We start from the raw sequence: 70,601 nt of genomic DNA, 5'->3' as shown, positions 1-70,601 counted from the left end.
CATACGCCAAGCCCAATACAGCTTCTTCTACAAAGTTCAAACAAACTCCATGAGTTTGACCTTTCCTAGGCCAAGAAAAAAAAAAAATAGGAAAAAAGTCTTTGGTCTGTTGAGAGAAGCAGTATTGACAGATACAACAGATGTGGCAAAGCATAATAGAGTTGGCAGAGCATCTTTTGATACAGTCAAAAGTCATTGAGTATATAATTAGACTCATAATTTGGATTTCTGAATGAAAGAAATCTCTGTGCACTTCAGCAAATCCTTGACTCTCTTGGTTTGTTGTAGGTTTTTTTTCACTTAGACTTTTCCAGGGGAAAAAAAGTGTTAGAAATGAAAGTGAAATTCATTTCATTCCAATTTCACAAACTTAGAATCATAGAAACATAGAATCAATCAGGTTGGAAGAGACCTGCAAGATCATCCAGTTCAACCTAGCACCCAGCCCTAGCCAGTCATGCTTGTGCATGCTACCATGGGACCACCTGCCTGACTGCTTAGCTTGCATCGACTGAAAGAGCATCGTTCTGGACCCCCACGCCTGGGACTGAGCTCTTGTCACCTAACACACGCAGGAGATGAGGGCTTCCTGTTGTGACAGATGATGCTGATTCAGACCCAACCGCAGCCTAGCAGCTCCTGGTTTATCAACAGCAGCCATCAGTTCAGAGAAACCGGCCAGGCAAGGCGGGGCTCAACTCTGGAAACCCCCTACCACACCGAGCATGCCCAACACAACCGGACAGTGGGCCTGGCTAAGCAGAGCACTAAGTGGTTCTCATATTCAGTGAGGCAGCCAGGCAAAAGAAGAGAAGCTCCAACCTGCGGATGGAGCACTTCCCACCCACTCTCTTCAAATGGACTTTTGGGATGCTGAATGACCCCGGGCAGACCTTGCTTCTCTTTGTGTAGTGATATTTCTTTCTTCTCTTTCTCTTTCCTCCCCTGTCTCTCTTACTCTTTCCCTCTCCTCGTCCCTCCCTGTCCTCGTGTGTGTATGTCGTGTGGATGCAATTAAACTAGCCTGTGTCTTTGACACCGTTTGTGCCTTAATTCTGTGCCAAAGAATCTGAGCCGCCCTACCTAGGACTCCTCCAGACTGGGACACTCAGCGAGGGAGCTGGGAGGCTGGATATTAGTTCCTCCGTGTGCAAGGGCACTCACGGAAGGAGGAGTGGGCAGGAGAGCTCAGAAGATGGTGGCAGGAGGTGGGCAATGTGGGCAGTCCCCAGCAGGCCGGTGGGTAGCAGGGAGGTCAGGTAGTTTCAAAAGGACATGTGATGGTCTGGGGAATGAAAAACCAGCTTGCTGGTGTGGGGTAAAGGGAGAAAGGCAGACGTGGCGTAAGGCAAGTTGTGCAGGAAGGTGATGCTGCCCTTCCCTGGCTGTCACAACCGGGTGCAATCTAGCCTCGGGCCATTCGCAGCATCTCTTCCCTTTCTGGTAATAGGATTGTGGAGCTTAGCTACCTTTGTGCGATAATGACAGCTCACCCCAGACTCTTTCAGGCATGGCTGCTTGGCTGCCTAAAAGCCTGGAAAGCTGCTAATGAAAACTAATTCCTGTCCAGAGCTGTGGCACTCGGCACACCCTGGGAGGGCAGACAGGCTGCACGCAGAGCCACCCCCTCTGTGCAGGCTGCCCATGGAGCTGCCAACTTCCACATCATGAGTGGGGTCCTTTGGGGACAGTAGCCACTTACTCTGCTCCTCTGCCCCATGTTCTGCTCTTGAAAGGCTCTCCAGCACAGCCCTCCAGGGTTGCAGAACCGGGGTACTGATCACAGCTGCAGAGCCCTAGCAAGGAGGGCACCTCTAGCAGCAGGGGGCTTTTTGTCTCTCAGAAAAGCCTTAGCAAAATCAGGGGCCAGAGCATTTCTGGCTAGAAATAAAGAAGATGTGAGTGTACAAAAGCCTTTGGCATTCCTACACCTGGGGCCTGGCATCCATCCTGACCTCCTTGCAGATGCCCACAGAAAAACTCATGTTTTATTTAGTCCTCTTGGCCTTCTGAAGCAGCATTTCCTCCTCCCCCGGCTCTCTTCCCACCCAGCTGTTTCCCTCTGCCCTCCTTCCACACAGGCTGATGCTTCCCTGGGCGCCTGCCCTCGGTACCTGCTCTCCCTGCCACAGGAACGCAGTGCCACAGGCAGCAGATCTCTGCCCTGTGAATGCTGCTGAGTCCACAGAATGTTTTGGTAGGTTTTTTTTTGTTTCCAAAAAAGAAGATGAACTCTGCAATTGTTATCCTAATGGATGTGACACGTTCTCCACGTACTGACACACAGCATATGGCGCAGGATTACATCCCTCTGAATGATTCATGCAGTTCATCACTACCGCGATTATCTGTGTCTTTGCAGAGCTGTGGCTTCTTCATGCAGCTATTGGCGACCTCCCCTTCCCCACGGTCCCTTCTCAGCTCCAGCTGCTATGGCATTTTCACCCTTAGGTGGACATCAGGCAGCTTTGCCCATTCTCCTGGTTGTCTCCAGCTCATCTACTCGTGCAATGAACCCAGCTCAGAATCACAGAATTAATCAAGGTTGTAGCCAGGTGGGGGTTGGTCTCTTCTCCCAGGCAACCAGCAATAGAACAAGGGGGCACAGTCTCAAGTTGTGCTGGGGGAAATATAGGCTGGATGTTAGGAGGAAGTTCCTGCCAGAGAGAGTGATTGGCATCGGAATGGGCTGCCCAGGGAGGTGATGGAGTCACTGGCCCTGGAGGTGTTGAAGAAAAGCCTGGCTGAGGCACTTAGTGCCATGGTCTAGTTGATTGGTTAGGGCTGGGTGCTAGGTTGGACTGGATGAGCTTGGAGGTCTCTTCCAACCTGGTTGATTCTACGATTCGGTAAGTTGGAAAAGACCTTTGAGATCATTGAGTCCAACCTATCACCTAACACCTTCTAATTATCTAAACCACGTCACTGAGTGCCTCAATCAGTCTCCTTTTAAACACCTCCAGGGACGGTGACTCCACCACCTCCCCGGGCAGCCCATTCCAATGCCAATTAGTCTTTTTGTGAAGATCTTCTTCCTAACATCCAGCCTAAACCTGCCCTGGCACAATTTGAGACTGTGTCCTCTTGTTCTGTCACTGGTTGCCTGGGAGAGCATGAGAGGCTCCTTGCCTTTTAACAACACCTTTTGACTTGGCCAGGTTTTCCCTGACAGCATCATTGTGATGAGGCCACTAGGCTTGGGGGCGCACATTTCACAGGAGAGACATCTGGGGCAGGTTACTCATGAGAAGAATTTCTTCTACAATCACAGTATCACAGTATCACAGTATCATCAGGGTTGGAAGAGACCTCACAGATCATCAAGGCCAACCCTTTACCACAGAGCTCAAGGCTAGACCATGGCACCAAGTGCCACGTCCAATCCTGCCTTGAACAGCCCCAGGGACGGCGACTCCACCACCTCCCCGGGCAGCCCATTCCAGTGTCCAATGACTCTCTCAGTGAAGAACTTTCTCCTCACCTCAAGCCTAAATCTCCCCTGGCGCAGCCTGAGGCTGTGTCCTCTCGTTCTGGCACTGGCCACCTGAGAGAAGAGAGCAACCTCCCCCTAGCCACAACCACCCCTCAGGTAGTTGTAGACAGCAATAAGGTCACCCCTGAGCCTCCTCTTCTCCAGGCTAAACACCCCCAGCTCCCTCAGCCTCTCCTCGTAGGGCTTGTGCTCAAGGCTGCTCACCAGCCTCTTCGCCCTTCTCTGGACACGCTCAAGCATCACAATGGAAAATTCCTTCAAGGAAAAGGCGTTCATTGAGATGCAAATTCACCATCCTCTCGCCAGAAAATAAACCCATTTTCCCCGCACGAAGCTCCAGTAACCTATTTGTCAGGCTCCGCTCAGCAGCGATATCTCCAGCTCCCCGGGAAAATCAGCACGCATTAGGACGGGAGCAGAGAGCAGCATCCTGGCCTTGCTTGTCCTTGGGACATGCAGAGAAGAATTAGTACCACCCAACTTTTCTAATTTACACAGGTTTTTTTTCTGCTGGGGAGCTGGTCAGCAGCACATGGATCAAGAGAGCCTCTTGGGGTGTTGCAGGCCATGCTGCCTGCTATCTCTGCTTGCCGGCGGGACCGTGGTAAGCAAGCCCACAGACCAGTGTGGTGGTGGGCTAGCCACGAGGGTCTCCAGATGATTCAATGTCAGTGTTGTGTTGGCATATAACCTACAGACCTCAGGGGTGACCTCATTGCTGTCTACATCTATCTTAAGGGAGGTTGTAGCCAGGTGGGGGTTGGTCTCTTCTCCCAGACAACCAGCAGCAGAACAAGGGGACACAGTCTCAAGTTGTGCTGGGGGAAGTATAGGCTGGATGTTAGGAGGAAGTTCTTGCCAGAGAGAGTGATTGGCATTGGAATGGGCTGCCCAGGGAGGTGGTGGAGTCACCATCCCTGGAGGTGTTGAAAAAAAGCCTGGATGAGGCACTTAGTGCCATGTTCTAGTTGACTGGCTAGGGCTGGGTGCTAGGTTGGACTGGATGCTCTTGGAGGTCTCTTCCAACCTGGTTGATTCTACAATTCTATGATTCTATGCAGAACCCAATTTTATTCATTTAACAGCCAGCAGAGCACACACCTACACATTAGCATAATTAGTCAAGGACAACCCACCACATCTGCATACATACATGCCTTGTTATTCTCATTAGCAAAGTCCCCATTACCTATTCCTTCTGAGATAAGCTGGCCAGTTGCTTGTGAGAACCAAGGTCTGTTATTACAAGGATCTGCCTGTTGTCATTTCTCTTCACTCTGTTCCCACAGCTCTCCTGCACCTGCACCCCACAACTCCTCTGCATTCTGCGTTCCCACATCGGGGTATTTCCCAAGCAGTCTGCTTTAATGGGTAGACCACACGGCAGCAGCATGCACAGCCTCACGTTAGGGGAGGCAAGGTAACGACACTATATACTGCTCACTAACAACCAAGAGCTAATTATCCGATGCATTCCATGGGAATGGAGCTGATACCAAATCATTTAAGATACTACAGACAAAAAAGCTCTGTTAAGAAAACGTTGTTCAGGCGGTGAGTTAAGCACTCGAGAGCTGGGAAAGGGCAGATTTGTGGCTGCTGCACAACTCCAATTTTTGCTCCATGTGCAGTGGAATGAGAGAAAAGCCCCAGGAGAAAGGAGTAAGTGATCGTTTAACTAAACACTGCATCGTAATGTAAATGGGGGCAGCAGGAAGGTCAAACTGACTGCCATAAAAGTAGCCTCGCCCAATTTCTGCAACTTGAGCTTGCAGCCTTCTAACACAGGCTCCGCTGAAACCTCCCAACTTCTGGGTTTAAGTTTTCCAACGACTAAAAAAAAAACCCAAGGGAAAGGAGGGATGATGTGCTGAGCCTTCCCGTGTGTCCTGGGGTCCTGTATACCCCTAAATTCCTCTCCCTCTGTGGTTTGAATGGGAGAGGAAAGGCACGAAAAGACCTGTTTCTCCCCCACCTCGCCCTGCAGGCGTTAAGGGGGTGAGCAAGGGGCTCTTCTGGCACTAGGGGTGCCCGTGCAGTGCCCGCGCTGGAATCGGGCTGGGATTGGCTGTGGTCTTCGCGCCCAGGCAGTGCTAACTCTGCTCTTTGTCTAGGGAGGGTATAAATATTGGGGGACTTCCTGCCTTGGGGTTCCCACCTTACAGTTCTCCCTGCCTGAGCGTTGGTGCCTGCCTGAGACTTCTCCCCCCCGCCTGGATAGATGCTGCAGAAGGAGCCCCTGGCACTCTGCTCCGAAGGACGGCTTCACCCATTAGCACCCTTTATGCAGGCTCAATAGCCCTTAACGATGCTCTGGTGGCTTCTGAAAGAGAACCGGAGAGGACAAGCAGCTGGACCGCCCTTCTTTCAACCAGCCTGGCTCGCCCGTGAGTAACTGGCTCAGCTTTATTATTAAGGGGAAACGCCATAATTTAATAGCTAAAGGCTTTTCCAACTTCTGACTTCCAAAATAGTCAAATTACCTATGGTATCCTTGTAGATCTTCTCAATCGAAACTGAATCTGCTAATTAAAACTGAATTAATTTCTGTGTATAGTTTTGGGGGTAGGTTTTCAGGAAAATAACTCTATTTTTATACCAAATCCCTGACTCGGACACATTAATTCCCTGCCTCCACAACACCCTGTCTTTGCCTTGCCGAGCTGATTGACTCACAGGGTGAGGAGCAAGGCCAGCAGCTCCACTCCTTGATTGACTTGAGAGCTTCAGATGAGGTTTTGGATTAATAAACCTCAGCTGACAGATCTACCTCATCAGACAGAAGTTCTTGTTATCCAAATTGCTCCTCTGCAGCTCTGGGCCTGAATCATTTGTCTCTTTCTAAACCACATTGAAAGACTATCAGTTGCCTCCAGAGCCTTTTCTGGGCAGTTTGTTCTCCTGAGGCTGTGCTGCTGTCTGAAGCCTCCCTGCCTGTGATGTGCATGGTGCTGGAGTCACAGTATCACAGTATCATCAGGATTGGAAGAGACCTCACAGATCATCAAGTCCAACCCTTTACCACAGGAGCTCAAGGCTAGACCATGGCACCAAGTGCCACGTCCAATCCTGCCTTGAACAGCTCCAGGAACGGCGACTCCACCACCTCCCCGGGCAGCCCATTCCAGTGTCCAATGACTCTCTCAGGGAAGAACTTTCTCCTCACCTCGAGCCTAAATCTCCCCTGGCGCAGCCTGAGGCTGTGTCCTCTTGTTCTGGTGCTGTGCAACCCTTCTTTCCCCCCACCTGAGACCTCTCCTCCTCAGTGAACATAGGGATCAGCAACGCACCAGCTTCTCCTGCAAAGCCTAGAAGGTGCCTATATGCCATCTGCAGAGAGCAATAGATTTACCTCAACTGTACCCTTATTAGCCAACAGTCTGAAATGCTCCCAGAAATCAAACAGGCACATTCTAGGCATTTGAAATTAAATACAACCCCACTTTGCAGCTGCCTGGGCTTCTACAGCTACAGGAAGCTGTTGTCTTGCTTGTGCAGTCTCCAGCTGTGCTTTCCCCATACAATCCTTTGGTTTCCAACCATAAATTGCACAGCAAGACTGTGGCCTCATCACAGCCCTGATAGGTTTGGATATAAGAGAACATTTCAGGGTATCACCAGCTTCTGGCAAAAGCTGCAAGCCAAAGCAGCCACCAGAAGCCTGTCCAGAGCTGCTGTTTTATATTTATCTCTAGTAAATACTGTTCAGCATCCTTAACTTCACTTTAAAATGAACTGGGAAGTAGCTCCCCCAGCAGAGGAGCAAGAACAGTAATTAGCAGTAAAAGCAAAATCCACCAACAGCCAGAGTGGGAAAACAGACAGCAATGAATGTGAAGTGCAGCAAATTGATCTAGGAAGCAAGAGTGATGAGCAGAACAAATCCCTGGTCTGAGGGAGCAAGAAAACAGCAAAAGAGACTCTTAAAGCTCTAAAGGATGACAAGTGATGGGGAACTGGGGATTGTAAACCCAGAGCTGTACTAATGTGTATAGGTGGAAGCATACAGTAACTACTCCGAGGTTTCCTAAGAGGCACAGCCAGTCACCACTCAGGCATGCCCCAGCAGGAGCAGCCATGTGCCCCCAGTGCTCCATGAGCTCCTGGATCACATCCCACCATGTCCCAGAGGTGACGCTTCCTGCACAGCCAGCAGCTGCCAGCTCCTCTGCACCAGCTCCGTGTAATTGCTCCTGCAGCTATAAATAATCTTTATCTCCCTCTCTGCTCTCCCCATGACATTCCCCGCGATGCAGAGGCATGGCTTCCCCGTGGCTCAGCCCCTGCTATCGTGCCTCTGCCTGTCCCTGGGGTGCTGGCATGTCTCAGGCCAGTGGCTGAGCAGTGAGGATGGGCTGGGGACAATGGGGAAATGGTTTTGCTCTGTCTCTGCAGCTGTGCAGAGATGTGTACCAGCCACACACTGTATCCACAGTGATGGATCTGGAGAAGGGGGAAGGAATTTCAGGGAGGGAGACTTCTTAAAGTGATTTTTGTTTGCAAAGGGGGGAAAGAAAAAGAAGAAAGAGGAAAAAAAAAATGAGACAAGTGAACGTTTTCTTTTCCTTCCTACTGATGGGAGCAAGGAGGGCTTGTGGTGATTTGTCTCTGTGTTTTGCTTGTCTGGAAGGAAAGTGCTAAGAGGCTGCTGTGCTTTCACCAACTCCTCTCCTTGCCACAAGAAGTCATCACCTAACTCAGACGATTGGTGTCCCTCTGTGGGCAGTACCTGCCTTCCCCTGGCACCACCAGCAGCAGGAGATGCTGTGCTAGGGGATGTCCAAGGGATGAGCAGAGAGGTGCCCAGCACTCATTCTCCCAAGGCATGCCAAGTCTTGGCACCTTGGGGGCATTTCTCAGCTGTGGCTGAGCCCAGACCTGCAGAAGTATGGAGTGTCACCTGGATGAGCTTGGCCACCTCCTTTCAGGCTTCAACAAGGACACATGCCAGGGAGCCCACGGGGACAAGCAGCTGATAGCATGCATGAAGAAACCTCTCAGTGGAAACATTGCTCTCCAGAGAACCACTTCTTCAGCAGCAGTTGTGAGACTCAGAGCCATTTTTTCCCCTTCCATTTAAGGAGACACCAATAAAAACAAGCACAAAACGACGCCGTGGTTCCATTTTTCAGCTTAGAGGAATGTGGGAATTGCACTATTTTCTAGGAAACTCACAATCCAAAAGCTCAGGCTTTGAAAAAATGAATATTTCCTCCTGAAAACAACTTTCATCATTATCAGATGGGGGGGAAAATGCTCCACAAGGCTTTCTACAGACAGTCTCTCTGCTCTCGGGGAGCATCAATTCCTGCTGGGTGCCAAATCTGCTCGGTGTTGCCCTATTGAGAGCATCACCCCATGTGCTCTCTCCCTGGACACCCATCCCTGTCTGCTGCCCACCCACCAGAGCATCCCAAACTGTCTGTTAAGTAGGAGCTAATTGAATCCATTCGCAATTACCTTTTCCCTGGTTCTGCTTCCACCCTGGAAGGCTGTGCTGTTTAGGCTGAGAGCAGCATCTGAGATGATCAGTGCTAATTCCCTGTGGCTCTGTTTATTAGGCCAGAGGACTTCCCCAGAGTAATCAAACCCGGCCAGAAATCGCATTAAACCCACAAAACAAACACTGGTGTTTGCAGCACAAAGCCCTTCCTGCCTCATTAAGATCAATTAGGTTGTCTTGAGCAAACTTTACCTTTTCTTTCTGCTAAGCCTGAGCCATTAAGCCCATCCTCTACCTAAACAAACTCCACAACAAATCTGAAGGTGAAAAACACCCCACCATCACTTCCCGTGCTCCCAGGCAGGCTCTTTCCAAAGCGGCTTGCAAAGACAAAGCCACCAAGGTAAGGCGGGTATCTAGGACATCCTTCTCACACATTCCTTTTCCTGCCTTGGTGAGGGATGTTCACATCTCTGTGTTGCTCTCAGGACCATGATGACTCACCTGTCCCTAGCACAGGCTGCAAGAGCCTCTCTGTGGGGGGTGTGTGGTGGGCTGGCAGGCAGCTGCTACCCACCCTGCTCAGCCTGGGTTAATGCCTCAGTATTTATTAGAGGCCACAACTATGTTTTGCAGGGCCAAAAGTCGCAGCTGGTGTAGAGCAGCATGGCTCATCTGCAGCGTTGATTTAAACAGAGCATCTGCTGCAAGGGGAAGGGAGGAATACATTAAAGTGCTGTAAATTCCGGTGGTGGAGCAGCCCTGTCAGCCCATCTCCGAAGGATCTAGGGCTAACCATCTCTAGCAGTGAGCAGAGTCCCAGGGGAAGACAGCTCTGAGAGCGAGAGGGAAGAAGGAAGTGTTGGCTGGTCCCACAGCACCAGCTGTGAGTGGCCTGGAAGGGCTACTAGCTATGGCTGCATGCTAACCCTTGTACACTGCACCCAGCAATAAGGTGCAGGGCATGCTCTGAAGTACCAGGGGATCTGGGGTCCCATCCCCAGAAGACTGTACCCATTCCTGTCTCTGGGCTGTAAGGACTGAGTGGCTGGAGAGCAGCCAGGCAGAGAGGGACCTGGGGGTACTGATAGATAGTAAGTTGAAGATGAGCCAGCAGTGTGCCCAGGTGGCCAAGAGAGCCAATGGCATCCTGGCCTGCATCAGGAACAGTGTGGCCAGTAGGACAAGTGAGGTTATTCTTGCCCTGTACTCAACACTGGTCAGGCCACACCTTGAGTACTGTGTCCAGTTCTGGGCTCCCCAATTCAAGAGAGATGTTGAGGTGCTGGAACATGTCCAGAGAAGGGCAACAAAACTGGTGAGGGGGATGGAACACAAATCCTATGAGGAGAGGCTGAGGGAGCTGGGCTTGTTTAGCCTGGAGAAGAGGAGGCTCAGGGGTGATCTTATTACTGTCTACAGCTACCTGAAGGGGCATTGTAGCCAGGTGGGGGGTAGCCTCTTCTCCCAGGTAACCAGCAATAGAACAAGGGGACACAGTCTCAAGTTGTGCTAGGGGAGGTATAGGCTGGATGTTAGGAAGAAGTTCTTCCCAGAGAGAGTGATTTCCCATTGGAATGGGCTGCCCAGGGAGGTGGTGGAGGCACCGTCCCTGGAGGTGTTGAAGAAAAGGCTGGATGAGGCACTTAGTGCCATGGTGTAGTTGACTGGATAGAGCTGGGTGCTAGGTTGGACTGGATGATCTTGGAGGTCTCTTCCAACCTGGTTGATTCTATGATTCTATGATTCTATGACTATGCGAAACTCCCAGCCTGGTACCAGTGGGCAGCGGCCGGAGGTAAGCATCAAAGCAGGGACTTCAGCTGCAAACCTGCAGGATCTGCAGCCTCTGTCCCCAGCCTCCCTGCTGTGTAACGAGCCCACTTCCTCACAGGCATGGCTGAGCATCACACAGAGCAGAGCAGACGTGGCTGTGCCGAGAGCCGGCAAGAAAAGGAAAGACATAATTAAACTCCTGACTCTGGCTACAAACATTGCATAATGAAATTAGCCCCCTGGTCCCAGGCTGCCAGCTTCCTGCAGGGCGGGCAGGCGCAGGCAGCAGCAAGCAGTGCCAGCTCACATTCAGGGGCAGGCACCGGCCCTGCTCCAGGCTTAGCATTTTCTGAGCCCTCCACAAAATCACTCCCCTAGACTGCTCAAGGCAGCACAAATTTGTAGGGTTCCCACAGCAAGGGAACTTTCTGCACCCAAACGGGTGCTTGCAGAAGGGTCCTACTCCCCTCAAATCAGCACATAGCAGGATTTCTGTAGGGATTTCCAAACTACCCCAGGTTCAACCAGAACAGGACATTTTCATCAGGAGCAGCCTGGCACGGCAATGCTCACACGCCAAGCAGCTCCTGGATCCTGCTGCTTTGTATCCCCAGCCACGGAAAGAACACATTTTTGACTGCTTGTGAGCCCAGGAAGTCAAGCAGAGAGGATGCTGCAGGGGAAAGATGATGTTAATTCGGTGGGGAGGGTGTCTGTGTGTTGCTTGGGGGTGGAAAAGGAGGAGGGAGGGGAGATGCCCCTGCCGGATGCGGGAACCACAGGAGAGTCTGACAGGATTTCTGCTAGAAGGCAAAGAAGATCAACCAGCCCCCGAAGACTGTTTGTTTTCTCTGAAATCTTAACATGCAAGAAATAGCAAATCAACAACAATTTTAGCAAAACTACAAAGTCTTTTTTTTTTCCCACAGTTTTGTTTTGTGGGATTTTTTTCTGAGCCCAGAAGAGGTGGCTGTGCTGGTCTGGCCTGCTCATGGTGCCAGGTGCTGCAAGAGATGCCTGCAGAGGGAGGACTAAGACTCATGCAGATGCAGGAAAAGTCTAGGCTTAAAGATTTAAGGTTAAAAATGGAGTTAGAGCCTGCTTGTGCCCTGGTACACCTAGAAGCTGGTGTAGGATATCCAGTGTTCTCACCCCAGCTCTTCACTCTGTCCTTTCACTGGCCAAGCTGTGCAGGTGAGAAGCACAGTCTGCCCTGAAGGCTGGCTTCACAGGTACCTCCAGTGGGATCAAACCAACACAGCAAAGCTGCCACTTGGAAAGAGTCAGGAGCAGATGGTGCTAAGCACATATGCACTTGCACTTCCCCTTTCCACCAGCAAAGCTGCTAAACTCCTTGATCCTGCATGGAGGATGTTTGCTGAATCCTACTTCGAAAGTTTGGTGCCACCCAGATGGCCTGCACTTCCGAGGAGATGGGGAGGAAGAGAAAGCTTTGCAATGTGAGGATACAGTGGAAAAGAGCTCCTGCCGGTGGCACGTAAAGTAGTGATAGAGCAGGAGAGCTATTGTGAAGTGCTCAGGCTGTTCTGCCTCCGAACTGAGCCCAGGAGAAATCCTTTGGAGACCCATGCTGGAGGACAGGAAGTGAGTTGGATTTGCAAACAGACAAAGCCATCGGCTGAAAAAATGGAGTGTTTGCAACTAATTATTTTCAGTAACTGACCAGCTTTATGGATGGCTGAATAATATTTGTCAGATAAATTATTCATGATTTCTTTCCACTGATCAGCAAATCAATTAGCCACAAACCTCTCTTCAATTATTCATCCGTCTCCAGCAGGATAAATGGGGAGATTTATGACACAGACAGCCAACTAACATGTATTTCCAAACAGGAACCTTGAAATCCTTAAACTTTGTTCTGAATTGGTTCAAATTACCCAGCTCTTTGATTCATGGTCAAACTCTGCAAGCTCATGCCATGTGTGCCGCCAGCTCTGTAATGTCTCCTGCCACACAGAATACCAGAGAGGCAAGGCAGCTTGGGAGGGGAGTGTGGAGAGGCATGGTGTCAGAAGGTTCAGGAGGGCTCATGGGTGATCTGGGAACACACGTGGCCAAGTCAAATTCAAGACCTGGTGCAGAAGTAACTGGGTAAGCAGCCTGCATTGTGCAGCTCCAGCTATAAACTCCACAGCTATGGGCTAGCTGGAAAGTTGCATTTCTACGAATTAACCTCTGCTGCTATAATTCACTGCAAAAGCACTTCTCACACTGAAATTAAGGAGTGTTGACAGTATTAAGTTGCACAGTAAATGCAAGTAAGAGTTCTTAGACTAACAAATAGCCAAATTAGTGTAATAGCTGGCTTTACCTCAGTGGAGTAGTAACCTTGGAGGTTGTGTAAGTAAAGCATAATTCAACTTAAGTGTGATAAGTGACCAGGACAGCACAGACGGAGCTTGCTTTGCAAGACCTCGTATCCCTGCTATACTGGTGTTTCAACTCACAAGTGAGGCTACTTGGTATTGTTGCAGGTGCCTTACAGTAATATAGTACTGCTTACTACTTACTTATCGTAAGTAAGTACTTATTGTACTTACTTACGATATGGTTGGAAATCAGGGTTGTGGCTGACCTGCATAGATAAAGCGGGTCCAGATGTAGGAAGGTAGCTGCTGTATGTGCCAAGCAAAGCTCCTGTTCATGCACTGATGTAGAAACAGGCACAAGAATAGCAAGGCACTCCAGGGGAAAAGCATCACTTGCAGCTTTGATTGATCTGGTTAGTGGATTAAGCACATGTTCATATAAACACACTTGCTGCCTTAATCTGCTTTTCTTCAGCTGTCTGAAAGGGACCCTTTCCCACGTAGTCCCATCCATAACTGTGGAGGGTTTGTTAATTTGGCTACAGGCAAGAAGATGCAAAGGTCCCTGTCTCTGCTGGGGCTCACAGCTTCTCCTTGGGGATATATGTCCAGGCTGGTGTGGTGACACAGCCTTTACCTCGAGAAACTGTTTGGTAAATTCCCCGTAGTTGGCATCCCAGTGTGAAGGAATTGTAGCCACCAGTAGCTGAGCTGGTCAGCCCTGATGGGGGAAATGGCTGCTTGAGAGGCAATGCGAAACTCTGGGCCTACCAGTTCTGTATCTCACAGAGATTACTCATTCATGCCACAAAGGGACAGTTCTTTCCTTGGCAAAGAGTGAAGGTGCAATGGCACCCACTTTGCAAAATGCTGTGAGCCTGTGGATAGGAAGGGTATGAACAGGGCTGCAGGCTGGCATCCCTCTGTCCTTCACCTTTCAGTGCTGCACATCCTTGATGATGAAGACAGTTTACCAAGGAGCCACTTCTGGATCACTGGTTCTGCACCCCAGGAAACAGTCATCCTGAGGCTGGATTTCTAGGACAGGACTCATCACACTTCAGCTGCTGCTGCTGTCAAAAGCCAAAGTCTGTAGAGCAAAGAGATTTCTAGTGGCACCAGTTCCCATCCCTGTCACTAGCACACAAAACCCACCTATGACTGTGCCGTTGGGACCACAGTTGACAGAACAGTGCTACCAGTGAAGCATCATACCCGTGTCTGGGCAGAGGTAGGAACACAGAGCAGAGGCAGTGAGGGGACTAGAAAGTTGACAGTGAGACTGGGCACAGGCCTGGCCTGGTCTCCCCGTTGGAATGTGATGGAATCTAGGCAACCCACACCTCATTTTCCAGTAAAGAAGCTGAGCCACTCCCGAGAAGTAGTCAGGAGAAAGGCTTAAGGACAGCTCTCTGTATGCTAGGAGTGGTCGCAGCTCCCCCAGGATGGTGGCAGAGTCCTGGGATCTGGCAGTGAGATCGGCTCCAGAGGCTGGGGATGAGGGCTCCAGAGCTTTAGCTCTGACCGCCGGGCACGGGGAATGAATCTGAGGATGCAGGCAGAAGTGCCGAGCTCTAATGTCGCTCTTAGGTCCTAGGTACAGGGACAGCTGTCCCGAGATCTGGAACCAGTCCCAGCTTCCAGGGACACTGACAGCATCCCGGAGGACAGGGCTGCCTTAGGATGCCAAGAACGGGGATGGGGGTCCCCTGCCGCAGGATGGCGATGGAGGAAATCCCAGCTCCCAGGAACGGAGGTCCCGGGAGACGGGGCTGCCTCTGGGTCCGGCGGGCAGGGTTGCGGGATCGAGGTGCCTCAACCCCCTTCCAGCGCCGCTGGGCGGAGGGGCCGGTGGGCCCGGCCCTCTCTCCTCGCCGCATCGTCGCACCGCCCCCCGCTGCCCGCCCCCAGCGCGCCTCCCGCGGACGGCGGAGCGCGGCGCGGGGCCGCGGGGCCGGCGGCGGGGCGGCGAGCGGCGGGGCGGCCCGCAGCCCCCGACGGCAGCGACGGCGATGCGGCGAGGCGGGGCGGCGGGAGGCGAGGCGGGGCGGCAGGCAGCGCGGCGGGGGCGGCGGGCGCCGCGGGGCTGAGCGGCGGGCGGCCGGGGCTCCGCGGCCCCGGGGTGGCGGGGGGTGGGGGTTGAGGGGCACCCACCCGCCCGCCCGCCCGGCGCCGCACCCGGCACACGGATTTACGGCGCGGACTGCAGCTTCGGAAGCGGCCCCCGCAGGTAAGGCACCGGCAGCAACACCGGCGGTCCGCGCCGCCTCCGCCGCGCGGCTCCGCTCCGAGCGTCCCCCCCGCGCCTTAGCGCCCCGCCGGGCTCTGGACGCGGCACAAGTTTCCCCCGCTGCGATCCCAGCAGGCGCCTGCTCCCTCTATCCCTCCGCTCCGTTCTCGGATGCTTCAGGGATGAGGTTGCCCCGGACTGAGCCCCTACCCGCACCGGGCCGCTCTCCCGCCCCTGCGCTCCCGCGGCACCCTCGCATCCCCCCATGGCGGGGGCGCGGCAGGGGCCGGGGTCTCGCTCGGGCGACGCCGCGCACCGCCCAACCGCGACCAGGAGGGTGCCGGGGGACTGCGGCCAGTGCACCCCCTCAAGAAGGACGGTCCGCGGCCAAGTGGCGGGGAAGAGCACAGCCGGTTGCTCGGGTGGTGCGGGAGAAGCCGCTGTTGCTTTCGGACCAAACTTGGCTGCGGGAAACCAACCCTCAGCCTGGGAGCCCGCGCGTGGGAGCGATGGGACGGGGCTGTCCCTGCCGGGCGTAGCCACAGCGCCCTGCTGTCCGGCGTGCCGGGCGCCTGCCCGCTGCGGGTGGTCCCCGAGCTGCGGGATGCTCCCGGCTAGGCCTCGGCTGGAGGATGTGCGGCCGGAGCTGATCTCTGCCCTCCCCAGGGAGTCTGAGCCTCCTGCAGCCGCCCTGGAGCCCAGCCGGGTGCCCGAAGCTCACCAGGCAGGCAGGGGTGAGCCCGGGCTCCGCGCTGGAAACCCTTCCCCTTTGCAGTCAGCCTCAGCAAGCAAGCGTGGGAGCGGTGGCAGAGCCCGTGGGAAAGGTGGCATAGTCTGTGAGAGCGGTAGCACAGCCCGGCAGGTACCGCACACCCCGCGGCATGAAAAGAGGTCTAACCCTCTTCTTGAGGTGCAGAACATGTTCTGAGTGGGACCTTCTTCTCTGCTACCCCACTAGCAGAGGCACTGTGCACCTGCAAACCTGATGAGCACGAGAGGACGTGGGTACTGCTGAGATTCCTGCCTTGCTGGCAGGGCTGGATTTTACTCAGGGAGGGCTTTCCTGCACCTGGAGGACCTCTGCTTGCAGCTTTCCCCTCTTTTGCCCTGCGTGGTGGCATAGTGTCACTGTCTGTCAGGCAGACAGGCTATGCAGCTGAGCTGTGGCTTCCCGTGGGTGTGGGGTATTGATCCATAGCTCCACCAGAGCCTGCAAGGAAGTTATGCCTGGCTCGATACATCACCTAGGGAGCCTAATCCTGATGTTTCTGAAACGAAGTGAGGGTCAGATCTGGAACCCTGACTCTAGACATGCTACAGCAATACTTCTCTTCATGCAGCGGAGCAGCAGGCATGAAGGTTTAAGTGTCCCATGGTGGTTTATGCCAGTAATCTGGATGCCACTTCAGCTGTAAACTGCCTTCCTCTGGGCCCACCCTTAACGCTCAGTCCTAGTATGGTCCCGTTCCGAATCTTTCAGGCTTGTTGAGCCTCCATGAGTCCTGATTCAGTCCTGGGCTTGACAGCTCTGACACTGTGCTGGGGTGGAATCAGGCTGCAGGATGTCCACCCCACGGCAGCACATCACAGCCCCGAGTGCCTGGGTGTGAGTGCAAGAGCCTGATTACTGCATGCAAAATCCTCCTCCAGAAATCCCCTTCTCCTGCGCGTCGCTGACAGAAGATGAAATAAGCACAGATTCGGCAATTTCAGGGCTCTCTGCAGGTTTTTCTGCAACCAACAGTAGACCAGGCTGATAGTAAACCGTGCTTTGCTCTGTTCCCAGCGTAAAGCCTTCTCCATCCAAATGAAAACAGATGTTTGACTGCCCGTTTAAGCCAGTTTTACAGAAAACTGCCTCTGGTTACCACAGTGATGGTACCAGCATCTGCAGCCCTGTCCCATTTACTTCCGTGGCTTCAAAGGCTGGCTGAGAGTTAACTGTTCTTAAACTCCCTTGGACTTAGCAGAGTCAGGGCTGCTGCCAGAGAGGTATCCCCTTGCCCCCTTTAAAAATGGTAAGGGAAGCAAGTACAAAAGGCCTTGCAAATGCTGGAGGAGCGTTTCAGAGCGGTGATCTGAGGAAACGAGCCTGGCTTGGCGCAGCGTCATGGTTGGAGCTCTGGTCTGGAGCCGTGTTCCCAATACCATACCCATGTGTCGCTGTCCAGCTCCAGGCACCCGGCTGCATGCTGCAAGCACTCCAAGGAGCTCTTCAAAGGAAACTCAGCCAAGGATCAGGACCACAGCTCCTCTGCCGCCTTGCTGTGGAAAAGGAGTGGCAGCAGCAGGATGTCCCACAGGACCGCCGCGTACAGGCACATGGCGACCTGAGAGACATCCCTGCTTGTTCAGCTACCGAGCAGATAGATGCCGAGAGTATTTTCCTGTGCCTGTTTGCCTGCTTTAACCAACTGATAGCTGCTGTTTTGTTACGGGCTGCCTGAAAGCACAGCCTGAGAACTTGCTGCTTTGCTCGTGGCTTTTCAGACCAGACTGCTACCTGGAGTGGTGGCAGGAGGGGGTGCAGGTCCTGCCGCAGGCTGGACTGTCCCCTGCTGTGCACAGGGATACGGAGCAAGCATGTGCTGGCTCCGAGAGCCACAGCAGGGCTCTGCTGAATCACAGCTACCTTGCGCTCCTGTTGCCTTCTCAGGTTGCTCTGACAAGGTGCTCTGTGTGTAAATGGGAATTTCTTCAAAACTCCGGGGAGGAGCAGCTGGCAACAGTGTAGCTCTGTGGCAAAAAACGTGTGTTTGTATGTGTGAACTTCAGCCTAAAAGGGAGAGGGAAAACAACCAGAGTTACGGAACTAATGCAAATGGAATTGGCTTTCATCTCTCCCTGCAGCATCCTTTGTGGAAGGCATTTGCATTTCCCCAAAGCCAGTTCCTCTCTACCTGTCCCTCAAGCAAACCCAGAGCTGCACAGCAGAGGAAAGACTTTTCACACGGTGAGGGGTGACTCTCCAGAACTGGAGAGTGGTGAACTCAAAACATTTGAGAAGGAATGTTCTTATTTTAAGGCAGCAACTCAACACAGCAGAGGACAGACAGTGCTGTGTCTTAGTATGGAGTATAGGGACTGGTACCATTCCCGACCCCCTACCAGACCACCACATGTGGGTGATTCATATGGAAAGGGGACAGAGGGGCTCACACATGCCTCTGACCTCTCCTTAACACAGCTCTGGGATGCCACCACAACTTACTCCTGTGAGCAGGTGCTCAGAGCAGCCCAGAACCATTTTGTTCGGCAGTGCTGAGAGAGCATCCTGTGGCACCCATCTATGAGCCACCTGCCTTGAGGTCCCCAGGTGTCCTCCCTTCATTCCCTGTGGTACAGGGGGCTGCTGGGGCTAGGGTGGACTGCTGCCATTTCAGAGGCAGCCTTCAGCTCAGCAGAGACACAAACAAAACAGGATTTCACCCTAGCAATAGCCATTAGCTATGCTAAAAGGATTAACAGCTCTGCAGGACTCGTCAAGTGTTTAAAACATAACTCAAGCATCAAAGGCAGCTCTTACAGGCTCACATTTTCACATCAAGTAACTCTGAAAATTCCTATCCAACTTAATTAAAACATCCACTAGGCTCATTAAAAGCACACACACTCACAAATTTAACAGCAAAACACAAAGGCCCTTTTTCCTTGAGCACTGAGCTATTTTGAAGAGAGGAGTTTACAGAAAAGCATGCAAACTTCTTTGTTTAAATGACCACCTTTGTGGACATCTCCTGTGCTCAGACCACGGCATCTGATTAATCTGAAGCTTTCCAGAGAGGAAATAAATATGGGTTTGGTTTTGGGTTTGGTTTGTATTTTTTTTCCTGACTAGAGACCACAGAAGAAAGATGAAAAAGTGAGAAGAGCTTTGTAGAGAAACTTAGATAAGAGGGTGGGGGAGTGTCAACTGCAGACCTATAATAGGAAACAAGCCACTGAAGTGCTGGTGAAAGTACCTTTCATCTCGAAGGCTCTCAAGTACTGTGCAAAGCATGAACATGTGCAGGAGCTGGAAAATAATTGACAACAACCAGGGTTATTGAGATGAGGTCACCACCTTTGCTGGTAGAGAGCCACCACAGGCAGGTCACCATCTCACTTGCCGTCAGACTCTGTCTGACTCTCTGCCTGCTCTGCTTGAAGGATTTGTCACCTCTGTTGTGAGCTGCCTCAGCTGAGCAATTCCTGGAAGACTCCATGCCAAAATTTTGTCTGCTGCACCTCTTTGTCACTTACTTGGGGACATATGGTCCTGAGCTGGCCCAGCATGGCTAAGGCATGACAGTGCTCCTTCCTTTGCATGCTTCATCCCAGGCATCAGCATTGTTGTCATCCTCCTCCTCCTCCTCCTCATCATCATCATCATCCCCCTTCAGCCATGCTTTAATTCTCCTTCCCTGTAATGTGCTCAGTCTTAGTGACTTTGGGTCCTCTTCAGCCATCAGTATATAGCCTCCCTGACCACTCTTACCCTCCTCTGCCTGCCTTGGAGGCAAAATCATTTCAAGTGCTCACAGGAGACTTGAAATAGTTAGAGAGGTTCCCTCTGTATGAGCTATATCTTGGGTAGTATCTCTGAGGCTCTGGATGCATTAAGCACAATATTTAAACTTAGTAAGTGCTTTTTGACATCCACAGAGGCCTTGAACATTTTGGGATGAATTAATATCCTCCTCTCCTCACCTCAGGTTAAAAAAAATACAACAACAACAAAAACCCAAACCAAAACAAAAAACCAAACAAACCCCAAAACCAACCAAACAAAAAGCCCCATCAAGATTAAATACTTCCTCTCTCTCCCTTTGTTTCTGGGAGAGTTTGATTTCTTCCTCTTCACGCTATCCTGTGTGATCAGAGGGTGCCTGGAAAAAAGAAGGTGCTGAAAAACGCCAGCAGGAGCAGAACTACTCCTACTGCCTCTTCCCAAGAAGATCTGCAGCACACCTTGCCTCTTTCCTTCTCACTTAGCCATTTTCTACAACTCAAGCAAGCAGCCTTCCACTTCTGGGTACCTGTCTACATTTAGTCCTCTTCTGGGGCTAAACTGTAGAAGTTGTTCTGCCACCCAATGACCCCTCTAAAGCAGAGAAAGAGATTCAGGAAAAGGAGAGGAGACCCACGGGTTGAAATGAGAACAGATTTAACAAACCAGCAAAACTAACGCCTCTATAAAGTCTACAAACTTATACTCAAGCCAGCAAACTTGCAACAGTTACCACGAACAGGAAAGCAGCCCTCAAGAGCAGAATGGAAAGCAACTTCCAGGCATAGGAGAAGAAGCAGCCTCTGCCCTTAGCAAACTTGCCCCTTTATACTGAGCTTGGGGTTATGCTATAAACCTGATAGCCACCTTGGGCTGACTTGAAACTACTAGATAGTCTGCAGCCCATGGTGGGTCTGTGATTCTGTCCCAGCAAAACCAGACAGTACCCTGTAGGGTGACCCACCATGCTCCAGGGGCTGGGGACAGCGGGCTGCAGTGGTGCAGGGCTGGTGGCATGGGAAGGTGTGTGAGCACAGGCTTTGTATCTGTGCACTCGATGCACAGCTGGGATGTGAGATGCTAGAATTAGGTAGACAGGGTTTTTACATCGTTTATAGCTCCTTCCTCACTTGGTGTCTAGACATAGCTATAAATGAGGGAGAGGGCTATTACCTAGGAATAAAACTACTGAAACCAGACCTGAAGAGCTTGTTGCTGTATTTCCAAGGAACTGGGAGATTCCTTATGATTAATGTAACAATATTGAAGGCTATAAACTCACCGCAGTTGGGTACTGAGTCAGGGGACACACTTACAATGTACCTGCCACTTGCAGCTGAGACTAAGCATTAACTGTGGTCTCTGGCCAGCCCTTGGCCGTTCCTGGGGCTGCCACTTGCTTACAGATCATGGCTTCAGCTCAACCAACTTCACCAACTGCAGTGGTGTAATAAAACAGCCCAGGAGTCACTGAGGTATAATTTCTCATTGCATCTTGGACCAGCAGTGGTGCAGAGAAGACAAGAGGCTGTGAGCAGAGCCTAGGCTGGGTACCTCGCTAGGAAACCAGCTCCATGCCCACTAATTGCAGACAGGAAATGCAGGAGTAAATGCATGGACAGCCTGTGCCAGTGCTGACCGCTCTTAAGGGATGCCATGTGGGTGTTCAGGCTTCAAGTGCCTGTGCAGGCAGGAAACACCTGAGACCTGAACTCAAAACCCCCAGTCCACAATCTAAGCTTGACATGCAAGATCAAGCCCTGCAGATACTGATGGGAGAAGTTAGGCTGCAGGGATCTAATTTGGTTTGGATGCAGATTCTTTTTTCTGATCTCTGCTTCTACCACGTCCAGCACAGTGGGGTCTCAATCTCTGCCTAAGGCTTTGCAATAACGTTGTAGCATCAGCAAAAGTAGTAAAGGAGAGGATGGACTGCCTGGGAAAATACCATGAAGCAAACCACAGGCACGCTCTTGACAGCGTGCACAGCAGGAGCACAAAGACTGACTTTTTCAGCTAAAAGGTATCGCCCGACTGTAGGTCTGAATGGTGGAGGGGCAAGGCATGTCTTTTCTGAGCCTTTGCTTGAAGAGCTGCCATTAGAGGATGAAAAAGGGAATGCAAAGAGTCACAGGGCAGCTGGAACCTCTTGGGACCTGCTATCCTATGACTGGCCTGACTTCTGAGGGCAGAAGGATAGGAAGGAGCAGCAGCATGTGTGGTTGGTGCAGGAGGCAGCAGGTGAGCAGTTTGGATCAGCACCCTCGTGTCTGTAAGAGATACTAGGTTTTCTTCCCCAGGTTAGGTTTCCTCCTCATATTGTGCACCACGCTCAGGCTTTGTGCCCCCAGGAGCCTTCTTGTTCCACACATCCAGGTTTACGAGGGGCTTGGGCCTCCTAAGTACCTAAGATTTGTTAAAAGCTGCTCTCATTTGACTCCATAAAGAATGCCACTGGGAATACAGCAAAGCTTCCTGGATATGAGCAAATATTGGCCTTGCATGGAGTTGCTGATAATGGGAGATAAGTTATCAACAGCTGCTTAACCTAATATTACTTCCATACAAGATTACACTGAGCTTTTGCAAGAAGCTAGTAACTAGATGCAGAATCCATCACTGCATACAAAGACACCTGGCAAACTGCAGCCTTAATTTTTCCCCATGAGCTTTGTTACAGCTGAAGGAGTCTGTAGCAGGGAAATGTGCTGGTGGGTCAGGCTGGGCCCTGGCAGCAGCTGAAGATGATACGGTTGAGCATGTGGCTTTGTGACCAGAGGGACAGGCATATTTCCCTGTGGGTCTGGTCCCCTTCACATGAAAGGGGCTGGAATGGCGTTGTTGAGTGGTTATATTAGCAGAGCTTTCACTGCTGCTAATCAGGCTTGAATCCCTGTGCTCCAGCCCATTCATGCACAGTAACTAAAGAGCAAAGACTGAAAGGAGGCAGGTAACAGGCACGTTAGAGCCCAGCAGCCATCTATGATGGAGAATATACCCATAATTGTGGGCTAAAATATCGTATAGGATCAGCAGCACTCCCTTTTGTAAGGACCCTGAGATCCACAACTGATGCATGTTTTGTGTTTTGACATCACCTCCCAAATTTCTGTATGTCTTTTACAGCCTGCTGTCGGACCTGTGACTACACAGGTTTTTAGAAACAGCTTGCCAAGGGTGGGGAGCACTCAGGGAGATTGGCAAGGCTCTGCTAGTGAGCAGCACTTGGTTTTGCAGCTAGCCACATGCACCAGAATCCTCCACAGAGGGCTCCTTCCTTAGTGTTACCCAAAGCGTAGGTCTGAGGTGGAGGAGGTGTCTCCAGCCACCTCCCCACCACTGTGATGTAGGATTGTGCCAGCTATCTTAATTGTATTCCTCACTTGATCCTGGCTGTGGATGCTGTAGCCTTTCAGTGTTCAGATTCACAGACCAGAGCCATTTCCTGTGGGCAGGGCTGAGGTGGGATGTGGAGGGAGTGGACCACTGCCTGGCCTACTTTGCCTGTGGGAGCCACAAGGCTTCTCAGTGCTTTCGCTGAGCATTAAGCAGACACGAGGTCACTGGTGTTAATGCCTGGCTGGGATATGCCTTGGATATCTCCAAAGACACTGATCAGCTTGACTGAGCCCTTGGCAGAAGCTCTTGGCAGTAGCTGGGCTGGCTTACAGTGCTTCTGGCTTCCAGCCCCTGCTTTATCCAGCAGACCACACTGCTGCTCAACAAAGCTGGCTGCAGATGCTAGGACAGCAGCTGCAGTCCTATTGATCCCTGTGGGGATGATAAGCCCAAATGAAGACCCTTGGGAAATCAGCACTTAAAATAAGGATCTGGCTGCAAAGCAGAGTTTCGGACTGTGACAGCTCTGCAGATAAACCTGTGTGGGAGCCCAGCTGTGCAGAGCATCCACAGAGAGCCTGCTTTGAACACAGGTTTGATGCTTGGGATATATTAGGACATCTTCATCCCTTCCCATGAGGCCATCACACCTTTCCCTTCACCTGAAAGAAGCATCTGGAAGCAGATCCAGATCCTTACACCCATGGAGGGGACAAGTCCTTTGCTCTCCTAGGGCCAGGTGGTTTTTCATGTTATGAGGCTGTAGGGAGCAAATGGTTGAGTGCCTTGGAAAAATGCTGTCTCTAAATCTCCTATGGTCCTAGGGCTAGCAGGGTGAGAGAACACTGTGACCCCCAAAATTGAAGAAGTGTCTCCATTTGACACCACTACAAGAGCTGTTGCACAAGGAGATGGGGACCAGTGCGTTTGCAGGGCTTGCTGCACTCCTGGCACTTGAATTTTGTCTGTTGAAATAGCTGGGCATGGGGTCTGTGGCCTTGCTCAGCTGGGCATGGGGTCTGTAGCCTTGCTCAGCTGCTGCACTACCGAGCAGGTGATGAGCTCTGCTCTGGGGAGGTGCTTTTGGGCTAGCTGCAGTAAACACTTCTGAGCGCTACCTGCTTCGGCAAGCCTATCTCTGGGGTCTGGTGAGCAACTCCTGTTAAGAAGCAAACTGCTGTTATTAATCCTTGTATGTGGCTGCGTTTTCCCAGCTCAAGCATTTCAGCTGAACTTTTCCCCCCCGTGCTGTTTGCAAACGGTGCAGCGTGTGAGCCTGCCCTCGCCCTTCCCACGCAGCAGACCCAACAGATCGCAAACAAATCACAGGTCCCTGGTTGTCCTCAGCAATTAGCAGCTAGCTCAGCCTGCCGGCTGCCTCTACCCTGGGATGGCTTTTCTGCTCCCTGCGGGTTCATTTCTGCAACAGCCCACAAAGCAGGGTGATGCAGGTTAGCTTTTCTATAGCCACCCCCTGCCCTTGCACGTCATTCACATTGTGAGCAGTCTGGCGGAAACTTTATTATTAAAGGTCCGGAGTTGTTGCGATGCTGAAGTTAGGGCAGCCTGGGTTGACCCCTCTGACTCGTATGCCTGCATCCACAAAGCACAAGGAATTCCTCTGTATCTGCTGGCAGCACATAAGCAATTTCCTCGTGCTAGGGCTGGGCAGGTTCTGCATCCAGGCAACTGCTCTCTGCTGTGGACTCTAACCTTGTGATTCTCTTCCAGAGTTGGATTTTAAGCTCCTGCAGTTTGCCTCTGTGATCAAGGTCTTGGCTGAAAACAGCTTCCCTGGTTTTCTGCATTTCCAGGAGAGCATGCCACTGATGAGCACCCACTCCTTGCCCCACACATGCTGTGTGCCTGCCCTTCAAGCTTCCCTGTCTTCCTGATGCCACGTGCCAGTGGTGCTAATGAGGCTTTCCTGGCTGCTTGAGGTCCTTTTCCTGGGCAGCTTTCACATAATGAATTTACTGTGGAGCCACTGGCTCATATTTTTGAGCTTTCTTCTAATTCCTTTGCAAAATAGCTGGCTTCTGGTTTGCTCTTGTTTGAATTCCTCTGATGTATCCTAATTCTCAGCGAGCATGACCCTTGGTTTCAGTGTGCAGCACGGCAGTGAGCTACCTCAGGCTCCCCAGGAGGAAGAGTCTCTTCCACTCCTCCCCATCCCTTCTGCAGTTACAGTAACATAATCGCTGGTTTGTTCACTTCTTATTTCCCTGACAGAAATCAATCCCATGTTTGCTTTGGTTTGTCCTTTGATGTCTTAGCTTTTCTGATCTTCCCACTATTCCTGCAGCTTCTCCACCCATCCCACCTAACAGTCAGTTCAGGGTTTTTTTTCTCCTGGCATAGCATTGTGTGCCCTCAGACTTCAGGCTTGTGCCTGCCTGACTTGGAGTGGCACATGGTGGCACTTAATCATCTTTTAATTAATGCTGTCCTCCCATGTAACTAGGCTCTGGTAGTGAAGCCTTGCAGTCACAGAATCACAGGATTGTCAGGGTTGGAAGCGACCTCATCCAGTTCCATGAGCATGCCATGGGCAGGGACACCTCACACTAGACCAGGTTGGTCAGAGTCCCATTCAGCCTGGTCTTAAAAACGTACAGGGATGGGATTTCCATCACCTCCCTGAGCAACCTGTTCCAGCGTCTCACCACCCTCATAGTGAAGAACTTCTTCCTAACCATTCAAGAGAGAGGTTGAGATACTGGAATGTGTCTAGAAAAGGGCATCAAAGTTGGGGAGGGGCCTGGAACACAGCCCTGTGAGGAGAGGCTGAGGGAGCTGGGGTTATTTAGCCTGGAGAAGAGGAGGCTCAGGGATGACCTCATTGCTGACTACAACTACCTGAAGGGAGGCTGTAGCCAGGGGAGGTTGGTGTCTTCTGCCAGGCACCCAGCACCAGAACAAGGAGACACAGTCTCAAGTTGTGCTGGGGGAGGTCTAGGCTGGATGTTAGAAGGAAGCTCTTGACAGAGAGAGTGATTGGCATTGGAATGGGCTGCTCAGGGACGTGGTGGAGTTGCCATCCCTGGAGGTGTTGAAGAAAAGCCTGGCTGAGGCACTTAGTGCCATGGTCTGGTTGATTGGCCAGGGCTGGGTGCTAGGTTGGCCTGGATGATCTTGGAGGTCTCTTCCAACCTGGTTGATTCTATGAACATCCAATCTGTATCCACCCATGTCTAGTTTTGCTCCATTCCCCCCAGTGCTATCACTACCTGATGCCCTAAAAAATCCCTCACCAGCTTTCCTGTAGACCCCCTTCAGACACTGGAAGGCTGTAATAAGTTCTCCTCGGAGCCTTCTCTTCTCCAGACTGAACAGATCTTGCCCCAGATCCATGGGAAAGAGGAGTATTGCTTTGAATTCCTTCCTTACACCCAAGTCTAGCACAGGGATTACAGTAAATTTATAGCTGCAAAGTTGTGCTGTGCTTCATTTCCTTGGCAAAGGCATAATAAAACCACCCAGGAAAAAGTGGAGGAAAATGCAGCAGACATCAAAGGAGAAGATGCTGAAGGAGAGGGGAGAACTTCACCCTTGATGGGAATTTAGGGGGAATTCATAAACCTGAAGTCAAACAATCATAAAGCCCAGGTAGTTTAGGTCACATTATTGGGACTCATTGCTCTTCATTAACTTTCCAGCCACCAGGGTTCAGGTGTCAGCTCAACATCAAAGAGCCACAGATCAAAACTATCTTTGCAAAATTGCCTGAAAATTGGGTTTTCAGGTGGCTGAATGTGATTTTATGAGACACTTGCCTTCCTCAACGTTGTTAAGTCATTCAAAAAAAAATAAGAAGGCAAACTGAAAATGGATATTTGGGCCTGAAATCTGGGACTGGGCTCCAGCCAGAAGGAGCTGAAGAAATGCTGTGGCACTTATTTGTAAGTGAGCAGTCTGTATTTCCCTCTGTGTGCTGTGGAAGCTTCCTTCCCCTTGCTTCCCCAAGGAGGTAGGGCAGAATGCAGGTAGCTTGCCCAGACAGCAACACAGAGAGCAAATTTGATTATGTCCATTTTTGTTTTCCCTCTGCTCTGGTGAGATCTCACCTGGAGTTCTGTGTCCAGGTCTGGAGCTCTCAATATAGGAAGGACACGGACCTGATGGAGGAAGTCCAGAGGAGGGTGTCAAGGTCCAGAGAACGGAGGTTAACAATATCTCTGTCCAGAGGGGCAAGAGCTGTTCTTATGGATTTCCGTGCTGGGAAATTAAGGTGCAAACGAGACCATAGATCACCACGGAACTATTATTAAAGGATAAGGTTGGGCAAAACGGGGGGGAGGGGGGAGGGGGATAAAGAGAACGATGGAGAAGAAAAGAAGAAGCAGGGAAGGAAAAGAGCTGTGATCATATTACCCTCAGTCGCAGCTGGGAGGGAGAGAGAGAGAAACAGGTGCGTGGCCCAGGGATGCTCTTCTGTGGAGTTCGCCAGGGGTTCTTCTGGTGGTGGTGCAGCTCTGGTGGTCTGCCCTTGGTGGTCTGGTAGAAGTGCCCCTGGTGGTCCGGTGGGAGTGCCACTGGTGGTCCGGTGGAGGTGCCACCCTTTGGCAGGCATTCCTCCTGCCTTTTATACAGTTCTTATCTGGGTGCCCGGCTGCAGCTCCCCAGGAAATCTTCCTGTGTATCCTCCTGCATTCGCAGGGGTCCTGCTCCACCGGGGGGAGGGCCTCCGCCCCCTCCCTGGCTGTACCTCTCCATACCCTGAATACACAGAAGCTTTTTCTCTTCGGGGGAGCTGAGATAAGATGTAGGCATCCTGAGCGTTCCAGCCAGGCTGAGGTCCAGGAGTTTCCAAGGCGTTGTCCGTTGATTTGCATCCCTGAGCTTTCGGCCAAGCACCGAGTCTGAGTCCCGGAGGTTAACAAAGGCAATCTTTATCTTTGTTGATTAGGGAGAGACGATGCAATCTTTATCTTTGTTCATTAGGGAGAGACGATGCAATCTTTATCTTTGTTGATGAACGAGAGAGAGGATTTAGACTCTCACAGAGGGCCACAAAAATGATAAGGGGGTTGGAGCACCTCTGCTACAAGGACAGGCTGATGGAGCTGGGGTTGTTCAGCGTGGAGGAGGCTTTGGGGAGACCTAACAGCAGCCTTCCAGTACCTGAAGGGATCCTACAAGAAGGCTGGAGAGAAATTGTTTGCAAAGGCCTGTGGTGATGGGACAAGGGACAATGGCTTGAAACTAGAGAACAGCAGATTTAGATTGGGTGTTAGAAACAGGTTCTTTACTATGAGGGTGGTGGAACACCGGAACAGTTTGCCCAGGGAGGTGGTTGTGGCCCCATCCCTGGAAATATTCAAGGTGAAGCTCAACAGGGCTCTGGACAGCCTGATCTAGTTGAGAATGTCCCTGCAGCTGCAGGGGGATTGGACTTGATGACCTTCAGATGTCCCTTTCAACCCAGACCATTCTTTGATCCTGTGATTTTTCAGCTGTCTCTGCTGAGAATGCTCTCCCCTGGCTTGGCAGTACAGTGACATGCAGGGAGAGAGTAAGAACTGTGCTGTTCATGGATGGTTCATTCAAGCAGCTCTGGAGTGAAGGTTCTTCATCACAGCATTTATTTCCATGGGAGGAAACATGGAAGCTGATTCAAAATAGCTACAACTTCTCAGGGGCTGTGAGACACAGGTCATGCAAGCCCTAGGTCCGCTGTTTTCTTTCTGCCTCACCCTTCTGCTGTATAGGAACTGCTGCTGGAGAGACAGAGGTGTCCGATGGAAGCTACCCAGTGAGATGTTACAGTGCATACTGTGTGAGGAGTGCCCACCTTGGAAGATATGGTGAAAGCTGAGGTGAGCAGCCTGGCTGCAGGTTAAGTGACTGGGTTCAGACCTGCAGGAGCCACCCCTGATCAACAGCTTTCAGTTCAGCCACGGCCTCCTACAGAATCCATAGCTGCAGTGCAGGGTGGCTGATAACACTTTGGCATTGCATTCACAGCAGAACAACCTGCTCAGATGGAATCACAGCCAAAATGTATGCAATCAGGCATGCAGCATTCTGGTAGCATTCCCTGTAACCAAACAGCTGAGCAATGCATGCAGCAGTGGGAACTTAAGGAACACAAACCCTATGAGGAGAGGCTGAGGGAGCTGGGGATGTTGAGCCTGGAGAAGAGTAGCCTCAGGGCAGACCTCATTGCTGTCTACAACTACCTGAAGGGACATTGTAGCCAGGTGAGGGTTGGCCTCTTCTCCCAGGCAACCAGCAATAGAACAGGGGGACACAGTCTCAAGTTGTGCTGGGGTAGGTATAGGCTGGATGTTAGGAGGAAGTTCTTCACAGAGAGAGTGATTGGCATTGGAATGGGCTGCCCAGGGAGGTGGTGGAGGCACCGTCCCTTGAGGTCTTCAAAAAAAGCCTGGATGAGGCACTTAGTGCCATGGTCTGGTTGACTGGCTAGGGCTGGGTGCTAGGTTGGACTGGATGATCTTGGAGGTCTCTTCCAACCTGGTTGATTCTATGATTCTATGACTCTCTTCAAACTTGCAGCCTGGCATTGCACTGCTGCTTGGTGCTGATCAGGACAAGCTCTGACCATTTTCTGCAGCTGGGGCTCCTTTAGTAGCTGTTGCTGTAAAGATCATAGGGGACTGTGCAGCAGTGTCAGCAAGTGCAGGTGAAAAATTCCACCAATATCTCCTGCTGGTCTTTTGCATCAGATTACCCAGTTCAATATAAAGCATCTGCAAGTCGTTGCTGGGCAGGGCTTCACTGTCAGCCAGCTCTCAAGTTTAATTGGGCTGTCCAGTAAACTATCTTGCATAAAAGTAAATAAAAAAGAGTGGTATCTATGAAGGAGCCAGCATGTGGCATGTCCCTGTTATTTATGGGGTGGTGCTCATCAGCATGGCAGATACAAGAGCCGATGGTGAAGGTTGTAAGGAAATGCCACCTGTTTTTTACAAAGCCATATGTATGAAATAAAGCAGATCTTACTCCCCTTGCAGGGAGTAGCCAGGCAACAGGTGTGGTGCACTATGAGGAGCCCCCCAGCCCCACAACAACAGGGTTGGTGGGGAAGGGGACAGGGCAGGCAATAGCAGGTTGGTGAGCTGAGGGCTTCTGTCACTGTAGAGGATGCAGCCCTGGTGCCCCTTGGAAAAGCTGAAAATGAAACCTGACTCTCATTCTCCGTCTTTTGCACTGGAGCTGGCTCAGAGCTCCATCCTTCCTTCCTCTGGCCTGAGCTAATTCATTGCCAGTTTACCCTCATCTCTTGTGACAGCACTGTCCTTTGCCTTAAGTAGCTCTCACTGGATGTTGATGGCCCTGCCAGACTGCAGCATAGCAGGATGGCTAAGCAACCCCAGGCAGGTGCATTCCTGGGCTGGCTGGGACTGCCAACAGCTGCTGCTGGAGCTGAGGCCAGAAGACTCAGAAGTACCCACACAGAGGAGGTCGGAGAACCCTTCATTCAGTTCCTCCTCTTCCGGATGGAGCCATCATTTAGCAGCCTCTTTTCACACCTTTCTGTTTATTTACCCTGAAGCCAGCAGTGATTGCTTTCCCCAAAAGTCCTTGCTACAGCTGGCTGTTTTGTAATGTTCATTCTACTTATAAAACAAACAAAAGCAGCATCTCCTCATGTTGGTTCTCTAATTGGCAGGTAAAAAACGCTTGATCCAGCCACCTCCAAGCAGAGTCTGTTTGAGCATCTGCATGTCAGTCTCTGCCTGGAAAGCAGCCTCTTGCAGAACAGTCTCAGTCCCAGCAGCAAGGCTCTAAAATGACTCACAGGGAGATGTACAGCAAATCCTCAGTGGGGTCCTTTATTCCCAGACCACCTGGTCTCTCAGCTGGCACCAATGATTTTTTAAACTAGAGCAGGGTAGATTTAGATCAGACATTAGGAAGTTCTTTGCTATGAGGATGGTGAGACGCTGGAACAGGTTACCCAGAGAATTTGGTGGACACCTCATCCCTGGAAGTATTTATGACTAGGCTGGGGGAGAAGCTTTGAGCTTCTGGTCTAGTGGGAGGTGCCCCAGCCTATGGCCAGGAGGGTGGAAGTAGATGATCTTTAAGGTCCTTTCCAGCTCAAGCCATTCTATGATTCTGTGATTCCATGATCCTAATCCCATTATATACCTGGTCAGGGTCTTTCAGGATACATCTCTATCATTTTGCTTACATTAGGTTGTTTCTTTCCCTCAGGGTGTCACAGCTGAGCCCTGACTCTAGAAACCCAGGACTTTCAAACCAGCCCTTCATGTCTCTCTCTTGTCCTGTAAAAAAAAACCCAACCCTTTCTATAAACTCCATTCTTCCTTCTTAGCTATCTGTGACTCTTCCATCTTCTGTCAGGAGTTTTTTCTCCAAGAACTGGCAGAGGTCTCTTGAGGATGGCTCTTTCTCAGCAGCTTCCCTGGTGCATGCAGTGCCTTTCTTATCGTTCTTGGTCCTATGCAGCAGAAATCAACCCACGTCTTTCCCCTAACATGAGGCTAAGCTCCTCCTCTCCTTGCTCTCTGTGAGCAGCCTTAGCTCCCATTAGTCATGGATCTTATGTTTCTGTGAGGTAAATACCTGATTTAATTGGGGCAATTAATGAGGCAAGGATTATAAAATATGTAGTTGTTTTATTTCCAAAAAGCCCTGCCAACAAACTCCATACAAATTAGTTAAATTTGGGTTCTAATTGGGTTGGAAAAATCTTCACAAGGATGCTCATGGGCAACTCATTCTTTTGGGAGAATCAGAAAATTGGAAAAGTTTAGCCACAAAATGGCTTTGCTCCACTTACAAGTAAGCCAACAGTGTGCCCAGGTGGCCAAGAGAGCCAGTGGCATCCTGGCCTGCATCAGGAATGGTGTGGTCAGCAGGAGCAGGGAGGTCATTCTGCCCCTGTACTCTGCACTGGTTAGACCACACCTTGAGTACTGTGTCCAGTTCTGGGACCCCAGGTTTGGAAGGAAATTGAGATGCTTGAGCGTGTCCAGAGAAGGGCGACGAGGCTGGGGAGAGGCCTTGAGCACAGCCCTACGAGGAGAGGCTGAGGGAGCTGGGGTTGTTTAGCCTGGAGAAGAGGAGGCTCAGGGGTGACCTTATTGCTGTATACAACTACCTGAGGGGAGGTTGTAGCCAGGGGGAGGTTGTAGCCAGGAGGATGTTGCTCTCTTCTCTCAGGTGCCCAGCACCAGAACGAGAGGACACAGCCTCAAGCTGCACGAGGGGAAATTTAGGCTGGAGGTGAGGAGAAAGTTCTTCACTGAGAGAGTCATTGGACACTGGAATGGGCTGCCCGGGGAGGTGGTGGAGTCGCCGTCCCTGGGGCTGTTCAAGGCAGGATTGAACGTGGCACTTGGTGCCATGGTCTGGCCTTGAGCTCTGTGGTAAAGGATTGGATTTGATGATCTATGAGGTCTCTTCCAACCTTGGTGATACTGTGATACTGTAAGAGGCATCCCGGAGCCCTAGGGAAAGTCTGTTCTACTCACCACAGTGGAGTGGAAATTTTGAGATAGTCCCTGCCTCCTTTGTGGCAGTGTTGGAACTGCTCACTGCCTTGATAGCCATTGAGAGGCTTCTACCTCTTCCCAGGATTTATCAAGGTGCTGGGAAAGAAGCAGATGATCTCTGACCTGATCCTGGTTCCTCTTGTCACAGTGGTTTGCAGAGGTGCAGGCAGATCTCTTGCAGATGCGCAGAGAGCACAGAGATGTCGGTGGCACTTCTCACCGTGCCATGAGGCACTCGGTGCCTTCTCCTGGTAAACTTGAGACACTTGAGTTTCCAGGTAGTTCAAGCCCAAACATCGGGACTAGGCTGGTCTGAAGCACAAGGCAGAGCAGAACATGTAGTCCAAGCCAAGAGCAGTGAGGCAGAGCACATTGTCTGAGCAGAGCGGAGCAGAACATAGAGTGGAGCAGCACACGCTGAGCCAGCCCAGTGAGGCTGAGGCAGCCCAGCGAGGCAGAGGCAGCCCAGCGAGGCAGAGGCAGCCCAGTGAGGCAGAGGCAGCACAACTGCTTGCAGTTTAGCTCAGTTTATATTATTTGCCTGAGTGTAGTAGCTCCTTTGGCCACAGAGATTCACCAGTCAGAATGGCATTTGCAAAACTGACCATATTAAGTGAAACCAGGGCTTGCTTACCCTTATATGGGCAAGATGAGTAACAAAACACCTGTGGCTACCTGTTTATCACTTTGGGAGGGGACATAATGGCCCAAACCTTTGTTTTCCTCCCGCCCTTGCTTCCCCCATCAGCAGAAGGGTGAGGCAAGCTGGGATGTCTAATAGGCCTATTAGCCTTCCAGGACTCTGCCCGTGACAGCCACCTGCTGGCTTGGGTAACTGCTCCGAGCCCTGCACCTGAGCTGCAGCAAGGACATGTTCTTCACCACATCAGGAAAGCCCAAGGGACATAAAAGTCGTTACTAAAATCACTGTTTCTGCCCACTGATGGTAACCATATTTCTGTTCCTGCAGGAGCACAGGGGTTCACAGGTACACCTTCATAAACCCTCAGTTTATGCCTTCTTAATAACAGCAAAGTGCCTCTGCCAGAGGCATTTGGTTAAAGAGATGAGGTAAATACACATGCTGGAAACCTTTCCTGGAGAAAGAGAAGTCACAGAGTGTCCTGGAGCTGATGCAGCCACTCCTCTGGCATTTACTGCTGCTGGTCCCACGGGCACAATGGCTCCTGCCCTCAGAAACGCATCCACGTGGGTGATAAATGCCGGGCAGCTGCTGCAATGCTTTCTCTGGCTCCTACAACTCCATTCAAGAGCTCTTCTTGCAGAGCAAATGCATAGGGTCTCTCTCTTGTTTTTTTTTTTTGCTCTGAGACTTATATGCTTATTAAGCTTCCCTGCAGCAGAAGAAAGATTGCAAGGCGATCCAGCCTGCTCGCTGGGTCATGAATCCATGCATATGTTATGAATGGCAACGATATGCATGTGCCCTGGGCTTTGCCCAATCATATCAAGCAGCAATAGAAGCCAGGATGAAAATAAATCTCAGTACCAACTGCCCTGCACGAAGCAAATACTTCTTTTACATAAAACCTAATTTTAGAACGTCAAGACTGCAGCTGATCCACTTTGTCTCGCCAGGGCTTAGCATAATGACATATATACAGATATGCAGATAGCTACATCAGTATATATACACTTGTAAATACACTCTTTTCCCTCCCCAGTTTTTGCTGAGTGCAAGTGCCCCAAGAGCCAGCACTTGTTCCCTTTGTGGGGAACCTCTCTGCACAGCAGCAGTCCTGCCCTTCCGTGCCCAGGCAAGGGGAGGGCAGCACAGGCCCCAGCCCTGCCTTGTTGACAAGCAGTTAGTGTCATTTCTTTGGGCAGCAGCAGCTGGGAGATGCCAAAGCTTTGATGCTGACTTCCAGCTTGGCCGAGGTCAGCGTGCTGCCCTGGGTAAAAGTGCTGGCGGGTGTTAAGCGCTGGGGAGCGCTGGCAGGGACTGCTGCCTGCAGCCCTGCCTCCCTTGCCTGTCCCAGCTGGAGTGATCTCAGCTCTGGCAGTGTCAGGCTGTGCTGTAGCGTGGGACTAAACAGTTTGCATGCCCTTTGTCTGATGCCCACGGAGAGCATTCAGGTTTCCAGGGAATATCCCAAGGGAGTCAGGATGTGCTCAGGTTTTCAAGTGCTCTAGAAAAAGTTGCAGAGAGGTTGGCTTTTCAGGGGAAAAAAAAGAGGCACTTTTCAGCATTTTGCTTGCCTGCATCCTCCCTGTGCTGCATATCTGAGTTCATTTCATAGAATCAGCCAGGTTGGATGAGGCCTCCAAGGTGTTCCAGTCCAACCTAGCACCTAGCCCTATCCAGTCAACTAGACCATGGCACTGAGTGCCTCATCCAGGCTTTTCTTGAACACCTCCAGGCACGGTGACTCCCCCACCTCCCTGGGCAGCCCATTCCAATGCCAATCACTCTCTCTGGGAAGAGCTTCCTCCAGCCTATACCTCCCCCCGACACAACTTGAGACTGTGTCCCCTTGTTCTATTGCTGGTTGCCTGGGAGAATTTCTGCAGCTGTGTTAGCTTTCACTTCACCTTTCAGTGGTGGTTCCTTCCCCTGCTCACTTTTCCCTATGCACAGCCCAGCCTCTTCCATCAGGGATGGTTTTGTAGGAAAGGTTTGGCTGCGTAGAAGTGGGATAGGGTCAGGAGAATCCTGTCTCATTCCTGCCCAAGCACACAGTGATTCACACAGCAGTGTGTGTCAGACAGCTCAGAGGGTGTCCCTGGGGGCACTCCATAGATCAGAACCATGCTGGGGCTCACTGCCACTTTGCAGATGCCCTTACTGGCCTGGCTCCTTCAGGGTCCTGCACAGCTTGAGGGCTGTGATGTTCATGGTTCCTAAAGCTGCATGAAGAGCCTTGTGATCCTTCCTGCTGGGAAGGCAGCAGGCTGTTGTGTGGCTGCAGGAGGGTTTTGACTTGCACTGAATGCCAGTGTGAAGCATCTAGCCCTGGTGGCTGGAGAATGGCTCTGCAGGTGGGCCAAATGAGTCTTGCAGGCTGAGGAGCCATAAAGCAAAGTAAAAGGCATGGCTTCACATTCCTTATTAAAGTATTGCCATGGCCATGAAGCCTCTTGTGAAAAATCTGTTGTGGTAAGCCCAGATGCTTGGGACCATCTGCCAGTGCTTGAGCGAGGCCACACTGTGGTGTGGAGCAGCTTGGAAGAAGCAAACACTCATGCAAATGTGTCAGGTTGTGCAGATCCCCAGAAGCTGTGAGAAGGGGTGCTGCTGGGGTGTTGCTGTCCTGGTGAAGGTGAAAGGTCTACCAGAGCCACCCCAAAAGGAACAGAAGAGTTCTTCTGCCCAAGAAAGCTGCAGTCCTACCTCTGTGCTGGAAGAGCAGAGCAGGAATGGGAGATGAAATCACCTGCTGCTCTCTGCTTATTAAAAGAAAATGGTGTTTCCTGGCAGCACTACAGATCTGACATCTTGATCTGTTGGAATGCTCTCAAACTATAAATCAGGAGGAAGTGTTCAAAGCTCCCCTGCTGCAGGGAGAGGTCCTCCTGCTCCTCATTGCCCTCTCCTGGGGTGCGAGAACTGTGGTAGCCTGCAGCAGGGTGGCTGTGGATGAGGTCTCCCACTGTGACACTGGTGTGTGGAGGGGTTTGACTGGGTGATGCATCACTGAGCCCATCGCTTATGGTTCAGCCTCAGCAGTTCTGGAAGGAGCAACTGATTGTGATTTAAAGATGTCAGAATCAGGAAATCCATCATGTCCCTGGGCTAATCTGCTACTGTGATTAATTACCCTCACCATTAACTGCCTCTTACAAATATACACCTTATTTCCAGTTGAAATAGGCCCTTAGACATGGCTGCACTGCATGACGAGGAGCGTGCAGGGGTTCAGTGGCAGTGTGACAGGACAGGCTGCAGGTGTGGGTACCCATGGCCACAGGTGCAGCCACCACCAGCACCCACAGGCCAGGAGAAAGGGGATTAGGATTCCCCATGCTGGACAACCCCAGGGCAACTCTGCAAGGGGGATGAAAGCCCTGCCAAAAGGCTCAGGGACATTGTGAGGGTGGTGGGGTCTGTGGGGGGAACAAGAGCGGGACAAGGGACTGCCCCAGCACCTCAAGGGAGCATCGCAGGCTCACAGGCTCACAGGATGTCAGGGGTTGGAAGGGACCCAAGGAAATCATCGAGTCCAGCCCCCCTGCCACAGCAGGACAATATTATCTAACACAGACCACAGAGGAGCACATCCAGACAGGCCTTGAAAGTCTCCAGAGAAGGAGACTCCACAACCTCTCTGGGGAGCCTGTTCCAGTGCTCTGTGACCCTTACAGCAAAGAAGTTCCCCCTTGTGTTGAGGCAGAACCTTTTTGGCTGCAACTTACACCCATTGCTCTTTGTCCTATTCCAGGGAGCAAGTGAGAAGAGCCTGTCCTCCAAAGTCTCTCAGCCTTTTAATAAGGAAGTGCCCTCCAGTCCCCTAATCATCCTCATCGCCCTCTGCTGGACTCTCTCCAGCAGATCCCTGTCCCTCTTAAGCTGGGGAGCCCAAGACTGAACACAGTATTCAAGATAGGGTCTCACCAGGGCAGAGTAAAAGGGGGAAGGAGAACCTCCCTCGATCTGAGCATCCTCAGGACCTGCTCATAGAGCAGCACATCACGTACCTGTCTCATTCCCACGCAGAAGGATCTTCCAGCAAACACTCAGGAAGAGTCTTGCTCTGGCTCTGAGCTAAATGGTGCAGTAAATTAAGCTTGATCTGCATGAAATTTCCTCTGTGTGTACATTGTGGGGTGAACGTGGGAACAGGCTTTGTCCAAACTCTCCTGCCTTTTGTCTTTAATTTAAGAAGTTAGAATCTCCTGTAATTGCCTCTGTGCTCCTGGAGAATTGGGGAACACTGAGAAACCCTCTGGTGGCTAATTGAATGCCTTCTAAATGTTCCAACTGCAAGCAAAGTTCTCTCTCTTACATTATAATGATATTTAGGTCCAATTCTGCACCAGGGTAATGATTTTATGAGGGATTTTTGTATCTTTTTGGATGCAGTATGAGATGGATCATTACCTTTTTTTTTTTCTTGCACTTAATTGCTTTTATCATCCAGAAATATTCAGTGTTTAATGACAATAAAGCACTTCTGCTAAGGAGGCCAAACACCATGTGCATTCTTGCTTCGTGGTGCTCTAGTGCACAGCTCCTAGGTACTGCATTTCTCACTGTCATATTCCCACCCAGGCAGAGGAGTGTGCTGAGGCCAGGAGAGAAGCACTTTGTCCCAAATAATCCTTTGGAAAGGAAGGAAGGGCACTTTGATGTCCAGAGGTGCAGGCCAGAGCCCCACAGCATTGGGAAATTCTCCATATCCACATTTACTGGCTTCCTGGTGCCTCTCCTGCAGCAGCCAGGACACAGAGGATATCTTTCAGTATCTGAAGGGGACCTACAAGAAAGCTGGGGAGGGACTTTTTAGGATGTCAGGTAGTGATAGGACTGGGGGGAGTGGAGCAGAGATGGAAATGGGCAGATTCAGACTGAGTGTTGGTGTGATGGTTTGGGTGTTGCCCACCCCCCCACCCCCCCACTTTGGAAAATCACCCAGACTCAGGGGCTCTGGAAATGGAATGAAGCTTTGTATTTACAGCCTAGCACAATACACAAGCAGGTATTTACAATCTATACAGAAATACACAAGTCAAAAAGTAATGCAGAAACACAACAGCCCTCCCAGAAACCTGAGTCCCCAGGAGGGGCTCTCAACCACCCTTCCACCTTCCTCCCATCCCTCTACCTTACCCAAAGCTTTGCCTTATGCTCAAGGTAGCTTGGAGGGTTGGCCAGGGGAGTTAGGAAGCAGATGGATTAGTCACACAGACAGCAGGTTAGGATAGAGAGAGGAGATCAGCCCAAAGCCCAGAGAGAGACTCTGTTATCTATATTTATGTTCTTGTTCTTGTACACCTCAGCAAGCCTATGAGTGAAGCAGACATCACCATTGTTTCCCTTTCACAGCCTGTAATCTAGTTCTTCTCACCAAAACATTCTAGCTAGCTTCAAACTAGCACAGTTGGGAAGAAGCTCTTCACCACAAGAGTGGTGAGACCCTGGAAGGGGTTGCCCAGGGACATGGTTTAAGCCCCATCCCTGGAGGTGTTTAAGGCCAGGTTGGATGAGGATCTAGACAGCCTGATCTAGTGTGAGGTGTCCCTGCCTGTGGCAGGGAGGTTGGAACTGGATGATCCTTGTGGTCCCTTCCAACCCTGACTGGTTCTGTGATTCTGCAGCAGCTGAAGACAAGGTGGCCAAGCCTGTTGGTTCAGGCACCACTGTAACCCACTGCTCCAAATGGGTACCGGGGGTTGTCTGCTTTGCTCCAGTTCATGACAGGTACAGAATTTCTCTTATGTCAGCCAGATTACCTTAAAAGAAAGAAATGTGATGCCCTCTGGGCAGCTTGGTTGCCTGCTGGACTGAGCTGGCACCTCTGTGACAGCTTTGCTCTTCAGAAGCAGCAATCCAAATGCAGGGACAGATGTTTCCTTACTATGTTGCCCACAGCTTTCCAAGGATGCTGGTTTTTTGATGGCCTTCTACAGCCTTTAATTAAGAGCACTTGCATCATTTATTAAATATTTATTAACACTTTATGGATGCTACAAGTCCATCACAGACATCAGGGGAGTCCTACTGGTGCTTATAAACTCACCAGCAGATGTTGTAATTGATGGCTATAAGCAATCTGCTGACCTCTCTGGCCCTGCAACAATTGATTAAGTATTCATTAAAACATCTAGAAATCATTTATGAACCTTCTATAAACTATTTATAAGTGAGCAGAGACAGATTTATTCATTACTGTTCTTGAGCTTACAGTGGAGGGGTGGAGGGAGCCCTGAGCAGAGGCTCCAGCAGCCCAGCTCCAGGCAGTTCTACGTACACAGGAGGCATGCCCAATGTCACATGAAAGCCTTCATTGCTCCATCCATTTCCCCAAATTACACTGGCTTCCTGCAGGCCCAGAGGGTCAGGTTTCCTGAGGGATGTGGGTCATTCTTTCAGGGATCAGAAATGACACAAGGATGGAGAGTTTGCAGTTGTTTTGCAGAGTCAGGTAGTTTAGCTAAGTGGAGGCTGGCGAGGATCCAGTAGCAGCTCTTTAATACACTGTTGGGCTAAACTTAGAGGATGAGCAGCCTTGGGTACTGCTTTGCTTCTAGTAGGATAGGATTAAATTACCCATCCCCTTTTCCTTCATATTAGCATGCAGGGGTATAAAGAGCCAAAGGCAGCAGCTGCCAGCACAACTGCATTCACTGCTGGGTGTTCTCAGGCTGGTTAAATTAGGGCTGGAGCATGGGGCTGAGGTTCAGAGCTGGCATCTAAATATGTCTCAGACATGGATTGTGTAGTTTGGGTTGATATTTTTTCCAACCTGATGAATTTCCAAGTGAATCACAAAGCAAACGAACAAACAACGCCCCAAAACCTGAAAAAAAAACCCAACAAACCAAATCTGCTACCAAATTTCTACTGCTTTCACTGCAGTAGGGGAAGAGAAGGCTTATCTTAAGACTTCATGAGTCTTTTCAAGAACTGGCTGGATGGCCAGGCCCAGAGAATGGTGGTGAGTGGTGCCACATCCAGTTGGCAGCTGTCACTAGTGGTGTTCCCCAAGGATCAGTGCTGGTCCCAGTCCTGTTCAATATCTTTATTGATGATCTGGATGAAGGGATTGAGTCCTGCATCAGTAAGTTTGCAGATGACACCAAGTTAGGAGCAGGTGTTGATCTGTTGGAAGGTAGGAGAGCCCTGCAGAGGGACCTGGACAGGCTGGGTGGGTGGGCAGAGGCCAATGGGATGAGATTTAACAAGGCCAAGTGCAGGGTTCTACACTTTGGCCACAACAACCCCAAGCAGCACTACAGGCTGGGGACAGAGTGGCTGGAGAGCAGCCAGGCAGACAGGGACCTGGGGGTACTGGTAGATAGTAGCTGAAGATGAGCCAGCAATGTGCCCAGGTGGCCAAGAGAGCCAATGGCATCCTGGCCTGTATCAGGAACAGTGTGGCCAGTAGGACAAGGGAGGTTATTCTTCCCCTGTACTCAGCACTGGTCAGGCCACACCTTGAGTACTGTGTCCAGTTCTGGGCTCCTCAATTCAAGAGAGATGTTGAGGTGCTGGAAGGTGTCCAGAGAAGGGCAATGAAGCTGGTGAGGGGCCTGGAGCACAAACCCTATGAGGAGAGGCTGAGGGAGCTGGGGTTGTTTAGCCTGGAGAAGAGAAGGCTCAAGGGTGACCTCATTGCTCTCTGCAACTACCTGAAGGGAGGTTGCAGCCAGGTGGAGGTTGGTCTCTTCTCCCAGGCAACCAGAAACAGAACAAGGGGATGCAGTCTCAAGTTGTGCCGGGTGGTGGTCTAGACTGGATGTTAGGAGGAAGTTGTTGCCAGAGAGAGTGATTGGCATTGGAATGGGCTGCCCAGGGAGGTGGTGGAGGCACCGTCCCTGGAGATGCTCAAGCAAAGCCTGGATGAGGCACTTAGTGCCATGCTCTAGTTGACTGGATAGGGCTGGGTGCTAGGTTGGACTGGATGATCTTGGAGGTCTCTTCCAACCTGGTTGATTCTATGATTCCATGTTCCTGATAATGTTGCATTTACAGCAAAAGATGGAGACTGTGCTGGGGACTTTCCCTGGTGAGCACTGCCCAAGACAAGCAGTGCTGTTTCTTGCTGCAGCATCCCAAAACACTGAGTGCCACTAAGGGTTATCTGCAGCCCATGGAAATGTGTATCGCTTGACACCGAGGAGTGTCCCTGTCTCTGGGAGCTCAGCAGCACAAAACAGAAGGTGCAGATATAAACTCCCCATGTGTTGATAGAAGAAATTACTCCTGTAAGGGGATCTTAGCATCTACTACCACTTGTAACAGTCCGTCTATAATCTCACCTGCACTGGATGCTGCCTGGGAAGACATGGGGATAAATGATGAGTTCCCAGGAGCTGGTGTTTGGTACAGGCTGTCTACCAGCTAGCAGAAAGGGGACAGATGAGCCTTTTGTTTGTTGTAAGAGGTTCCTTCTTTCCTTCCTCCTCCTCTGCATTGTTTTCATTCTGAAGATGCTCAGCCAATCAGACCAAACCATAGACTGATAGAACAGTTTGGGTTGGAAGGACCTAAAAGATCCTCCAGTTCCAACACCCCTGCCATGGGCAGGGACACCTTCCACTAGAGCACACTGCTCAAGGCTTTATCCAACCTGGCCTTGACTGAAGATGTTCAGCCAAGCAGACCAAACCATAGACTGATAGATTGATAGAACAGTTTGGGTTGGAAGGGACCTAAAGATCCTCCAGTTCCAACACCCCTGCCATGGGCAGGGACACCTTCCACTAGAGCACACTGCTCAAGGCTTTATCCATCCTGGCCTTGACTGAAGATGCTCAGCCAAGCAGACCAAACCATAGACTGATAGATTGATAGAACAGTTTGGGTTGGAAGGGACCTAAAGATCCTCCAGTTCCAACACCCCTGCCATAGGCAGGGACACCTTCCACTAGAGCACACTGCTCAAGGCCTCATACAACCTGACCTTGAACATCTCCAGGGAGGTGGCATCCACATCCTGTTGCACTCTCACCATAAAGAACTTCTAACATCTAGTCTAAATCTCCCTTCCTCAAGCTTCAGCCCATTTGACTCAGGGAAAGGGATCCCACCATTAGTGGCAGGCTGACTGTGGCATGGTGATGCAGCAGTGAGTGGTTAGTTGTAGTTGAAGCTCTTGCTTAAGTTGTCAGCAGGAGTATATTTATACACTTATAATTAATTCAGTGGAAAGCTGGGTATAATTATTGTTTAGTTATTAGCTGGACTAATTTAGTCATTATTTAGTTATAAACTGGCTTCTTGGGTGTGCCCTAATCAGTTTAAGGTGACCTGAGGTCACATTAGTGCAAGCCTGAACCTAGGTGTGCTCCCCCAACCCTGCCATTGCGCAGAGCCAGGGACTTGTTAGGGTATGCTGTGGGATGTAGCTCAGGCAAACATCATGCAAGAATGGCACTTGCATTTCAGCTCAAGGGAAAGAAAAGCCAGCTCTCCACAGTCTCTTCTCCAAGTATACTTGAGTTGTTTAGAAGTACAGCACAAAGAAGTTGGCTTTCAATTGGAAGGAAACACAAAGATGTGCCCAAAAAGCTGTAGATAGCTCAGCATTGATGTAAGAGCACTCAAATCAGCACTCACCCAGCTCTGCTCTAGGACCAGAGGTGGTTTGGAGGCTTGGAGGACCAGCCACCCCAGCCAGGAAGCAGGACTGCACTGATAAGGGGTTGCATCCATCAGCTCCCACTGCAGGGTGGAGCTGCCCTTGTTTCTAGAGAGCCAGAAAGTGGAGAGCATGTCCTGCTTGGGCCAGCTCACTCCATTCCTGCAGCAAGACATCAGGATTTAGCTAGGTGGTTAGAAACAGAAACACCTGGCTGTGATTGGTAAGATGGACAGCCACCAGCCCTAGCATGTCATATAGGAGCAGGGTGATGGCTGTGACACATGGAGGGGGCTGGGAAGATGGGTTTGGAAAGAAGGAAGGTCAGGGAAGGGCTCCAAAGGCAGGAAGAAAGCCCCCAGATTTGAGCTGAAGCAAAATTCTGAGGGAAACAGCCCAAGGAACACCTCAAAGAAGAAGAGACATGTGCACACTGGCCAAGAGCTCCTCTGAGCAGTGTCCCCTCTCTAAGCCAGCACTCCTAAGGAAGAGCAGCAGAGTGAGACAGAGCTGGTGTCACTAATGGCTGTCCTCAGGGAGGGAAGCATGAACGCTGTGGTGTCAGCCAAGAGCATCCCAGAACAGTCCCCTCCTTTGGCAGTAGCCCACAGTTGAGTAAGCAGAAAGCTGAACTAAGTGATGAATGACTTGAGCCGTGCTCTTATCAAGCGAGGGTCAGGGCTCTGTAGGACGCAGCACAAGAGGAGAGAAGGGTCCCATCATCCCTGTGTCCTACAGCAATGTGGGTGCTGCTTGGCTGGGGAGCTGGGCAGCTCCATTCCAAAAGCATAGCTCCTCTTAGCAAAGCACCCAAGCCCCAGCTGTGGCAGAGAAGCTGACTCCTCCAGCTCCACAAAGGAGAGCACCACCCACCCCAGAGCAGTGTGCCCTTCATGCATGCACCAATACAGTCCATGCCTGTCTGCTTGCAGCAGCCTTTGCATTTTGCATTTGCTTGGTTCATCAGGGCTGAAAATAGCAGAAATTGTATTGAAATCAGCCCCCAGGACACTAGAGATACTCCATGCTTAGAGAGAGTGGAGAGCTGCTGCTTCTGCTGCTGCTTCTGCTGCTGCTGTTGTAGTGTCTCTTGTTTTCACGGTGGGGATGCTTGGCAGCTGGTTTTGTGGTGAGCTAAATCTCTGCCTGGTTCTTGCTGCCCTGCTCTCTTGCACCCTGCTCTCATGGGGTGAGAGGCTCTGTCTGAGGCACTAGTGGCTGCATGGGACATTGAGATGCCCCTGTGGGCAGGACCTGAGTGTGGTAGCAGCTTCCCTGTGCTGCTGCAGCAGATGTTAGCTACCTGTTTGTATGGAAATTAGCTACCCAGAGCAGCACATGGCTCATGCCATGCAAATCTGTAGGTACATGGAGGGGCTGGTGTGATGCACATGGACACAGAGCTGACAAGCAACCTCTAGAGCTGCAGTGGTGTTGGGTCCCCTGCATGGAGTGGGCCAGGAATACCAATGAGAAATGGCTACCTAAGGAGGCAAATGGTGAAGAAGAATGGGCTGTGCCTGGGGAGGACCCTGTGGGAGGGCAGTGGTGTGCCCAGCTGGAGAGTAGTGGGGGGTGAAGCTGAGCAAGGCTGGGGCAGGGAAAATGGCGATGCAAAAATCAGTGCACAGTGTTCACAGTGCTTAGAGAGATCAGAAGGGCTTCCAGAAGCAGGCTTCAGAAGACAAATTGAAAGAAAAGCTGATTGTAAGTACTCACACTGTGCCTCTGCAGCTTAGTGGGCTTTCAGTCAGCTCAGTGGTGACCCGGGCTGCAGGATGCTCCAGATCTCCCTGCTTTCTTGGCAGGGTTTCATCATTGCCCTTTTGGCACAGGGAAGATGCCTGTTGCTCTACAAAGACTAATTTTCCTGTGCCTCTTACAGATGAGAATTGATTGAGAAATACCTGCCAGAAAGATGTGTACCCTATTTCATGGTTTCTCTGAAAAACTGGGAAATGTCTGATCTGCTCCACACTCTATTGCCACTTCCCCAGGGATGAGCTTCCCTCCTGCAGGGTAGAAGGGATAAAGGTGCGTGATGGCTCCGTGGCCATTAGTGGGTAGAAAGAGGGGTTATTTCGCCTTCCTTTGTGTGACTTACTGGGGAATGAAATTTGAATGCTCTTCCCCTGGAACTATGTTTACTAGCAAGCCACACAATGTGGTGCTTATCTCCTTTATTGTGCCCGAGAAGTCCAACCAATTTACTGCTCTAAAGCCAATCTCCAGTTAGCAGCAGAAGAGAGGGAAGGAGAGGAGAGAAGGGTAAAATAACCCCGGAGAGAAAGGACATCTTTCTGGGGCTGAACAAAGCATCTCGGGTTGACTCCTAACTGTTCTTTCCCTCAAAAACTCAAGTGCATATATAGTGGCATAGCAGTCAAACCGAAATAATTTATGCTGGGTTTTCTGGCTGTTTGCTAGAGCAAAACTAACTTGTCCTTCAGACACCCCTAAAGGAGACATGGTCCCGAGGAGAGCTGCTCTCCTTGCCCTGCCCTGCCCCTGCATCCCACCCACATTCCCTACCCTCCATCCTTCCCGACCAGGCACCCAGCTCTGCAGCTGCCACAGTTTTTGGGTGCTTAGGGGCTGTGTGGTGTGGAGGAGAACCGCAAGCCTGGGAGTGATGCACACTGATAACACCGTGGCTGTGGCAGTGCAAGGTCAATGTTGTGATGCGGAGATGCTTAATGTAGCAATGGGCTGATGTGGTTGTTCCTGCACCGAGTATGTGAGATGTGGCATTGGCTGCTGTGTGTTTGCCTGGCTGTGATCAGGAGGTGTCTAAAGCCAGGCTGGATGGGGCTCTGGCCAGTCTGATCTAGGGTAGGGTGTCCCTGCCCATGGCAGGGGGGTTGGAACTAGATGATCCTTGTGGTCCCTTCCAAGCCTGACTGGTTCTATGATTCTATGATCAGCAGCCAGAGAGCCTCCCATAAGCATTTGCATTTAAAGTGTGGAAAAAAAAAAAGAGAATGAAAAATTAGCCTGTTCTGAGCACGGTTAGAAACAACTTCAAAAGTTGATGATTTGGGGCAAGTCTGCCTTCTTAAAACATGTTCCTAAATTAGCCATTTCGGGTCAGTCTCCTTCTCATCCTCTGAATGTCCCTTGTCTCTCCCATTTCACAGGGTGGGGAAGAAAAACAGCAGTTCCTCATTCCTAAGTAGCATCTTTCAGCAGCTGGCTAAGCTGCAAAACGGATTAGCTTTGCCTCCCAGCTCTGTACACAACAATTTCAGGCTTGCACAGAAGTTGCATAGCATTTCCAAGCAAAACATTTCCCGTGAAGCCCCTTCTGGGGATCCCAGGAGATAGAAATGAGACTCGGGAGCAGCAGCCTGCTGGAGACTGGGGAGCAGAGAAGATGAGGAGGGTGGGAGATAGGCTGTCACAGACACAGCCAGTGCTGAGCTTGGGCAGGCCATGCTTGCCTAGCATCAGAAGTGAGGAGACAAGGAGCCTGGCAGGGGCCTTGGTGTTGGAAGCCCAAGGCTCAGGAGAGACCTTGTGCAAGCGTCTTCCAAGCATCTCTGTCCACAGGTGGATGGAGGTGTCAGAGGGACTGGTGGCAGTTCGTGGTGCTCTCATATAGGGGCTAATCAAGCCCTAGCAACGTGTGAGGGCAAGGCAGGCACTGGCTCCAGGGATGCTGCATCCCAGCACTGCAGCCTGCTTTCCTCCCTTATCCAAGCATGGGCTTTCAAGCCTGCCAGCCTCTCTTTCTGCAGGGGGCCTGACCTGGTCACGTCCCTCCTGGCAGGAGCTAAATTGCTCTTTTTGCAGTAGGAATTAGCTCCTGTCACCTGCTTTGATGGCACCGTCCCACGCACAGCATGGCTGGGGCAGCGAGTGCAATGGGAGCTGTGTGGATGCACTGGCCAGGAGGCAGCCCTGGAGAGGATGGGAGACAACCTCTGCCCTCCACTGCTGGGCAGAGACTCCCTGTGTCAGCAGCACAGGCCACAGCCTCAGCCTGGGGTGTTCAATGCCAGCGCAGATGTCAGTGGCACAGGCCACTGGGACTCGGGCAGTCGTTCTGCGGCCAAAGCACATTCATCATGCGCCCTCTTCCCTCTCTCCCTCCCTTCCTCCCTCCACAGAGATCCCCGAATAGCAAGAGCCTGCTTTTGAGGTTGGAAGTCAGGTTTAGAATTTTAATGATATCCTGTATCCCACAGCCTTTCATTTGGGGAGAAACTGCTCTAAATGACCCATTTTTCTTTAGTATAATGATAATCATTACCAGGAGGAAAATGAGCACTGGAGCCAGGGACAAACGCAGGCACAGAGTAGATGGGGGTGACTGGTTCTGCCTGGCAAAATGCTGCACGGAGAAACAAACCTTTTGTACTTAGAAGGAATGTAAAGATGTCTTTAAACATGCATGTAAATGTGTGACAAATAAGTCGCCGTGGCTTGCAAGGGGAAGCAAGAGAGAGAGGTCATAAATATTTTATCTCCTTGGCAATGAGCTCCAGCGCAGCAAATTGTCACATCCCCCTGGGGGAGCAGAGCCTGCTCATGCTGTCGGACAGGGAAGCCACAGCATCTCCCGATTTCTGTGCCTGGGACCTGGCAGCGAGGAGCACAGCAGCTCCCTCACACTAGGGAAAGGGCTCCTGCCCCTGCCCACTCACCCTTCTCCTCTCGCACCGCTCCATGGGCTGGCATGACACATGGGCGCACAAAGGTGATTGAGGGAAGGGAACATCTTTACAAGGAGAGAGTGAGGGAGCTGGGGCTCTTTAGCTTGGAGGAGACTGGGAGGTGACCTTGTTCACTTTTATAAATATGTAAAAGGTGAGTGTCAAGAGGCTGGAGCCAGGCTCTGCTCGTTGATGCCTGGTGACAGGACAAGGGGCAGTGGGTGGGAGTTGAGGCGTAGGAAGTTCCATGGAAACATGAGGAGGGATTTTTTCACTGTGAGGGTGACAGAGCACTGGAACAGGCTGCCCAGGGGAGTCTCACTCTCTGGAGATATTCAAAATCCACCTGGACGTGTTCCTGTGTGATCTGGTATAGGTGATCCTGCTCTGGCAGGGGGTTGGACTGGATGAGCTTTGGAGGTCCCTTCCAGCCCCTGACATGCTGTAATTCTGTGATCCATCTGATCATGTTCCTCAACAAGGATCCGTGACTTGGAAGGTTTTGTTCTTTTTCTCATGAAGATTTCTTGTTACAGCAGTGAAGGAATTCCATGAGCAAAGCCTGAGAGACCAACAGCTCATGCAAACAAACAGGTCAAATCCAAACAGGCCATGGGCCAAACAGGCTGCATACCCATCCTGTGCGACAGGTGCTGCCTAAGTCACAGCTCAGACCCCCACAGGAGTTCAGGCTCTGCCACTAGTGATCTGAGCTGCATGACATGTATGCAAGTGTCCCCAGATGGCTGACACTGCAGGGCAGATGTAGAGGAGGGGGTACCAGAGGTCCAGGCTGAGATATACGGAGTGTTACCTCAAGTCCCCTGGCACATGCTCACCCTGGCCACCCCAACTTCTGCCCTACTGTGTGCCAGCTGGCACCCATGCAAGGGGCAGTGGCAGATCCCAGCATCTCTCAGGTCTGGCTCCCAGGTAGCTTGGAGCATCACTGTGTCATTGCCTGGGACGTGAGTGGAGGACCTCTGGGAGGGCAGCACTGTGGAAACACAAACCTGTTGTGGAGAGGAAATTAATTGATGTGAGATAGAATCATAGAATCATAGAATCAACCAGGTTGGAAGAGACCTCCAACATCATCCAGTCCAACCTATCACCCAGCCCTATCCAATCAACTAGACCATGGCACTAAGTGCCTCATCCAGGCTTTTCTTGAAGACCCCCAGGGACGGTGACTCCACCACCTCCCTGGGCAGCCCATTCCAATGGGAAATCACTCTCTCTGGGAAGAACTTCTTCCTAATATCCAGCCTAGACCTACCCTGGCACAACTTGAGACTGTGTCCCCTTGTTCTATTGCTGGTTGCCTGGGAGAAGAGGCCACCCCCCACCTGGCTACAATGTCCCTTCAGGTAGTTGTAGACAGTAATAAGATCACCCCTGAGCCTCCTCTTCTCCAGGCTAAAGAGGCCCAGCTCCCTCAACCTCTCCTCATAGGATTTGTGCATGATATTTCTTCCCAAATTAATACTGTTTATTAATTTTGCTACTCAGAACTCTGGCCACCCCTGACCACTAATTTTAGTAGGATTTCAGTTCTTACACAGTCATGGAAACATTCTATGGATAATAGAATAATAATATCTAGATTTAGTCATAACCAGCAAAATATATGAACATTTAATTAAACTGGAAGAGAAGATTCCTGTGGTCAAACACCGCTTGCCCAGTAGATGGGCTCAAGGAGCTCTTTCTGCTCTATGGCAGAAGGCAGTAGAGAAGTACAAAGAGGCATTTAAGCATTTACTCACAAATCATAGAATCAGCCAGGTTGGAAGAGACCTCCAAGATCATCCAGTCCAACCTAGCACCCAGCCCTAGCCAGTCAACTAGACTATGGCACATGCAGTCTTTTCTTAAACACCTCCAGGGATGGTGCCTCCACCACCTCCCTGGGCAGCCCATTCCAATGCCAATCACTCTCTCTGTGAAGAACTTCCTCCTAACATCCAGCCCATACTTCCCCTGGCACAACTTGAGGCTGTGCCCCCTTGTTCTATTGCTGGGTGCCTGGCAGAAGAGACCAACCCCCACCTGGCTACAAACTCCCTTCAGGTAGTTGTAGACAGCAATGAGGTCACCCCTGAGCCTCCTCTTCTCCAGGCTAAACACCCCCAGCTCCCTCAGCCTCTCCTCATAGGGTTTGTGTTCCAGGCCTCTCCCCAGCTTTGTCGCCCTTCTCTGGACACATTCCAGCACCTCAACATCTCTCTTGAATTGAGGAGCCCAGAACTGGACACACTACTCAAGATGTGGCCTGGGCAGTGCTGAGTACAGGGGAAGAATAACCTCCCTCATCCTACTGGCCACACTGTTCCTGTTGCAGGCCAGGATGCCATTGGCTTACTCACTCGTGGGGGCTAGCTACAGTCCAGGCAGTGGCCAAATGCTTTCAGGGGACTCTGTCTTGTTGGACATTGAGGCTTGAATCTTCCTGGCTTCTGGGGACAGGATGCAGACAATCTCTGACCTTGTCTCCTGGCTGCTTCTGGATGATCTGTGTTTATGTCCAGGGATTCTAGGCAGGACCTTCAGGTGCAGCAGGCAGATGTGGTGCAGTCTCAGCACGATGTCACGCTGGCCACACAGGCTGATGGTGTGCAGACATCCAGGGTCTGCTCCTGGTAACTGGCAGCAGTGGAGTTCAGCAGGCAAGCAATAAGGCAGTGTGCAATAGCAGCAGGGCTGGGCACAGCAGAGAGAGCAGGCAAAGAGCAGGGAAGCAAAGCAGCAAGCAAAAGCAGGTTGTTCACCTGTGTATCTCCTTTTATCAGTGTGGGCTGAGATTAATTGCCCTTTGGACACAGAATAGCCAATCAGGATGGCAGTTAGCCAAACCTTACCATGTTAGGCAAAGCCACAGGCTCTCTTTTCCCTAACTTGGGAAAAGCACAGGTCCTGCACTAGGCAGGCACAAGCTAAGTGTGTGTACCTTACACCACAGGACCCTGGGCAGGCCAGACTCAGTGGCTCGATGTTCTTTTGCATCCATTTCCCACACTTGCCTCTCTGGTGGAGCAGAAAAGCATGCCTAGGCAAGACAGGACATGTATGAGCATATTTTGGGCCTATCAGGCCTGCCACAACAAAACCCCTCCCTCCAGGAGCTGTGCAGTAGTTCATTAGCAGCCTATGATGTTGCAGCATAGGTGAGTCTCCTTGAGAAGATGATCAGATCAGAAGCCTTCATTAGACACACTTCTAGAAGCTCAGATCAGAGCTTTTGCAGTCCTGACTCTGTGACCCTCCAAGCTCTGCTACAGCTACTGCCTCCAGGGACTAGAAGAAGGTCCATGAAACAGAGCTACCAGAAGCCCTGTGCTTCTAGGTGCTGGAGCATATACTGGGAGCTGTGCTTGGTCACAACTCTCTCTGCAACCTGGGAAGCCCTTCCACTACGGACTAGGAGTCAAAAGCCCAGCTGCTTGCTGAAGATGCCATTAGGCTGAACATACTGCAGACTGCTGAGTGCTGCATGAGGGTATAAACAGGAGGTGCTGTGGAGAGTTGTCCTTGAGATGAAACACAAAGCACCTCATTTAGTGCCCAGATTTAAGTCTAGAATTCAACAGCTGCTTCTGCCTATGGTGTTCAAGTATCTAAATAATTCAAGTATCGAAATAATTCAATTAGGTGTGACCCAAGGAAAACCTATAAACATATAATTGATTGGGAGAGTGATTTGTGATCCCAGGTAATTGCTCTCTTCTGGAGGAGCCTGCAGCAGGCCCTTGGCCTGGCTCGTATGCCAAGGATGTAGCTGGTTAAGCCTGTGAATGATCTAAGAAGTCTGGTCTCTGGATGCTGGAATTGAATTAGACACCAGCAAGACAGGTTTTATTAGATTTATAAGATAGCTGGTAGAAGGAAGGCTGGAAACCAGGGGAAGAGAAATATCTCCCTGGCGACCTCTGAGCTGGCATTATTTTTCTTGCAGTGCACTGAGATGGGTGCAGAGTTTCTCCCAAGCAATGCCAGAGCAGCAGGTGCCAGCTTTACCCCCACCCCAGACACTAAGGCATGCACAGGATAGGGAAGGTGACCCTGAGCTTGGTGCCTACATGGAAGTCCAACCACATCTGCTTACCGCCCTCCTGAGCCTAGCAAGCACTCTGATCTACCAGCACCTCTTCCAGAAGAATCTAGCAGCAGCATGGACTTAAATAATGCACAGCAAATGTAGAGCAGAGTCCACTGAGGCCCAGCTCCAGCTCGGTAGCACTGCTAACACCTTACCATGGCTCAGATGGTATTTAAAGCCAGATAAGTTAATAGATAAGTCATAGAATTGTCAGGGCTGGAAGGGACCTCAAGTATCATCTAGTTCCACCCTCATAATAGATCAGACTGCTCAGGGCCACATCCAGCCTGGCCTTAAAGACCTCCAGGGATGGGGCTTCCACCACCTCCCTGGGCAACCTGTTCCAGAGTCTCGCCACCCTCATGGTGAAGAACTTCTTCCTAACATCCAGTCTGGATCTACCCACTTCTAGTTTTGCTCCATTGCCCCATATCCTATCACTACCTGACACCCTAAAAAGTCCTTCCCCATCTTTCCTGTAGCCCCCTTCAGATACAGTAAGGTCACAATAAGGTCTCCTCAGAGCCTTCTCTTCTCCAGACTGAACACTCCCAACTCTTTCAGTCTGTCTCCATAGCAGAGGAGCTCAATCCCTCTGATCATTCTCATGGCACTTCTCTGGACAATTCCAGCATGTCCAGATCCTTCTTGTAATGAGGTCTCCAGAACTGGGCACAGTACTCCAGGTGGGGTCTCACCAGAGCAGAGGGGTAGAATTGCCTTCCTTGACCTGCTGGCCACATTTCTCTTGAAGCATCTCAGGATACAGTTGGCTCTCTGGGCTGCAAGTGCACACTGGTGGCTCCTGTTGAGATTCTCATTCACCAGCACCCCCAAATCCCTCTTCCCAGGGCTGCTCTCAAGTCAGTTACTGCCCATCCTATATCAGTACCTGGGGTCTCTGGGTGTCTGCTGAAGCATGTGCCACCATGAGTTCTTGTCCTGCTAAGGTTTTGTGATGACTGGTGATGAGCTATTGCCATCTGTAATTAACTAGCCCTCCTGAAATAAATTCACCAAGTGCACAGCAAGGCAAAGGTTCTCTGGTGTTGCACATCACCCACCAATTCTCTCTTGCTTGCTGTTCCTGCATTGCTGAGGTCTGAGGTGGCCTTTGCTGCCCTTGATCTCAGCAAAGAGACATGATGTTCTTGCTGAAGCTTTTACAAAACCAGCTGAGGTACCTGCTTGTGAGAAGGCATCTTCCTATTGTGGGGAACTGGCTCAGCTACAAATGAGCCAGACTGAACAGCTCCATGTCTTTTCCTGGGGTGGAGTCCATCACTCCGTGCAGGACAGATGGCTACCTTGGACCTGGGTGAGCAGCAGCAGCATGCCAGGTGCCACTAGGGAAGTTCTGATTTTGGAAAGTCAGGAGTAGATGGGTGAAATAAACCCTGTGGGAGCCAGCCAGTCATTGTCAGCAACATCAGCTTGAGATCAGACAGCAGTAAAATTACCCCAGGGACTAGCTGGATCCCTCTTGTTTGCCAGCGGTTGACACAGCAACTGAATCTTGGCATTGAAGGAAGGGGAGAGTTCCCTGTCGAGGTTTGGAGATGGCATTGCATGCAGCCCGGGTGCATGGCAGGGGAGACAGCAGCTTTGCCAGACTCACTGGGAGCCAGCAGACACGCTCCCCTTTTATCACCGTCACTGGGCAGTGCTCCTCCATTCCACTAGAGAGGCCAGCAGCTGCCTTGTGATAATTAAGAGAATAATCACTCTTAATCAAAGGCCAGGCTGATGGCAGCAGCAGCAGCAGCAGATTGCCCAGCTCATCCCACCTCCACTAACCCAGAGCAGAGAGGAAGTAACAGGGGTACAATCATTTCTGCTGCCAGGGACAAGCCCAAGCCAGCTCCCAGGGAAGGAGATGCCCCTTGCTTTGCACAGGAGATGTCTCTCAGGGCTGGTAAGTGAGCTGCTGGCCTCCAGATCTGCCTCCACAGTTCAATCCTGCATTTCTCCTGGAGCACCCAGGCCTTCTGTTCACTTGGTGAGACAAAGTGGGGAGCTTTCTTGTGGCAACAGGGCACAAGACTGTTGTTCTTGCTGTCCTTCTACTCTATCACAGAGCTTCATCTGGAAGCTGGCACAGCACCTTCCAAATGCCACTAAGTGCTGAAAGTGCTCAATACATTAAGCATCCAGTATCAGAGCCAGACCCCTCTATCCTCCCAGGTCTTAACTTTTAATCCTGCCCTGGTTTATATACATCAGCCATCCACTACTCACAACCTTCCCTTGCACACCGTGGGTGAAGGAGGAGATAAGGGGGAAGGTTCCTCACCTACTGCCTTTAGTTTGCCATCTTTGCTGAGGTCAAAGAAATCAGCAGGTGCCTTGCTACCCAGGTCTGTAGAAAGCAGCCTGCAAAGCTCATCTCTTCAGCCATCTACTGTAGAGTCATCTCAACCTAAATACTGTTTCAAATAGGTAGGAGAAGCCTGCAGAGCCCAGATAACCTTCCCTGGGTGTCTTCTAGAGTTCTGCCCCAAAGCCCAAAGCTCCCAGCAGCTCTTTGCTTTGCAAGCACACTTTTAGCACTAGGCAGCTCTCAGCACTCTCCTATTTATAGCTTCACACCCCAGCTTCTATTTCCTTTTAATTAGCTGACTGCCTCTCAGTCCTGCTTTGATGAGGTGAGGGGCAGCTGCTGGATTGGGAGCACCCCAGAGCATGGGGTGAGAGTGCTAGGAGCACCACTGAGGAAATTGTGTGCCTCCCTGCCAGGACCCAGGAGAATGAGGATGAGCAGGAGCAGGGAGTTTTTTCTATCACCTACCTGTGGGGGTTTCCAGCAGACAGTGGAGGAAAGTGTCTGTGTGAGGACTGTGTGCTGGCTCCAGATTTTTCTTTCCACTAATACTAACAATGTGAGGTTATTTGAGGACCTAGCAGTGACTCACACAAAAAATACAGCTTCAGGCTACCAAAATCAGATCCAAGATTTGTGCTCCTGGCCTGAGTTGGTCGTGGTGCTTGCATTTGTGCCTATTTGTAGCATAGAGAGGATCAAAGCTCTGGGTTTTGCTTCCAGATACAAATTGCTAACCAGTTGGGTTAGGTCTGTCATAGAATCAACCAGGGTGGAAGAGATCTCCAAGATCATCCAGTCCAACCTTGCACCCAGCCCTGGCCAATCAACTAGACCATGGCACTAAGTGCCTCATACAATCTTTTCTTGAGCACTTCCAGGGATGGCAACTCCAGGACCGCCCTGGGCAGCCCATTCCAATGGCAAATCACTCTCTCTGGCAAGATCTTCCTCCTAACATCCAGCCCATACCTCCTCTGGTACAACTTGAGGCTGTGTCCCCTTGTTCTGTTGCTGGTTGCCTGGCAGAAGAGACCAACCCTCACCTGGCTACAGCCTCCCTTCAGGTAGTTGTAGAGTTGTGTGTGCAGGAAGGTATAAGCAGAGGTCAAAGCTGGCGGTGTGTTGCTGTGTTTTAGTTAGGTGGTGCTGTACTTTAGTTAGGTGGTGCTGTACTTTAGTTAGGTGACTTGTCCAAATGCAAGTTACAGGTATCCCCCTGCAGTGCTAGAGGGAGAAAGGCTCCCATGCACTCGGTGCCTTGTCACCTGCGTGGCATGCTTTGACCCCACCAAAAGGATAGTACAGCTCCTTGAGCCCAAAGCAAAACAGTTTCTTAGGCAGGGGACAGGTCCTGCTTGGGGAGTTGGCACTGTGATGGATGTCCTGGGTAGGGGACCAGCAAGGGTGTTGGTTGTATCTACTGATGGCATGCTGCAAGGTGGGCTGGGAGCACGCTGGAGGAAAACAACATCCAACAGCATCTTGGAGAAGTGCAGAAACAGCCTGGAAAACAAGAGTATAGCTCTGGCAGGGGGAAGTCCTATCATTGGCAGAAAGCTAATACTGGGCACAGCATTTGCAGGAGCACTGGGATGGGAGGGGAGCTTGGGCACGGGGAAGATGCTGATGGGCTTTGGCAGAGGAGAAGCAGTGCCAGTGAGGAAAGCCCGGGCGGACCCCCAAGGTAACAGAAAGAGGAAAAGTCCTGGGACAGGTGGGGAAAGCTCTGCTGAAGGGTGAGCAGAAAGTGCAGAGCACTTGCAGTAGGGACAAGAGGATAGGGACACTTCTGAGACCAGGACCTCCATGCCACAGGCACTGAGCACCATGTGCATCTGCCACCACCATGGCAAGAGCATGTGCAGCCAGATGTTTGCCAAATGCCCCCTGTGTTGCTTGCCCACATGGGGGAGGATTTCAACACTTTTAAGTATGGGGTTTGGTCCAGATCAGAATGGAATCTTGAAAATCCACTCAACTGAGAAACACCAAGGAATTCCTCTGTGGAAACAGCACATTTTGCTGGGAAAGTGGTAACTTGTTTTGGTGGTGTCAAAACACAGTGTTATAATTCCACGTTTTATGTACAAGTCATAATGAATCATTTACCTTCTCTAAATTCTGTGTTTAAATACCCAAAATATCTGAAAAGTGTTGAGCTGGGGTTTTTCTGACACATCTGTCAAGTATCATCCAGCTTGGCATGTTTGTGAATGTGGAGATGTTCCCAGCAGCTTCAGCTGCCTGCGTTGGTGGGAAAGCTCTGGCTGGGATGGCTGTGGGGAACAGGACTGCAGGCACAAAAGGCCATCCAGTGCTGCTTTGGGCAAGCAGCAGTTCCTCACTCCATCACAAAAACCACAGAACATCAGGGGCTGGAAGGGATCTCCAAACATCATTCAGTCCAACCCCCCTGCCAGAGCAAGATCATAGTATCATAGTATCATAGTATCATAGCATCACAGTATCACAGTATCATCAGGGTTGGAAGAGACCTCACAGATCATCGAGTCCAACCCTTTACCACAGAGCTCAAGGCTAGACCATGGCACCAAGTGCCACGTCCAATCTTGCCGTAAAGTGCCCCAGGGACGGCGACTCCACCACCTCCCCGGGCAGCCCATTCCAGTGTCCAATGACTCTCTCAGTGAAGAACTTTCTCCTCACCTCCAGCCTAAATTTCCCCTGGCGCAGCCTGAGGCTGTGTCCTCTTGTTCTGGTGCTGGCCACCTGAGAGAAGAGAGCAACCTCCACCTGGCCACAACCACCCCTCAGGTAGCTGTAGACAGCAATAAGGTCTCCCCTGAGCCTCCTCTTCTCCAGGCTAACCAATCCCAGCTCCCTCAGCCTCTCCTCATAGGGCTGTGCTCAAGGCCTCTCACCAGCCTCGTCGCCCTTCTCTGGACACGCTCAAGCACCTCAACGTCCCTTTTAAACTGGGGAGCCCAGAACTGAACACAGCACTCAAGGTGTGGTCTAACCAGTGCAGAGGACAGGGGCAGAATGACCTCCTTGCTCCTGCTGACCACACCATTCCTGATGCAGGCCAGGATGCCACTGGCTCTCTTGGCCACCTGGGCACACTGCTGGCTCATGTTCAGGCGGGTCAGCAGGAGCAGGGCACACAGGAGCACGTCCAGGTGGATTTTGAATATCTCCAGAGAGGGAGACTCCACAACCTCCCTGGGCAGCCTGTTCCAGTGCTCTGTCATCCTCACTGTGAAAAATCCTCCTCATGTTTACATGAAACTTCCTATGCCTCAGCTTCCACCCATTGCCCCTTGTCCTGCCGCTGGGTATCACCAAGCAGAGCCTGGCTCCATCCTCCTGGCACTTACGCTTTACACATTTATAAACATGACTGAGATCACCTCTCAGTCTCCTCCTCTCCAAGCTAAAGAGCCTCAGCTCCCTCACTCTCTCCTCATAAGAGAGATGCTTCATTCCCTCAATCATCTTTGTGGCTCTATGCTGGAGTCTCTCAAGCAGTTCTATGTCTTTCTTGGACTGAAGGACCCAGAACTGGACAGAGTGCTCCAGATGCAGCCTCACCAGTGCAGAGTAGAGAGGGAGGAGAACCTCTCTCAACCTACTAGTCACAGCCCTTCTCATATACCTTGCCCTGTCACAAAAGTGGTGCAATGGAGAGCGTGGCTGTATTTTTGTCCTACTCAGGCAAAAGGTCTGATACTTTCCACTTGAGATTCTTTTGGGGAAAGAATTTGGGAGAGGTTGATTTCACCCTGTCCCAAGGGAGCAGCAGGAGAGCACAGTGGATGCAGTCACTGATAGGAGCAGAAACTGGTTTTATCTGACAGCCCTGCTGCATTGCTTGTTTTGGACAGGTTCTGGGACCAGTTTGCAGCTCTTTCCCCATTTCTCAACGTGCCTACACGGCAAATTATCTGTAATCATTAGCAAGTGGGCTGCTTCCTCCTTCAGAGACAATTAGTGGGCAGGGTCCGGAACAATCTTCCTCAATCTCATTTCCTTCACAGGATGCACTTGAGATGCTGGTAGTGCTGTGGAGGAGGCTAGGCACAGCTGCTGCCCAGGAGCCACCTTCCCATTGCCCCAGGTCTGAGCATCCCCTCTCTGTTAGTGCCCCCGGCCACTGCCCAAGCAGGCAGGTGAATTCCCTGAGGCTGAGCAGTGCCCACCAGCACCAAATTTCAGCCAGGTGAGGCAGGAAAACTCAGCAGCACAGGGAGGGCACGATGCATAGCTTCTCATTTAGAAGAGAATTTGCTCTCTGTAAACCCCACCCTCGGTGGTGCACAGGGCTCGCAGATGCTTCACTGGGTCACAAAAAGCATAAGCAGTTAAGAGCCACTTTGCAGCCCCAACCTCTGCCGAGAGCAGGTCGCTTGGCTCTTACCCGGTCACTCCCTGAAGGACAGCCAGCTGCCAAGGCACGATGCCATCTCCCGGGCAGCTCTGCCACAGATAGCTTTGCACTGGCAAAAGGTGACCGTGCAATGACACAGGGCAGGGCCAGCCAGGGGAAGGTTTTTGTGGAGTAGCAGCTCATCAGAGGGCTGGAGGGCTAAGTGAAGGGAGGGAAGCCTCAGACTCATGCTCAGGAAAGCTGGGATAAAGCAAAGCAATTAAAGTGCAAATGAAGCTTTAAGCAATGCAGCATCCTAACTACCTGGGAAGGGCGTTGTGTACACTTTTGCCTCACTCATTCCCTCTTTATTGATAGACAGAATTCAAATCACTTGAATAAACTAATCTGCCAGGTAAACCCGGGGTTTGGGGCACACCTGCTGGCATTAATGAGTCTGTAGCTTGACAGTGGCTTCTCAAGCCTTCCAGGCTTGTCTGCAGCCACTTACCCTGGGAGATAGGGTTTGTGCTGGTGCATGGAAGTGTTGGCAGCACCCTGCACCCACGCGGCTCTCAGCTGCAGTGCCTGGTGCCGTGCCAGGTGATGCCAGGCACAGGCAGCGAGAGGAGGCAGAAGAGAGTGCAGGAGGGCCCTGGTGGTGGGTGGCTGCGGGTTGCAGATGCTGATAGCAGCAGAGCTGGCAGTAATTAATCACACTGCAATGAGAGGTGGAAAGCACAGTTTAATTTTCTTCCAAACTCCCTCAGCAAGGCTGTGACCACATGTCCTCAAATAACCATGAGTGCTTTATAGTGGCCAAGAGGGACTGGAGAAACAGGTACAAGACCAAGAAAAACTTCTCAGCTGGGGCACAGGCAGCAGAGTAATAAGAGCTAGGGCTGGCCACACCTCTGCTGTTTGTTTCCTTTTGGTGACAGGGGACACAGGGCAGAGATGAGAGCACAAGCACTGCACTTCAGTTGGGTTTGGACTCTCCACAAAACCACAATTGCCCCCACCATCAGCACAGCCTCTCCTGCCCTGCAGGGATGCTAGGAAGGCATAGGCTGAGCTGGGAAATGGAGTGTTGGCAAGCAAGCCCTGGAGATGGAGGATGCTGCTGTCCATTGTCCCCATGCTGTGCCACCAGTCTTCACTGGTGTATCTGGACATTGCCCTTGGGCTGTGTCTCACCAGCTGACTGCAAGCTCTGTGGGTGTTAGTGAGAGCATTTTCTTGCCCTCCTCACAGGGCTGTGCTCCAGGCCTCTCACCAGCTTTGCTGCCCTTCTCTGGACACATTCCAGTATCTCAACATCTCTCTTGAATTGAGGAGCCCAGAACTGGACACAGTACTCAAGGTGTGGCCTGACCAGTGGTGAGAACAGCAGAAGAATAACCTCCCTTGTCCTACTGGCCATTACCTTCTCTTGTTGATAGTCCTTCAAGAAGACTTTTACTGGTAGGATTGTCACATATCACTCAAAGAAGCAAGCTCTGTGTAGTGGGTTGGATTTGGACCCCAACAAACTGGAATTTACCCCTAGAGGAAATTACCAAATCAACTGAGAACCTGGGAGCAAAGTGAGAGTTATGTTTATGAAAGTAAGCTAAAATCCAGAGGCTGAGGGAGCTGGGGTTGTTTAGCCTGGGGAAGAGGAGGCTCAGGGCAGACCTCATTGCTGTCTACAACTACCTGAAGGGAAGCTGTAGCCAGGTGGGGGGTGGTCTCTTCTCCCAGGCAACCAGCAACAGAACAAGAGGACACAGTCTCAGGTTGTGCTGGGGGAGACCTAGGCTGGATGTTAGGAGGAAGTTCTTGCCAGAGAGAGTGATTGGCATTGGAATGGGCTGCCCAGGGAGGTGGTGGAGTCACCATCCCTGGAGGTGTTGAAGAAAAGTCTGGATGAGGCACTTAGTGCCATGGTCTAGTTGACTGGCTAGGGCTGGGTGCTAGGTTGGACTGGAGATCTTGGAGGTCTCTTCCAACCTGGTTGATTTTGTTCTATTCTATTCTATTCTATTCTATTCTATTCTATTCTATTCTATTCTATTCTATTCTATTCTATTCTAATGTATATGTGCAAAATCTATTTTCATATATTTACAGCACAGAAACAACAGTAGGACCCCCCTGAACTGTGCCCAGAGAACGGCAACAAAGCTGGTAAAGGGTCTTGGAAATAGTCTTATGAGGAATGGCTGAGGCAGCTGACATCATTTAGTCTGAATAAAGGAGACTGAGGGGAGTTCTTATTGCTCTCTACAACTACCTGAGAGTAGGTTGCAGAAAGGTGGGTAGTTGTCTCTTGTCACATGTCACATGTCACAACTAATAAGGCAAAAGGAAATGGTATTGAGTTATACCAGGTGAGGTTTAGGTTAGATACTAGGAAAAGCATATACTGAAAGGGTTACCAAAGGCTGGAAGAGGCTGCCCAGGGGAGTGGTTGAATTTCTGCCTTTGGTGTATTTAAAAGCTGTCTGGATAGGGTGCACAAGTTTATGGTGTAGTAATGCCCCTGCCAGAGTTAGATAATGGTTGGCCTTGATGATCTCAAAGGTCTTTACCACCCATAGTGATTCTGTAACTCTCTAACTGATTCATACTCCCCTGGAGGAGGGAAAAGTGAATAGCTCTTCCCCCTGGACACACCCTTTATACAAGGGAAAGAGAGAAAACAGACAAAGCCTCACTGCTACTTAGCCATAACAGGATTCCAAGCCAAGGTCACCGAAGTCATGCAAAAGCATCAGCCAGCAGCAGCCAGAGAGAAGAAGAGAAAAGGAGGGAATCACAGAATCATAGAATCAGTCAGGTTGGAAGAGACCTCCAAGATCATCCAGGCCAACCTAGCACCCAGCCCTAGCCAGTCAACTAGACCATGGCACTAAGTGCCTCATCCAGACTTTTCTTAAACACCTCCAGGCACAGAGACTCCACCACCTCCCTGGGCAGCCCATTCCAATGCCAATCGCTCTCTATGCCAACAACTTCCTCCTAACATCCAGCCTATACTTCCCCTGGCACAACTTGAGACTGTGTCCCCTTGTTCTGTCGCTGGTTGCCTGGGAGAAGAGACCAACCCCCACCTGGCTACAGCCTCGCTTCAGGTAGTTGTAGACAGCAATGAGGTCTGCCCTGAGCCTCATCTTCTCCAGGCTAAACACCCCCAGCTCCCTCAGCCTCTCCTCATAGGGTTTGTGTTCCAGGCCCCTCACCAGCTTTGTTGCCCTTCTCTGAACATGTTCCAGCACCTCAACATCTCTCTTGAATTGAGGGGCCCAGAACTGGACACAGCACTCAAGGTGTGGCCTGACCAGTGCTGAGTACAGGGGCAGAAGAACCTCCCTTGTCCTGCTGGCCACACTGTTCCGGATGCAGGCCAGGATGCCATTGGCTCTCTTGGCCACCTGGGCACACTGCTGGCTCATCTTCAGCCACTATCTACCAGTACCCCCAGGTCCCTGTCTGCCTGGCTGCTCTCCAGCCACTCAGTCCCCAGCCTGTAGTGCTGCTTGGGGTTGTTGTGGCCAAAGTGCAGAACCCTGCACTTGGCCTTGTTAAATCTCATCCCATTGGCCTCTGCCCACCCATCCAGCCTGTCCTGGTCCCTCTGCAGGGCTCTTCTACTTTGCAACAGATCAACAGCTGCTCCTAGCTTGGTGTCATCTGCAAACTTACTGATGCTGGACTCAATCCCCTCGTCCAGATCATCAACAAAGAAATTGAACAGGACTGGGCCCAGCACTGATCCCTGGGGAAGAACAGTTTGTGCAGCAAACTGTTCTAATCAACAACCCAATGGAATGATGTAGACCTATCTATTATTGTTCTTCTGTATCTAGTCTCTTTCTTCATTTACCTTTTACTCAAAGATCATAGAATCAAAGATCATAGAATCATAGAATCAACCAGGTTGGAAGAGACCTCCAAGATCATCCAGTCCAACCTAGCACCCAGCCCTATCCAATCAACTAGACCATGGCACTAAGTGCCTCATCCAGACTTTTCTTAAACACCTCCAGTGACAGTGCCTCCACCACCTCCCTGGGCAGCCCATTCCAATGGGGAAATCACTCTCTCTGTGAAGAACTTCTTCCTAACATCCAGCCTATACCTACCCTGGCACAACTTGAGACTGTGTCCCCTTGTTCTATTGCTGGTTGCCTGGGAGAAGAGGCCACCCCCCACCTGGCTAGATCTGCAGAAAGTTTCACATTCTTGTTTGTGATTAAGAACTAGGCTAGAGTGTTAGTTCTAAGCCACCACACTCTGCTACATGGATAGGAAGACACCTGTGTATTTCCATATGGCCCTGGGACAGCCAAAGATGGGGACAGTACCAGCTGTTGCACAGCAAGAATATGATAAGAAGAGCCTGCACCACAGCAAACACTTGGGAACTATTGAGAGAGGCACTGGCCTTGGGTAATCACAGAATCACAGATCCTTTGATATTGGAAGGGGCCTCCAGAGATCGAGGCCAACCCCCCCTGCCAAGGCAGGATCACCCAGGGGAGTCTGCACAGGAATGCATTCAGGCAGGTTTTGAAAGTCTCCAGAGAAGGAGACTCCACAACCTCTCTGGGCAGCCTGTTCCAGTGCTCTGTCACCCTCTCTGTAAAGAAGTTCCCCCTCATGTTGAGGTGAAACCTTCTGTGTTCCAGCTGCAGCCTTGCTGCTGACCACTGAACCCTAGTGCAGGCTTAACCTCAAAGAAAGCAATGCTTGAGTCCTGTGGTTCAGCTCAGCCTTGCAGTCCGCTCCCTCCGCTCTGAAAGGTCACCCTAACAAATCGAGATGTTCAATGAACCCATCCCAAGCTGCTGCCAATCCTTCAGGAGTGGATGGGAAGGAAGAATCCACAGTTGGAGCACATTTTTTTGCTGAAAGCAATCTGCTCAGCACCAGTGGCAGAAGGCACCATGAACTGACACCGTGCTGTGCCCTGTGTTTTCACCCAGGGCTAGAGACAGGTTTCTCTGTGTTCTTCCATGTAGATGTGAGGATAGGTTGGGCTGGGAGTGTGTGCCTGGCTTCCCAGACCATGTGTCATGCCAGGGGCAGAGGGGCATGATTTACTAGCAAGCAGCTTCCTAACAATGTGCTGTGATACACTCACTGCCCTTTAAATCACTGCTGTCATTTGAAGGCATAAATACTTAAGGGAGAAACCCCCCCCTACCATTCACTCCTGGAAGACCTAATTTATCTGGAATTATCCATCCTTGGCTATAAATCCCCTGTAAAACTTGGCAAGAGTTTAAAGGCTGTTGCAGCAATGACTGTATATTTTGATCTGAAACTTCAAGAACAAATGAATTGACACCCTAAACAGCAGCTGCAAGATGTCACCAAGAGCCACCTAGGTGAGAGCTGTGGTGTGTGTGCACCTTGCCTGGGAAGCACCATTTTGGGATGCTCACAAACCCCCCTCATCTCTTTGGGTGTCTTTTGGAGCAGTTCCTGCTTGAGGAACTATTTAACACATTAGTTTCTCCTGCTGTGTCCGTGTCTGTGTCTAACAGAGGACTCAGGAGAGCAATGGGAAGGTCCCAGCTGGGGCAACAGCTAACATCTGCTGAGCACTGCACCCTTGCCTGGGCAACCAGGACACAGGTACATGCATCCCTGATGGCCACCTACTGAGGCACACACTGGGGCTGGCTCTGACTCACCTGGCTTTTCCCATTTTCTCTTCCTTTGTTCTTCTTCTCTCCCTAACACAGAAGAGGACCCAGCTTTTACTTCAGTGAGGCCTCAGATGCACGAGCAGCAGCAAGCATCTCCCTGTGTACAGTGGAGAAGGTGTTCCATAGAACCATAGAACTGTTGAGATTGGAAGAGACCTTTGAGCTCATCAAGTCAAACTGCTCACCTAAGGCTTGCAATGCCACAGCTGCAGCTAAGCCACTACCACTAAACCATGTCCCTAAGCACTGCATCTTTAAATACCTCCAGGGATGGTGACTCCACCACCTCCCTGGGAAGCCTCTTCCAATGCTTGATAATCCATTCTGTGAAGATTTGTTGTCCTAATATCTAGCCTAAACCTCCCCTGGCACAACTTGAGGCCATTTTAATGGCTTACAATTCTTTAGGCTTGGCGTTTTCACTTGAACCTCCACCTCTGCCTCTCTCCCTGGAAGCTGAGAGCCCAGGTTTCTGTGCCTTCTCATTAGGCCAGGAGCAGAAGCAGTGCCACTATGACCTGGACAGCCTCTGGCACCAAGTGATTCCAACAGATCTCAAGGCTCTCCCCAGGTCCTGGTGCTCCTCCTGCAAGCACGACTGGCTCCTAGCTCCAAGGGATGGGCAACTCAACTGCATGCAGCCTTCCAAATCCAGATCTAGTCTCAGCCTAACCCCAGTGGCCTGGGTAAGGAGTGCTTCTAGATCCAGCAGCCTGGCCACTTCACTCCACAGTTGTTCTCTGCATTGCCATCATTTCAGACAACTGTGCCAAGGGACTGGTAATGCACATTTTATGAAGGATAAGGATCCCTGGACAGATGCAACTGTGGTGTCCAGGCTCCACAGCATGAGGCAGAGTGATGTGTAATGGGGATCCTTGAGGTAAAACACTTTCCCCTCAGGTTGCTGCTGCGCCTGTAGGGTTAGTTGTCCCGTGGTGTGTGATGGAGTTATCTCACTGCCATCATTATCTATCTACACCACTCTGTGTGAGGAGCTTGGTAGGGCTCTTGAGTGTACTGGGACCTCTTCACTTCCCAGGTGTGTGGTTCCTGTGCAGGAAAGATTAACAAATGAATTAGACAAAGGGCACAATGGCAAGAAGGAGCTGCGGTCATGAGCAGCTCAGCCAGCACATAAAGCTGCTGGAAACTCACGGTACCCCAAGGACTTTCCTATCCCCTCTCCTGGCATGCCAGGGACAGCCCCAGCCCTGCATGCCAGCCCCAATGGGTTATTCATGAATCTGCCTGGCTCCACCTTGGCTGTGCTCCTGCTTTCTCCACAGGAGCACCCAAGGCCTGAACTTGCTGAGGTGCCCTGGAAGAAGAGTGTTTGTGTAAGGGCATTATGCCATGGCTCCATACAAGACATCCCAGGCTGTGCCACAGGGCTCAGTGCTGGGTGCCTCAGTGGTGGTGGTGGGACAGTACTTGGTAGAAGTCCAGGTCATGCTGCAGTGTGGTGGGAACCAAGGGACACTATCATCCTTGCTGTCCCATGGCCAGCACTTGGAGGAACCCTAATACTTGTTCTCTGCCATCTTTTCTAGGGATGGAGGGATGTGTGTACAGCTGTGAACAGCAGGAGCATGGCACAGACCTGTGGGGAGAGATGTGAAGGTGTTTCCCTGCGAAGACACAGAGGGACCACCCACAGGCCCTGGAGGAGTGTGAGGTCTCACTAGGAAGAGTAGAACTCCTCTTCCTGTCCCGCCAGCCAGGTCTGCCTGCTGCTTGGTCACATTTCCCAGGATCTGCACCAGGATTTGAGGCTTGGCACCTGGAGGTGTATTAGTGCCACTGGGTTGCTGGAGAGCCTGACAATGATGGGGGACCCACCACAGAAGAGGGACATGCCTCCAGGAGGCCCTGCATGCCTGTGAGCCCTGGCTGCTGGTGGTAGAGGGTGCCTGGGGCTGAGCTCCTTGGCCAGGCTGGGGCTGGAGCCAGAGCCGTGGTGCTTGCAGGGCACAGCCAACCGAGACCGAAGAGCTGGGGTGGGGTCTGTGGGGTTGGCCCAGAGCCTCGTCAGAGTGGGTCTGCTGGCTGAGCCACTGCTCCACTGGGGACCTCTTCCTTGGGCTGGGGGACCGAGCAGGACTACTCCCCTAGTGCCAGCACAGAGGGAGAGCTGCTCATCTCATCATGGTGCTGCCACCACCCGACAAGCGCCACGTCTGTCTGACCACCATAGTCATCATGACCAGCATGGCCTTCATGGACGCCTACCTGGTGGAGCAGAACCAGGGGCCACGCAAGATTGGCGTCTGCATCATCGTGCTGGTGGGGGACATCTGTTTCCTGATCGTGCTGCGCTACGTGGCGGTGTGGGTGGGGGCAGAGGTGAAGACGGCTAAGCGGGGCTACGCCATGATCCTGTGGTTCCTCTACATCTTTGTGCTGGAAATCAAGCTCTACTTCATCTTTCAGAATTACAAAGCCGACAAGAAGAACTTGGAGACAGTGGCCAGGAAAGCCCTGACCCTGCTCCTCTCCATCTCTGTGCCAGGGCTCTACCTGGTGCTGGTGGCCTTGGACAGCATGGAGTACATACGGACCTTTCGGAAGAAAGAGGACTTGCGGGGACGCCTCTTCTGGGTGGCTCTCGACCTGCTGGATATCTTGGACATCCAGGCCAACCTGTGGGAGCCACACAGGACTGGCCTACCTATCTGGGCAGAGGGGCTCATGTTCTTCTATTGCTACATACTCCTCCTGATCCTGCCTTGTGTGTCCCTCAGTGAGATCAGCATGCAAGGGGAGCACATTGCCCCACAAAAAATGATGCTTTACCCAGTCCTAAGCCTGGTCACCATCAACATCGTCACCATCTTCATCCGGGCCATCAACATGATCTTGTTCCAGGACAGCAGGGTCTCCACCATCTTTATTGGCAAGAACATCATTGCCATTGCCACCAAGGCGTGCACTTTCCTCGAGTACAAGCGGCAGGTGAAGGAGTTTCCCCAGAATGCTATCGCCTTGGAGCTCCAGCAGAACTCCCTCTCCCACAACCAGACCATCCACAGCACGCAGGGCATCCCCCACGAGCCATCGCCTACCAGCGAGATCCTTGACACATGAGGGATCACCCCCAGCTGAGCATTGGTTCAGACAGCCCCGTGCCCAGTGGAGGAGGGATGCTGCTCTCTTGCTGCGTGGGGCAAGTGCGACGGACAAATCCTGGCAGCGAGGGCTCTTCTAGGCACAAAACACCAACCACATTTTAATTGAGCTATGGAGTGTCCCCTAGACGTCTTCATCTCAGGTATAACCCTAGGAGTCCTCCAGACAAACCAAATGAACTTGCAAAGGACCTGAACCAGCTAACCCTCTCCCTCCTATCATCTTTTTTTCCCTCCCAGTCAAAGACCACTAAGGTTACAATGTCCCTTTTTACTCCTTGAGCACCTCACCTTTACTCCAAGCCTGGAACAAGATTTTGTTACTGGAGATCTTTTTATGGAGTGGGGACAGGGACATAGGTGTGTGGGGAAGGGGGGGAGGGAAGGACGTTTGAACCAGTAAACCCTGTGATCGTAGATGTCTCTTATCTCCAATGGTTGTGTTTACAGTTTTCTATTTATAACAGCTCTGGGGGGGGGAGCTCCTGGGCAACCCAGGGGCTTGTGTCCTTGCAGTGGGTGGTGGGCAAGAGCAGCCAGCCTTGCGGCATGGAGTGAGGCTGGGGGAGCTGGCATGGGTGCCCCACTCCAAGGCGAGGGGGGCTGCATCTCCACCAGCATGCTACACCAACTCTGCTGGGAGCAATATCTGACAAGCTAAAACGCTGGTGGTTTATGTATTTCATTCACTCCCAACAACTCAGCACAATATTTCTATTTTTGGAAGGGTCTCTGTCTCTCTCCTCCCTGCCTGCAGCAGCTGCTGCAGCTGCTCAGGCCCTGCCAGTACAGGCACCCCCAGGAAGGCTTCACCGTAAGGGTGGCAATGACGCATTTTGCTCCAGCATTGAGCCTTGGTAAAAGAGGGCTGCTTGCCACAGCTACTGTATTGTTTAAATGAAATAAGCAACAACAACAACAGCAACAAAACCAACCAAAAAAACCCAACAACAAACCAACAGTTTCCCAAAAAGAGCCAGGAAGGATGCATTACCTCGAGCAGGGCACGGCCACGGGTCCCTTCCACCAGTGTGGCAGGCAGCTTGGCTGGCTGCAGGCAGTGGGGTGGGAGGCGAGGGCCAGCTGGATAATAAAAGCCCCTTGAGAGCAATGGCTTCTGGTGGTTTCTTTTCTGCCAGCAGGGAGAGGGAGGGAAGCATCTTGGGGACCATCTCCCAGATGGCACAAATCACTTGTCTCCTCTTAAATCTCCCCACCACCCACCAAGTACCATCCTGAGGTCCTGTATCACTCATTCCTCATGCATTGTGCACAGAAAGCAAAGGAAAGAGTCCAATGGGATGGGGTTCAATAGCTCCAAGTGCCAGGTGCTGCACTTTGGCCACAACAACCCCATGCAGAGATACAGGCTGGGGTCGGAGTGGCTGGAGAGCAGCCAGACAGAGAGGGATCTGGGGGTGCTGATTGATACCTGCCTGAACATGAGCCAGCAGTGTGCCCAGGTGGCCAAGAGAGCCAATGGCATCCTGGCCTGCATCAGGAATGGTGTGGTCAGCAGGAGCAGGGAGGTCATTCTGCCCCTCTACTCTGCACTGCTCAGACCACACCTTGAGTCCTGTGTTCAGTTCTGGGCACCCCAGTTTAAGAAGGACATTGAGATGCTTGAGCGTGTCCAGAGAAGGGCGACGAGGCTGGGGAGAGGCCTTGAGCACAGCCCTACGAGGAGAGGCTGAGGGAGCTGGGATTGGTTAGCCTGGAGAAGAGGAGGCTCAGGGGTGACCTCATTGCTGTCTACAACTACCTGAGGGGTGGTTGTGGGCAGGAGGAGGTTGCTCTCTTCTCTCAGGTGGCCAGCACCAGAACGAGAGGACACAGCCTCAGGCTGCACCAGGGGAAATTTAGGCTGGAGGTGAGGAGAAAGTTCTTCACTGAGAGAGTCATTGGACACTGGAATGGGCTGCCCGGGGAGGTGGTGGAGTCGCCGTCCCTGGAGCTGTTCAAGGCAGGATTGGACGTGGCACTTGGTGCCATGGTCTAGCCTTGAGCTCTGTGGTAAAGGGTTGGCCTTGATGATCTGTGAGGTCTCTTCCAACCCAGATGATACTGTGATACTGTGATACTGTGTGAATCATTTTGCCAGCTGAAATGCTGCCCTGGGTCTTGGGCACCCCTCATCTGCTTGCACCTGGGCAGAGGCACGAGGAGATGAGCAGAAAAGCCAAGTCTCAAACACACTGTAATGGGGCATGTTTGCTTTTTTCCTAAGCCAGGTACTCCATTTGGAGGAGATGGAATAAGATGCCCGATGCTGTTTATATTTCTCTTCCACATTTCATCCTGCCTCTGCTTGCCAAGTGTGACCTAAATCCACAAATCGTTTTAGTCTCCATCTTTTCAGCCCATCATGATCTGCCCAAAACATTTCACCCAGCCCTGACCCAGCTTTCCACATTTAGGACCAGGCAATCACAACTCTGCTTGGCCACCCTGTCACACAGGGGTGACTATGGGGGGATTTATCTACTTGTAATAAACCTGCTGAGAAATAAAAGGAGATATATATATATATATATATATATTTGCCAACTAAAATGAGTTTGCAATAAATTTAGCCAACTGCAAAGGTGTCTTCCTCCTTTCCCTCAGAGAGCACGAGAGGGATAGGGCAGGTGATTTAAAGGGTATTAGCAGAAATTAATTAAATGGCTAGATTATTCTGGAATACCTATGGAATTACATATTCCATCTCTGCTGGTGCCATTGAAATACAGGCAATTACCATCACTACAGTGAACTCCCAAGTATCTAATAACGTTCTGCCACTCTTCCAGGTCATTAATTTATGAGCCTTTGTTTTACATCTCTTCCCCAGAACCGAGTGGATGAAAATCTGTGGGTGCTGGAAGCACAGTGCTGCTGGCTCCCATACAGTGCCAGGCAGCCTAGGGCTGGGATGTGGTGGTGTAGTGCCCAATGCTGAGCTGCACCTGCAGTGTTATTTTATCCTGGGTAGGGGTAAAATAAATTACCCAGGGTTTACTCTAACAGGTTGTTGTGTGTATTTTTGTTCTGTCTCAGTTTGATAGCTAGCTCTGCAGCCCTGCCTTGTGTTGGAACAGATTAATATTCCCTTCAGTCTCATCTGTTGCTAAGGTTGCCTGGAGGTATGTCTGGCTGTGCTCTCTGGATGGAGTCTGGGTGGAAAAGGAGCAGTGCTTTTGCTTTTTCCTCCTGGTGGTGTAACATCTCAGCAGCCATAGGAGTCCTCAAAACGTTTTCCCCAATGCTGCATGCCCCTGCTGTCTGCTCCTGGCATGGGGTTGTTGTCTTTGTGGAAAGGGGTGTTCTTGGGGAAGGGCTGCCCTGAGCCCCTGCCTTTGGAGCAGGTTCTGGAGGTCCTGGAGGCAATGCCCATCTGGGATGCAGAGCATTGTGTCACTCCTCTACTTGAGCTCACTGGAACTCAAAGCCTGCTCCATGGCAAAGGGATGAGAGGCTGCTCTTGTCTTATGCTACTCAACGTCCTCAGGGCCTCCATCATGTTTCTTACTCAGCA

At 51.2% G+C, this 70,601-nt stretch overlaps 1 protein-coding gene and 1 long non-coding RNA gene across 2 annotated transcripts; both read left to right on the top strand.

Moving 5' to 3' along the window:
• Window positions 1-5,179: 5,179 nt before the first annotated feature.
• On the top strand, window positions 5,180-8,629 carry LOC135177848 (uncharacterized). Its single transcript, XR_010303195.1, has 2 exons — window positions 5,180-5,880; window positions 8,124-8,629. It is a non-coding gene; the product is annotated as an uncharacterized LOC135177848 (long non-coding RNA).
• Window positions 8,630-15,166: 6,537 nt separating this feature from the next.
• TMEM121 (transmembrane protein 121) lies at window positions 15,167-68,195 on the top strand. The gene is made up of 2 exons (XM_064147200.1): window positions 15,167-15,275; window positions 65,510-68,195. Exon 2 carries the CDS (start codon window positions 66,105-66,107, stop codon window positions 67,041-67,043), a length of 939 nt encoding a protein of 312 aa, XP_064003270.1. The 5' UTR covers window positions 15,167-15,275; window positions 65,510-66,104; the 3' UTR covers window positions 67,044-68,195.
• Window positions 68,196-70,601: the final 2,406 nt, after the last annotated feature.

The sequence above is a fragment of the Pogoniulus pusillus genome, chromosome 8, assembly GCF_015220805.1.
Source record: "Pogoniulus pusillus isolate bPogPus1 chromosome 8, bPogPus1.pri, whole genome shotgun sequence".
Lineage (NCBI taxonomy): Eukaryota > Metazoa > Chordata > Aves > Piciformes > Lybiidae > Pogoniulus > Pogoniulus pusillus.
Note: the sequence above shows the minus strand (reverse complement) of the source record. Positions and strands in the feature narration are given on the sequence as shown.

Excerpts from the sequence above, each read along its gene's own strand:
- TMEM121 (XM_064147200.1), top strand. The coding sequence starts at position 66,105 with ATGGTGCTGCCACCACCCGACAAGCGCCACGTCTGTCTGACCACCATA.